Here is a 53,456-nt window from a genome sequence, read left to right on the forward strand (position 1 = left end):
TTTATAATCTACATTCCCTCTTTCCTTCTTTTGTTAAAATTCTAATAAAAACAAAAAACAAAATTTAAGTTAGTAAAGATAAAATGTAGAGTGATTCTAGTTGGACCTCTAAATTTGATATTTGGACCTCCAATTTTTTATTTATTATTAATATACTTTGTCAAGTCATATGAAAAGACAAATAAGAACAAACAGAGAAAACTTAAAAAAAAAATACTTTTCTTAAATTACCTCCCTAAATATAACATTCAATTAAATTGATTTTTTATTTTTTATTTTTCCGGAATTTCCTTATATTGACATATAGTTTTAAAATTTACCTAAAATAATTACATAAAAACAATAATTTCTATACATGGCCCATCATTTAATACAAAAATAAATTCAAAACAATCTGATTTAGTATTTCCTTAAACTAAATTCATTGAGTATTATGATATAGTTATTACTCAATCTTCCAACCCAAAACCTTTGAAATTCCTTCTTTTAGCAAATTCAAAAGGATTCCAACAACATATTAAGATCGAGAACCTCTGATTAATTTTGGTGGAGGAGAGACATACTCATAAGAAAGCAATATCATGTGATTTTGATTCATTCTTCTTCTCATGTTGGAGATAGAGATAAAAGTAGAGTAAAATATTATTGTATCTTATGTTCAAGGATGTTTTGGTAAAAATAAGGAGGTCTGCTTAACCTTTTAAGTATTCTAAAAAGTAAATTAAATGTATACTAAGTATGGGAGGTCTAAATAGCAAATTTAGAGGTCTAACTAGAACCACCCTAAAATTTAAGTTACCAAAAAAGAAAATATGAAGTGTGGATTGTAAAATGGGAAGTGTGGATTTCATTCCCTAAAAGAAAAATGTATAGTCATTAAAGATTGAAATTACCTAATAAGTGCTGGGTTACTTACATCATCGGTGCATAAAAAAAATTCAATCTATCAAATCCTAAACCTGATTTATTTCTTGTAACGTGGTCCAGTACCATGTGTTTGTGTTTCTTCTTTTTCTGATGAGTAGTACCATGTGTTTTGACTTCATCACAATTATGACATAATTATTGGATTTTTAGAAAAGAGTTGAGGTCCGGACCCGTGACACCCAAACATAGGCCCGCCCCTAAACCAAGTAGTCACATTCATTGATGAAGAAGTTAATGACATAAACGAGTACTAATAAGGTTTATGGAGCCATGGAGGTTTTTATCATCCTCACTATTCGGTGTGCAAAGAGAATGATTGTATTTCATAGATCGAGTGGAGTGAGTGTTCTCCCTCCAAGTTGAGAGGTTAGCAAAAGAAAGTGTTTCTTTCAAGTTTTGGGTACGTACATACTTCATTTCCCCAACACATTTTCCATCTCCATCGATCTCCAGCCAGTCAGCCACACACACACACACACACACACACACACACACACACATATATATATATTCACACAATCAAATGGAGAGAAGTACTTGGTTCTTCCTGGTGGTATACTACTACTGTTGTATGGCTAGCTTAACCACGGCAGCACAAACCAAAATCAGCACAGACCAGTATGCTCTTCTTGCTTTCAAATCCCGTATCACCGATGACCCTCAAAACAAGATCTTGTCCAACTGGTCAACCACCACTCAAATCTGCAACTGGGCTGGTGTCACTTGTGGTGCAGGCCATTATCGAGTCACAAACTTGAATATCTCTTACCTTGGTCTTACAGGCACCATTGCTCCCGAACTAGGCAACCTATCATTTCTTGTTGATCTGGACTTCACAAATAACAGCTTCCACGGTTCCTTGCCCCAGGAATTGGCTAGTTTGCAGCGATTGAAGTTCATTAGTTTCAGATTCAACAATTTTATGGGTATCATCCCATCATGGCTTGGGTCTTTATCCAAACTTCAAACAATTGATTTGTACAGTAATAAATTTTCAGGTTCCTTACCCGCTGCCATGTTCAACTTATCTGCACTCCAAATAATTGATCTAAGATACAACTACCTATCAGGTACGTTATGGACATGACAATTACCTTCCAGTGTTGAAATAATTGATATGCTAATATCTTATTAGCAGGTAGCATACCAAGAGAAATTAAAAACTCAACTATGTTGAAGGAGATATACCTTGATTATAACAAGTTCAAAGGTATGATGTACTTCGTATTAGTAAAAATAATACGTACTAGCTAGCTAGGGAGTATCTTTCGACTTCTAGATGTGTTTATATATGTTGCATTTTCAGAACTTCCAAACGAAATTGGCAGTTTGGATAAGCTGGAGAAGTTGTGGGTGCAATTCAACTCTCTTCAAGGGCATGTTCCTGTCGCTTTCTTCAACATGTCTTATTTGACTACTTTGACTCTAGATGGCAACAACTTGAGTGGTAGTCTTATTGACAATATACATCTTCCGAGCATTGAAGTGTTGTCGTTGTCGGGCAACAATTTTGACAGCCTAATTCCATCCACATCATGGGAGTGCAAACAGCTTCTCTATTTATCATTGAAGAGCAACCATTTCAGTGGAAGCATATCCAAGAATATCGGCAACTTAACCAATATAAAGATTATTTTGCTCGGCTACAACAATCTGACAGGTACCTGTATCTTCAATAATCATCTTTTATATATAGAGACACACACACACAGCCCTTCGGATATCTTTTTTTTGGCAATTTTAATATATAGATCGCTTATTAGATAAACTTTTCAATCATATATTAGCATCTCGACCATTCAGTTTTTAGGTCTACATGAATAGATGACTTCTGCAAATTTTCAGCTAAATTGATGATCATTAAGGTATCGAACTAAATTAAATTAATAGACAAACTAATCTGTCCAACCTAAACTGTTCATGTTTATAACTGTAAATTACAGTTATGAACACTTTAACGATTATCAATTTGGCTGAAATTTTACATAAGTGATCTACACATTGGGACCTTAAGGCATCCAAAACTGTAATTTACAATTATAAACATGAACGGTTCAAGTTGGACATATTTAGTTCGTCCATTGATTTAAACTATTTCGATACCTTAACGATAATCAATTTGGCTAAAAATTTGCATACTTGATCTATACATTAAGACAAAAAAACTGAGTAGTCGAGATGTGGAAATGTGATCTAAAAGTTGGTCCCACAAGGGATCCCTTAAAATGGCCAAAAAAGGGATCCCTTGGTGGAATATATATTAAGACATCTGCAGGGTAGTAGAAGTGCGGATGTCCATCCTCTCCCCTCAATCAGGAGCCAATGGAGGCACTGCTCTTACTAGATGGAGACCAAGCCTCGATCTTGAGCTTCTTCTTGCCAGTGGGCTACGAGTTTTCAATCGGCCTTGATGGTGCTTGAAGTTTTGGGTGAGCTCGCCCCCAGACCTTCGACCTCGATCACCTTGGCCTTTATCTTCATAGTGACGTCGTTCGGGATGCACATGGTCTCCGTACGGCAAGAGCACCGTCAAGGAGAGAGGATGGACATACGCACTTTTGCTGCACCGCGGACGTCCTCTTCAGATCGGGCCTGTATAAATACACACACACACACACACACACATATGTGTGTGTGTGTGTGTGTGTGTGTGTGTACATATATATGTGTATATGTACATATATATATGTATAGACACAGAGAGAGAGAGAAAGAGAGAGAGAGACAGAGAGAGAGAGAGAGAGAGAGAGAAGCCCATTCTAGAGAGGACATCCTTATTTTAAGAATTTGATGATTTTTGTTATTTTACACAAGTATGTGACCTAATTCAATGATCTCAACCGTTGATCCTTTAGATTTCTATGCAAGAATGATGTATACAAAAAAATAACCAAATCTATAATCATTGGTCATTCAACATTGTGCAAACAAATGTATCCGTTAGATAAAATTAAAACGAACTTTGTACTAATCAAATGGTTAAACATTTTCCGATTTGGCTAATTTTTTGTAGAATTCATGTGTATCGGTAACTAGAGAATGAATGGTTGTGATTATTAAAATACATCATAATAATAAAAACATCCTCATTTTTCCTCTCTTGATCCTCCCTATACATACATATATATATATATATATATATATATATATATATATTCCTTCTCTGCTAAGGAGGTCCTTAAATATTAATATCTAAGGATTTCCTTGATAGACCCATTTTTCTATCGCATATCCACATCTCAACCATTCAGTTTTTAGATCCTAATGTATAGATCACTTATGCAAATTTTCAGCTAAATTGATGATCTTAAGGTATCGAACTAGATTAACTCAATGAACAAATCGAATCTGTTCAACCTGAACCGTTCGTGTTTATAATTGTAAATCGCAATTTTGAATGCCTTAACGATCATCAATTTGGCTGAAAATTTGCAGAGATGATCTATTCATATATACCTAAAAACTAAACGGTTGAGATGTGAATATGTGATCAAAATTAAAGTGGGTCTATCAAGGGAATCCTTGGATATTAATATCTAAGGACCTCAATTAGGACACTTCCACTAAGGTATCCCTTTTTTGGTCATTTTAAGAATATATATATATATATTTTATCCAGAGCTGAGATCCGCTTTGAAATTACGGAGTGAATGGGATACCTTAGTGGAAGTGTCCTCTCTCTCTCTCTCTCTCTCTCTATATATATATATATATATATATATGTTTAAGGAAAACCAAAATTGGGAGAGAATTGAGTCGTGCTTTCATTGATAATAGGGGTCTCTTTATATAGAAGATTACAAGACATAGAATCAAGGTTGTACAAGGACAGATAATCGTACAATTAATCGGATATCTTTGAATATCTCTAAGAATATCTCTAATTCTAAACCCTATTACAACTAGGTCAAGTAACCTAGAGTTTGGGTCAGACACATATTCTGGATTTACTTAAACACTCCCCCTTGTGTCGCCCAAACGTGGTGCTCCTCTCGTTGCCTCATTAAAAACCTTGCTGAGTAACAAAAACTCTGTGGGACAAAAATAACCTCGGTCAAAGGGGAAAAAGAGCACATCACACCCTTCACGTTTCGAGACCATACATGTAGACATCTCCCCCTGATGACTACGGTCATGGGAGTTCGGATAACTTCCTCAAACGATGCTACCACCATGTTCCTCGAAAGTGGAATTTAGGCAATGACTTAGTAAGCAAGCCTACCCTACTGTCCTAAGATTGAACCTAGTTCACTTTGATCTTGAGGAGAGTTTGTTATTGCTGATTATCGTTGGTGTTGTCACTTTTGATGTAGCCTTGCTTCATTTGTTCAAAACAAGCAGCATTACCCTAAATTCTCGTAGGCTCATCTGTGGTAGACTTCAAACCACAATTGTTCAAACATGCATACACATTCATGAACCACTTCGTGAAGAACAATAATCTCTGCATTGTTCGAAGATATAGCTACTAGGGAATATTCTGTAGACCTCCAAGATATCACGGTCTTTACCTATGGTGAACACTTAACCAGTTTGGGAATGACCTATGTATGGGTCAGAGAGATACCCAATATCAGCAAAAACTTCCAAAACACACGTCGTTTTGGGATGTGGATAGTGGACACATGCCACTGTTGGCAGCGTTCCTGGTGTGTGATGGGTCCGAATCTATCATCTCTCTGTAGGGATAGAACAATCCCATATCAATCGTACATCTCAAGTACTGAAAGATATCTTTTACACTAATCCAATGGTGTCATGTTAGCGCAGAGCTATACCTTATCTAACAAGTTCACTGCAAATGAGATGTCCAGTATTGTGCATTGAGCTAAGTACAATAATGCGCCTATTGTACTTAAGTAGGGCACTTTTGCCTCTAGCACATCTTTGTCATCATCCTTCGGACTAAGAGGATCCTTTTCAGGATCAAGACTACGGACGATCAAAGGGGTGCTTGAAGGCTTGACCTTCTCAAAATGCCTAACCATCTATCAACATGATGCTCAAGTTCCAAACTGAGACATAATCGTGTTCTCCCAAAATCCTTCATCTCAAAATCGGATTTCAAGTGTTCAGCGATTTCCCTTAACTTTTTAAGGGTTTCCAATGAAGATCATGTCCAACATGAACCGCGATAGGATCCAAAACTTGTTATGGAAACGTACGGGCATATCCCTTCCCAATCTAGTAGTCACTTTAGTGAGTGTTTCAACCTTATTGTAAACGCGCTCTGTGGTATAGTGCCACTTGACTTGGGTAAATGAAGGTTCATGGAGTTCACCATGAACCTTCATGTATATTCCTTATCTAGATCCCCATAGAGATATGTAGTGACTACATTTGTAAGCTGCATGTTTAGTTATTCAGAAACTACCAAACTGACAAGGTAGTGGAGTGCAATGACATCTATTACGAGAGAATATGTCTCATCGTAGTTGATTCCAGGGCATTTTATGAGAAGCCTTGCGCCATAAGGCGAGATTGCCATCTCTTTTTCTCATCACGCTTTCTAACGAAGACCCATTAGTCAATAAGTTTTATGTTAAGAGGTGTTGGCATCACTGGCTCGAAAACCTTCCTCCTTTTAGAGAATCCATCTTAACCTAGATCACATCTTTCCATTTAGGCCAAATTTCTCTACGTTGGCATTCATTCATCAACGGAGCATGGTTCGATATCATCAGACTCAACAAACTCATACGCAAAGAAATGCGCAACTACATCATCAATTATGATGGAGTTTCTATCCCACATCTCATGTATACTAGTGTAATTTTCATAGAGCTCTATATTCTCAGGAATAGGTTCTGACGTTGAGGTATCCCCCAACGATAACCATAATCCAGAAGATTCTCATGAGACGGATTTTGAGTGTTGATGATTAAAGGATTGGAATGTGCTAAAGTATCATCTGAACCCACGCATCCTAGCTGGGGCTATGGCCTATAACATCAGAGTGCACTCTCTTTGGCAATGGTGCCATGCCTACTTCCATGTAGGGTGGCATTACATCCTCTCTTAGAGACATCCATCCTTGCAGGCATATTTGCAGCAGATATGTGTGAACTCGCCACTTTAGCAGGGATCAAGATGAGACATAGTGGGGACAGACCATGACAATTCTTGTCTTCCTGCTAAACATCTGTGTTCTTATCTCCCTCTAACGATGGGAAAACTGTCTCATCAAAGTGACAACCCGGAAATCTAGCGGTAAGGAGATCGCCTAACAAGGGCATTAAGTGGCAGACGATTGTTGGAATCTCAAATCCAACGTAGTTGCCCATTCATCTATAAGGACCCATCATAGAGCGTTGTGGCAGTGCAATTGGCACATAAATGGCACACTCAAATATGCTTAAGTATGATACTTATACCCAATCACTAGCCGTAACGCAGAGGTAGATTGAGTGGCGGTGGGTCGTAGACAAATTAGCATAGCTGCATGCGATATTGCATCACCCCAAGTGGATATAAGGAGATTGGTACGCATTACCAGTGTCCAGACTACCATCGTAGTTGTTTCCGCGAGACCATTTAGGTGTGTACATGGAATTATGATGTCCAACATCAGTCCCATTGCAATAACCATCGAAAGTCTTCGATGTAAACTCTCTAGCATAGTCAAATCCAACTGACTGAATAGGATGATTCTGGGAGTGAGCCCGTTGTCGTATGATATGTGCTAAGAGTGTAATATAAGTAGCATTTATAGGTGGATAATGGCACAACATGTGACCAACGTGTTAACCAATATCATGAGATATTTAAACGTCCGCAAGTTGGTTGAACTAGTCCACAAAATCCCCATTGATTCTATGTAAGAATAGAATGAGTATTTTCATATCATTTGCATAGGACAGTCTCAGTCCTAACTTCCCTAAGGAACAGACTTTGTAAATCGAGCGAGATGCTTTAGAAACAACCACTAAGGATTTTGATTGGGCATGAGTGTCTGAAACACTATTTGAAGCAAAGTGGTGATTTCAGCATCACCTAGGGTGCCATCACCATGATGGACGCCATCCATGGGGTCATGGATAGGGATTGTGCCAGCCCTAGGCTGGTGGTGGACGGTGGTGGTCACACCTAGTCCATGAATCAACTTTTGACTCATGCTTCGTTTCGCTCGAGAGAATTGATGTCCGTGTGAGGTATTTAGTAGACGGACCATCATATCATGATTAGGATGACCTATCCTATCGTAACAAAGCCAATATGTGTCTAAATCCAAGAGATCTTCTCTCATAACTTTATTGGATTTAGTCGCTCGAATAGTGACATAGAGTCCACTAAAGAGACACATAAACTTTTCTAAGATGCGCTTTTGTTCGCAATCATTAGAGGTATTGCAAAAGAACTCATTTCCATTCTCTACATGCAGTTTTGCATGGAATCCGTTGGCTATTCATAGGTGCGATTTGCCCTAGAAGCAGAGGGAGTTTTTGTGACAGTAATCAAGTTGCCATTTGGCAAGGGGAACTTGCGCTATTCCATGTCCTTGAATTAATACAGATGACCCAGCCATTGTAGTCACAAAGTAATATGCTCAGAATCAAAATTTAGTCATAATGAAAAGAACTCGAAATTTTATTCATAAGCCAACGGAGTACATCATTGTCTCTAAACCGTTAGGAGAATCTAATTCAAATGCTAGCTAATGCAAAACAAAGGTAGTCGTTTGACTTCTTTCGGTAACTCCAAAGTAAGTATGACTAGGTGAGTAGAGAGATGTCGGTGGAGCAAAGCTCGCTTAAGTACCACTTATCTCAAAATCTTCCTAGACATCATACTCATTTTGGATGAGCCTATGTGAAGAAAAACTAAACCAATAGCATTTACTACAAAGTATATGGCAATTGCCTATTACATCTTTTAGAAAAATAAAGACTTAAACAGAATTGGCGATCTATTGATCCCAGCCAGATTTGTAGTCTTCAACTCTTCACTCTTGATCATCTTCTTGATATTCTTGCTCCACATAGTGAGCTTCTCATGCTTCACAATATTCTTTGTAGGCGGTGACAATTTCTTCACTATATCTACAAATATGTGCCTAATGACCGGATACTTCACATCGAGAACATACATCTCTTTGCTCAGACTCCATTAATTGAGGCACTTTGAAAGAATCATTTAGATGGCTCTTAGTGTTGGTGGCGCCACCAACATGGCTAGAGGCGTTGCCTCCCTCTCTCTTTCCACGTTGACCTCTTCGGTTCCGTGTTCGCCTATTTAGGCGGTTACCTTCCCAAGTAGAGCGATTATATGGACCAGAATATCTAGAAGTATCCCTAAGATTAGGGTTTCGCTCTTGGCGCCCTTTCTTAGGGGCGCGATTATAATTGGATTCAGGAATATGCTCTGTTTCCACGGATCGCAAATTATAGTTCTTCATAAGGATGTTGTCATGCTTTTCAGCGACATTCATAACTCCTATAAGCTCATGAAACCTTGTGATCCGTTCTGCAGTAACATCGATTCGATAGTTCTTAGCAACCATCAATGCAGAGATGGGGAAGGTAGAGAGAGTCTTCTCAATCAACATCGCATCTGTGATCTCTTTACCACAGAATTCCATTAAGGATTTAATGCGAAGTGCTTCCGAGTTGTAGTCAAGAACTGACTTGAAATCACAGAAGAGGAGGGCTATGCTATCTCACTTCTAAGTCAGGAAGTAGGGAGTCACAGACGTTGCCAAATCTTTATTCGAGTGAGACCCACAGCCTTCCTGGATCTTCTTCATTCATATACTCGTACTGGAGCGAATCATCCATATGACTAGTCATTAGGATGATGGTTTTCGCCTTATTTGCCCCTAAGGCTGCTCTGTTTGCTTCCGAAGCTTGAGCTTGCTCAACAGTTAGCACGTCCTAGCTAGGCTCGAGAATCATATCCAAGATTCCATCGGCCTTGAGATGTTGGCGGACATCACGAACCCATCTATGATATCCAGAGCCAGTTGTTCCCAATGGAGCAAAGTCCAATTTCTTCAAGTTATTCATTTTGAAAGAGAACAAGAAAAATGTTAGTTTACGAGTGTAAAAGGCTACCACGAAAATATATAAAATTTCTGAGCGTAATCGCTTCCAAGAAATTCAATTCCAAGAGGTATTGGATTAGATCGAGATAATGACGTAAGTGGTCGATCATAAATTCTCTACAAACTCTAAGTTTGGAGATCTCAACAAGTTCTAAGCTTGGAGTGAGCACGAACCCCCACAGTTCGACTTAATTAGGTCTCCCCTATGATGAAGAAAGGGGGGGGGGGTAGAAGAAGGGAGTTTGCAAGTCCCCAAGAAAAAGAAGAGAAAATAAATAAAAACTTCAAAAGAAGGGAACTTTTAGTAAAAAATACCTCAAAATAGGTCGCCGGAAAATTTGACAGGAAAAGTCGATGGAAAGTGGCCAGAAAAGTTGCAGGAAAGTTGACTGGAGGTCAATTGGTGCTAACGTGGCACTGGTTCCTCTGCTGACGCTGACGTGACTTGATGACGTGGAGTGCTGGCGTGGCGCCGGAGGTGGGATGACGTCAGTGGTCAGTGGGTCTGGTGCTGCTCCCTTTTTTTTCTTGACACGTGGGCTTCTGGGCTTGTGTTACAACTGGGCTTTCTTCATTTCTTTTTCCCCCTTTTTTTTTTCTCTAGGCTGGGCTGCTCGTTTTCCTCCGGGCTTGTCTATGTCTTGGGCTGACTGGAACAGAGGGAATAGGACAGATCAGTGGAGGTTCAAGGATGCAGTGGTACTGCTAGCCGGTTCGGGATCTTAATGGCCGGTTCCGGGAAATATTTTTCCGGTTCCCCGATTCTGAAAGAGAGTTGCCCACTGTGGAAAAATATTGAGGTAGGATGTGGACTGAAAACTTGCGAATTGGGCAGGGAAACCTTTGCTTCTCCTAAGTGCCGGTTCAATATTTTTCCGGCCTGTTCTGGGGATGGCACCGCAGGTTCTGGATTTCTTGGATTGAGTGCTTCAATATATGCGGCGGTGGTTGCTAGGGATTGAAGGCTTCGAAATTAGGGTTTTAGGGTTAGGGCTTCGTACTGATAACGTGTTTAAGGAAAATTAAAATTGGGAGAGAATTGAGTAGTGCTTTCATTGATAATAGGGGCCTCTTTATATAGAGGATTACAAGACATAGAATCAGAGTTGTACAAGGAAAGATAATAGTACAATTAATCGGATATCTATGAATATCTCCGAGAATATCTCTAATTCTAAACCCTATTACAATTAGGTCAAGTAACCTAGAGTTTGGGCCAGACACATATTCTGGATTTGCTTGAACAATATATATATATATATATATATATATATATTTATATATTTATATATTTATAGAGAGAGAGAGAGAGAGGACCCTTCCACTAAGGTATCCCCTTTTTTTGGTCATTTTAATGGATCCTTTGTGGGACCTAATTTTCTACCACATATCATCATCTTAATCATTTACTTCTTAGGACTCTATCAATAGATCACTTCTATAAATTTTCAGCAAAATTGTTGACCGTTAATAATTTGATACATATTACATCAATGGACGAACTAAATCTATCAAACCTGAACTATTCATGTTTATAATTGTAAATTACAGTTTTGAATATCTTAACAATTATCAATTTGGCTAAAAAGTTGCATAATTGATATACTCATAGATCTAACAACTAAATGGTGGAAGTGTTGATAAGTGACAAAAATGTTGGTCAAATAATCAATCTCTTAAAATAACAAAAAATAAAAAAAATCCCCCATTAAAAGGGAGAAGGGCCCTACACACATCAATTGTTCCTCTATATCTTGAGTTCATAACATATTTCTTAACTCTTAAGTAGTAATTAATATGTGGTAGTATGGCAGGTACTATACCACCAGAGATAAGTCATCTTCCAAATTTAAATGAATTGGGCCTCGGTGTTAATAATCTCAATGGCATCATCCCACTCTCAATCTTCAATATGTCCACATTGAGAATAATGAGGCTTGTCAGTAATCAGCTCTCAGGCAGGCTTCCAACAAACATAGGCCTTGGGCTTCCAAACGTACAAAGTCTCTTTCTAGGAGATAATAAACTGAGTGGAGTGGTCCCCAAATCCATCTCCAATATTTCAGAGATCATAACATTAGACCTGATCGATAACTCCTTTTCTGGCTTTATTCCTAGCCAGCTTTGTGCCTTAACAAAGCTTCAGCTACTTAAATTAGGCTGGAATAATTTGACAATTGATTCTTCTACTCAACAAGATAATCTGCTCTCTTGTTTGGCCAATCTTAGATATTTGACGGAATTAACCTTATCAGACAATCCATTAAATGCCAACCTTCCCATTTCCTTTAGGAATCTGTCTATATCCCTTCAAATTATTAGATTAGGTCAATGCAACATGAGAGGTAACATTCCCAATGATATTGGCAACTTGAGCAGCTTGATCCGCCTAGAATTGGAAAACAATCAATTGAGTGGACCAATTCCAACCTCAGTGGGAGGACTACAGAATCTCCAAGGTATGTACTTGAGTTATAACAAATTCCAAGGACACATCCTGGATGAACTTTGTCAGCTGGAAAACCTAAATGCATTACTTTTGGGTGGTAATCAACTTATTGGTTCCATACCTTCATGCTTGGGCAATTTAACCAAAGCTCTAAGATTTCTATCTCTAAGTTTCAATCTGTTGAATTCCACAATACCATCTACCTTGTGGGCACTCACTGATATCTTGAATTTAAACTTGTCATCCAATTCCCTAACTGGACGTCTCTCAGATCGTATTGATAATTTGAAGGTTGTGGAGGTCATAGACTTATCAAACAACCAATTATCCGATAGTATACCAAGCACCATTGGGGGTCTCCAAGCATTGATGTGGCTCTTCTTGAAAAATAATGGTTTTGAAGGTCCTATTCCTAGTTCATTTGGCGAGTTGCTAAGCCTGGAAATCTGTGATCTATCGAAGAACAATATGTCAGGAATAATTCCAAAGTCTCTTGAAGCCCTCTCATATCTCCGGTATCTAAATCTTTCTTTCAACAGACTCCAAGGGGAAATTCCAACAGGTGGAACTTTCTTGAACCTCTCTGACCAATCATTTTTATCAAATGAAGGACTATGTGGTGCACCACGATTTCATGTTCCATCATGCAAAAGGAAAGGTGAAAGATCTATCCTCCTGGGGTTGAAATATATTATTCCAGGGATCATATCAGCACTACTCCTAGTGTCCCTTGTATTGATTTTGATCTTACGCAGAAAAAGAAAGGCAGAAGTTGCAAGGGAGACTACATTATCACCTCAACTTCAAGAGGATACCTTGTTTCCTCAACTTCAAGAGTCTACCTTGTTACCTCAACGGAAGTGGAGGAGAGTATCATACCAAGAACTTCTAAGTGCGACCAATCGATTCGATGAATGCAACTTACTGGGCACTGGGGCTTTTGGCACGGTGTATAGAGGAACACTTTCAGATGGGATAAATGTTGCCATCAAGGTTTTTAAGCTCGAGTTGGAGAGGGCATTTAGAAGTTTTGAGCTTGAATGTGAAGTCCTAAGCAACATTTGTCACCGAAATCTTATCAAAGTCATCAGTTGCTGCAGTCAAATTGATTTCAAAGCCATTATATTGGATTACATGCCTAATGGGAGCCTTGAGAAGTGGTTGTACTCTCCCAACTTTTCTTTTAACGTCCTGCAGAGGTTGAACATAATGATTGATGTTGCATCGGCATTTCAGTACCTTCATCACGGTTATGATACACCTATTGTCCATTGCGATTTGAAGCCAAGCAACATCCTACTAGATGATGATATGGTTGCATATGTTTCTGATTTTGGCATTGCAAAAGTCCTAGGTGGAGAAGATTCCATGACTCAAACCCTGACCTTAGCCACAGTTGGGTATATAGCGCCAGGTGATGTATTTGTTCTAGTTTATAACTTTATTATTCTTTCAATTTTGTATATGTTGTCCTTATTCAACGAATTTTTTTTTTCTCTTTTCAATTATATGCATGCAGAGTACGGATTGGAAGGAATAGTCACCAGAAGAGGGGATGTGTACAGTTTTGGTATTCTTCTTTTGGAAACATTCACAAAGAGAAAGCCAACAGATGAGATGTTTGATGGGGAGATGAGTCTAAAGCAATGGGTTGAAAATGCACTATTAGCAGATGCAATAGTTGAAGTTGTTGATGTCACTTTACTTGGGATTGAGGAAGATCATGCTTTTGTGAGCAAGAGGGAGTGTATATCAGCCATTATGAGATTAGCTCTTGCTTGTTGTGCAGAATCACCGGAAGAGAGGATAAATATGCAAGAGGCTCTAGCCGCTCTTGACAAAATCAGGAACAAGTTTTTGATGGATGCCGCAGGAGGTGTGGTGAAGAAGCAACATTTTGTTCGGCAGCCTATTGATTGATGTGTTATTGCATGGCCTTTGATTCAGTCTGTAATTGATGCATTTGTATGATTGTGTGACTCTGCTTCTTGAGGTCATTGGTTGGTATTCAACAATAACTCGGGACTTCCATCTAGCTATTTTCATTTTGGAGTTTGTAATTTGCATTTTCTACAATAATAAACATTGGTTTTCTTTCAGACTAGCTGCTTGAAATCAACCAAAAGCTAATTTCTCCTAATTGAACGGGATTGGACAGTTTATCATCCATTATGAGAATTCACTACTACAAAAATTGAATCAGACAACACCTTTCAGACGACGCTATGCAATTATTTGTCGTGTGATTGGATTTTTTTTTTCAGATGTCGTTTTTATAAGAGCCGTCATCTAATAGGGACTTAGGAATTAGTTCAGACGACATTTATGATAAAAACTGTTGTGTGATGCTAAAAAAAATTGAGCTCTAGTTTCCACCATGTTAGTGGCACCAAACCCCATATGAAACCTCAAATTTTCCCCAACATGTATTGATCATATAGCGAGAAAGGGCATGTCCAAATTGATATAGGCAGCTGGGCTTGAAACCCCTACACTTGCACAAAAAAATAACAAAAAACTCAAACCTCCTCACTCTCTCTCTCTCGACAGTGTCTCCCCAAAACCAACACCTACAGCCATCACCGCCTACACTTCAAATCCATCGGATCCAAGACCTCTGTTCTACATCGACACCAAATCCATCAGATCCAAAACCTAGACCTCTTTCCTCTCTCCCTCTTATCTTCCACATCTATACCCCAAATCCATCTCTCCGACAACCAAACCGGTTTCCACATCAACCTAATCTGCGAGGAGCCTCTCCTGCCTCTATGATAACGTCGTCACCGTCCAAACTCTCTTGGCTCAAATCAAGCCTTCTCTTTCCAACACCGTTGGGTATCTAATTTCTCTTCTTTTCGATTTTGACCTAACTTTTTGATTTTCTGCATTTTGATTTCTGATGCAATTGTTTTCTTTGTTGCAATAAGAGGACCAAGAGGGAGGTCATCGAGAAGCAGGTCATCGGGCTCAAATATTGGAGGGTCCGAAGATCAGAATCGGAGCTCTGGTAGACGACGGAGGTGCAACCTGCTGCGTTGGGAGTAGCGGAGGAGCTCCAGTCAGGAAGGACTTGGTGTTCTAGCCTTTATCAATGGACTCCCAGAGGCTCTGGTGCTAGAAGCTACTTGAATTCATTGATTCTCTCAGTACGTAATTGTCGAGATGTTCTTGTTTCAGTTTCATTTAGCTCAAGCTAATCTTGAAGTTAGATTTTTTATTTCTGAATTTTTCTGAATTTTTGTTGTCTTTGAAAATGAACAGGACGGCCAAAGAGGCTGTTTGTTTTTGTGAATTTGTTTGGAGGGAGCAAATCGGCTTCGAAGATTTTTGTTGATGAAGTGAAGCCGCTTTTTGATGATGCTGGTGTTCAGTTTACACTGCAAGGTTTGAAATCTTGTGCATAAGATAGTTATTATATGTTGTTGAGCTTATGATTTTAGGTTGTATTATTATTGAATGATCTGTGGACATATTGAAGAGTCAGTTCAGCTCTTTCTTTCCTAGCTGTCATAGCTGACAAAGCTATGCTATCAAACAATTTCAACTATTACTTTTAAGTTCTTAGATCTGACTTCTTCTTTACAGAGCTGAAAAAATTTGCATAATTTTGTTTGTTTAAACTGTAGAGTAGGTGGCATGGGAATCTTGGCATTTTCCTACAAGGAACAAATTATGACATTTCAGCATTAGAAGCAGTAGTAGTTTTGTCAATTTGACTACACTTATGGTTCTTTACATGTGTAGGCAAGTACAGAAAGAATACCAAAATTGTTGGAGTATGGTTCATGTATGACTCATCTAGCCTTCCTTGGCATTCTTAGGGTAAGATACTTAAATACTGTGATCGGTGTATATATGGTGCATCTTGTTTCAATGCTAATACCATTTGAGTTTTATAGCTATTGGCATCATTCATTTGACAAAAATTGGATCTTCATATACTTGTTGCATTAGTGAAACAATTGGCAATTTCCATAGCTTCATATTCATTCTGATGTACTTGCGAGAACCAACTCTTACCATATATCATGTAGAAAAGAGTGATTATATCATTGTAAATATAAAAGTTTTAGATTTCTGTTTCTCTTGACAAGCCATTGTAAATATACCTTGTTATTTCTTTATTGCTGCCTACTTAATTGGCAAATAGATTATTTGACATCTTATAGTATGCAGGTCTTAACGAGATATCTACTGCAAAAATTGGTTGGCCCTGGAGTTGCTGGTATGACCAGTGACAAACAATGCTTTACGTTGATCTTCCTTCTAATATGGTATCTCAACCCCCCAACCCACACACACAAAGTTACCCAAGCAAATGTAGTAAGCCCCATGGTTTGGTAGTAACTTATTGATAATCATGTTTTCCCATAAGATAGTTTAATTACAAGAATCAGTTTATTGAACATGGCCTAAATTCATACTTCCCTATGATCTTCGTTTCCATAGTCCTTGCTCTTCTTCATAATATCATTTTGACATCATACTTGTTGGGCATTGATGTGGATAATGTTCCAATGCATTTTGTAGGTTGGATCGTTCTTGATGGGGTGGTGCGGTGTTGTTTTCAAACCAGATATCATATAGGTAAGATTTTTTGGCAATTGGATTGACAACAGGTTACCTGGGAAGTGTTACAACTTTTAGTGGTTGGAACCTGAAATGCTTAAGATATAGTGTAGGTAAACCAAAAAAAAAAAATATATATATATATATATATATATATATTCTGCTTTATATATTGGCTGATTCAAGCTTGGTCCTGAAGATGTCATAGAGTTGAGACTTGTGACTTCAAGTTTCGTTCTTTAGATAAAGTGTAGGTAGTTATATACTTTAAAGATCATGATGACTGGAAATTTGAGAGGTCTCAGAATCAGCCGACCATGATCTTCGAATCAAGTGATATGAGAATTCTATGTCAGAATTCTCTCTCTCTCTCTCTCTCTCTATATATATATATATGTATGTATGTATGCATTTGTATCTGTATATGTGAGTTTATGTATCTCAATTTATGCCTCTACATTTGTTATATATAATGCTGTTGAAACACAGTTTTGGGGTTTTTGTTACTAAGCTTATAATCTTTGCAATAGATGTTCACGTGGCTATTTGGGGATTTGTAGTAGCTGTTTTAGCTTATGTTCTTATTTGTCTGATTATTTTTTATGCTCCTAAACTGAGCTTACTGGATGTTGATCACTTATCTAGTACATGCTACTTGGTTATTGTTTTTTAATTTCTCTCGAGTTTTGGTGTATCGCATATGGAGTTATGTTATGACATTGGCATGCCTGATACAGATATATGAATTTATGCATTTGATGGGAATGGTTATGTTCCCAAAAAAATTTTGGTGAAGAAGATTGAGGATGACCAATTCTTGGTGTGTCTAAACTCATCCATGTATTATTTTGAGTGATATGTTCTTTAGTACTATGATGTTATCCGGCACAGGACATGAAAGGACATAGCTCAGGTTCTGTGATGTTTTTAAGATGGTTTCAAGTTCTAATGTTCTAGATGTGCTCAGGTGTATATTTTCCATACATTGTAAATTCAAACGTTATAGCTCATACCTCAGACACACCGACAGACTCATGGTATTCTCTACTTGTGATACAGGTTTACATAATTGGAGGTGATGGAAATCAGAAAGGAGCATCTGTGATATTTGAGGGAGCAGGATAGGATCTTAGTTCAGAGAGCTTGCAATCCTACAGAATTAGTGTTTGGAAGCTTCCAAAAGCTAGACTCCAATGAGGCCATGAGAGCAGCAAAGCTTGCAAAGCTAGATTCTTTTAAGTAAATTTCTGGATGTACTAGGAGAGTACGATTAGACGTACTCCTTTTGTGGATAAAAAATTACCACAGCACAATCCATTTTGGTGCATGTGGATTATAACAATTTCTTCTATATATTGATCAGTAACTCTTAATTTGGTCATTTTTTATTCCAATTCCAGCATATATAATGCATTGAATCATTCTATTAGTACAACAATAACCACACAAAAAACTGTCGTATGTACACAATATTCATAACGACTGCAAAATAAAAAACTTGCGTCTGAATTCAAAACAAATCACAAATGCTATCACAAAGCAGTTGTGTGAATAAAAGTCACACAACGGTTATAGAAAAAAGCGACTTCTTAATCGCAATCATACAACAGATGTTTAAGTTGCCCGTTGTCTGAGTAAAGTTCACACAACAGTTAATGCTGTCGAGAGCCTGCCGACATGTTGAGAGCCTGTCGACATGCTATCGACATGGATGGCGAGTTCGTCAGACAACAGTTCTCTAAATGCACATTCATCAGACGTCACCGAGATAGACGACAGTCAGCCTCCATATCAGATGACAGTTTTTAGCTGTCGTCTGATTCAATTTATGTAGTGGTGATTAGCTTTGACTTGTTGTGCAGAGTCACCGGAATCAAATCAAGATTAAGTTTTTGAAGGACCTTCTAGAAGGACGATGTAGAATGTGTAATATTTGATGGATTGCACATGTCAGTCATGATATTTGATTCATTGATTTCAGTCCATAAGTGATATAACTGTAGAGCATGTATAAAATGCAAATAACTAATTATTAATAAACCAATCGAACCTGATTCCAGTAACCTGAGGCATAAGCATTCTGGGTTTGAGAGACTAAGAGAGGACATTGCTGGGTTTCTTTGTTTTGTTTTAGAATGACAGCATTATTCAGTAAGAACTAAAGGGCCATGAGCAGCAAACAAAATAGTGAATTAGTGATAGAGGCAGCCCAAATAGTCTGGGCCCAGAGTGGAAAGAAGAGAGATGAGAGAGGAGAGATAGTACGGTAAGGAATTATATACTCTAGTGAGACTGTGAGAGTAGTATGGTCTGGAGAGGGGAGGTCTACAGTGGACAAACACACTTAAAATATGACACTTAAGTTTTACTTGTTTTAGGGATACAATATTTAAGAGAGAATTGATGTGTTCTCATTGATAATAGGGGCCTCTTTATATAGAGGATTACAATGCATAGAATCTGAATTGTACAAGGAAATGTAATCATACAATGAATGGATATCTCTAAGATATTCTTCGAGATTCTCTCTAATTAAAACCCAACTATTACTAGGTCAAATAACCTAGAGTTTGGGCCAGACACACAAATATGGATTTACTTGAACACTCCCCCTTGTGTCGCCCAAACGTGGTGCTCCTCTCATTACCTCATTGAAAACCTTGCCGAGTAACAAAAACCCAGTGGGACAAAAATAACCTCGGTCGAAGGGGAAAAAGAGCACGACACACCCTTCAAGTTTCGAGACCATACATGTAGACACCTCCCCCTAATGTCTGCATCTCCCCCTGACGACTACGGTCATTGGAGTTTGGATAACTTCCGCAAACAATGCTACCAACATGTTTCTCGAAAGTGGAATTTAGGCAATGACTTAGTGAGCAATTCTGCCATACTATCCTCAGATCCAACCTAGTTCACTTTGATCTTGAGGAGAGTTTGTTATTGTTGATTATACTTGGTGTTGTCGCTTTTGATGTAGTCTTTCCTTCATTTGTTCAAAGTAAGCAACATTATCCTAAATGCTCGTAGGCTCATATGTGGTAGACTTCAAACCACAATTGTTCGAACATGCGTAATTATGGATCCAATCCATATACATTCACAAACCACTTCGTGCAGAGCAAGAATCTCTGCATTATTCGAAGATATAGCGACTAAGGTCTGTTCTGTAGACCTCCAAGATATTTTCCCATGGTGAACACTTAACCAGTTTGGGAATGACCTTTGTATGGGTCAGAGAGATACCCAACATCAGCAAAACCTTCCAAAACACTTATGTCGTTTTGGGATGGGGATAGTGGATGCAGGCCAGTGTTGGCGGCGTTCCTGGTGTGTGATGGGTCTGAATCCATCATCTTTCTATAGGGATGGAACGAGCCCATATCAATCGTACATCTCAAGTACCGAAAGATATCTTTTACACCAATCAAATGGCGTCGCGTTGGTGCAGAGCTATACCTTAGCTAACAAGTTCACTGCAAATGAGATGTCCGGTCTAATGCATTGAGCTAAGTACAATAATGCGCCTATTGTACTCAAGTAAGGCATTTCTGCCTCTAGCACATCTTCGTCATCATCCTTCAGACGAAGAGGATCCTTTTCAGGATCAAGACTAAGGACGATCATGGGGGTGCTTGAAGTTTTGACCTTGTCAAAATGCCTAACCATCTATCAACACGATGCTCAAGTTCCAAACCGAGCCATAATCATGTTCTCCCAAAATCCTTCATCTCAAACTCGGATTTAAAGTGTTCAGCGGTTTCCCTTAACTCTTTAAGGGCTTCTAATAAAGATCATGTCCAATATGAACCGCGATAGAATCTGAAACTTGTTATGGAAACGCGTGGGCATATCCCTTCCCAATCAAGTAGTCATTTTAGCTAGCATTTCAACCTCTTTGTAAATGCGCTCTCTGGTCTAGAGCCACTTGACTTGGGTAAATAAAGTTCACCATGAACCTTCATGTATATTCCGTATCTAGACCCCTATAGAGATACGTAGTGACCACATTTGTAAGCTGTATGTTCAGTTATTCGGAAACTACCAAACTGACAGGGTAGTGGCCGGAGTACAATGACATCCATTACGAGAGAATATGTCTCATCGTAGTCGATTCCAGGGCGTTTTATGAGAAGCCTTGCGCCATAAGGCGAGATTACCATCTCTTTTTCTCACTATGCTTTCAAACGAAGACCCATTAGTCAACAGGTTTTATGTTAGGAGGTGTTGGCATCATTAGCTCGAAAACCTTCATCTTCGTTAGATAATCCATCTTAACCTGGATCGCATCTTTCCCTTTAGGCCAAATCTCTCTACATTGGCATTCATTCATCAACAAAGCGTGGTTCGATATCATCGGACTCAACAAACTCATGCACAACGAAATGCGCAACTACATCAACAATTATGATGGAGTTTCTATCCCACGTCTCATGTACACTAGTGTAATTTTCATAGAGCTCTATATTCTCAAGAATAGGGTTCTAACGTTGAGGCGTCTCCCAACGATAACCCTAACTCGGAAGATTCTCATGAGACAGATTTTGAGCCTTGATGATCAAAGGATTAGAATGTGCCAAAGTGCCAAAGTGTCCTTCGAACCCACGGGCCTCCTACACATCCTAGCTGGGGCCATGGCCTGTAACGCTAGAGTGCCACTCTCTTTGGCGTTGGCACCTTGCCTATCTCTGTGTAGGGTGGCGCTACGTCCTCTCGTAGGGACGTCCTTCCTTGCAGGCTTGTTTGCAGCATATTTGTGTGATATCGTCACTTTAACAGGGATTGAGATGAGACATAGTGGGGACAGGCCATGTCAATTCCTATAGTTCCTGCTGAACATCCATGTTCTTATCTCCCCCTAACGACGGGAAGACTGTCTCATCAAAGTGACAACCCTCAAATCTAGCGGTAATGAGATTGCCTTGCAAGGGCATTAAGTGGCGGACGATTGTTGAAGTCTTAAATCCAACATAGTTGCCCATTCGTCTGTAAGGACCCATTATAGAGCATTGTGGAAGCGTATTTGGCACATAAAGGCACACTCAAATTTGCGTAAGTACGATACTTGTACCCAGTCACTAGCTGTAACGCAGAGGTACATTGAGTAGTGGTGGGTCGTAGACGAATAAGCATAGCTGCATGCGATATTGCATCACCCTAAGCAGATATAAGGAAATTAGTGCGCATTACTAATGTCAGGACTACCATCGTAGTCGTTTCCGCGAGACCAATTGGATGTGTTCATGGTAATATAATGTCCAACATTATTCTCAATGCAATAACCATAAAAAAATCTTCAATGTAAACTCTCTAGCATTGTTAAGTCCAATTGACGGCATAGGATGATCCGGGGAGTGAGCCCGTTGTCATATGGTATGTACTAGGAGTGTAGCATAAGCAGCATTACAAGTGGACAATGGCACAACACGTGGCCAGCGTGTTTGGGTGTCAACGAACATCATGAGATATTTAAACGTCCGCAAGTTGGTTGAATCAATCCACATAATCCCCACAGATTCTATGTAAGAACAAAATGAGTATTTTCATATCCTTTGCATAGGACGGTCTTAGTCCCAATTTTCCTAAGGAACAGCTTTTGTAAAACGAGCGAGAGGCTTTAGAAGCAACCAATGAGAATTTTGGTTAGGCCTGAGCATCTGAACCGCTGTTTGAAGCAAGTTGGTGATTGCAGCATCACTTGGGGCGCCATCACCATGATGGACGCTATCAATGGTGTCATGGATAGGGACTGGCCCGGAGGCAGTGCCTTAGGCAGCAACGTTGGTCACACTTAGTCCAGAGATCAACTTTTGATTCATGCTTCATTTCGCTCGATAGAAAAGATGTCCATGTGAAGTCTTTAGTAGACGGATCATCATATCATGACCAGGATGACCAATCATGTCGTAACAAAGTCAAAATATGTCTAAATCCAAGAGATCTTCTCTCGTAACTTTATTGGATTTAATAGCTCGAATAGTGACATAAAGTCCACTAGAGAGACACATAAACTTCTCTAAGATGCGCCTTTGTTCGCAATCATTAGAGGTATTGCAATGGAACTCATTTCCATTCTCTACAAGCTTTTTCGCATGGAATCCGTTGGCTATTCATAGGTGCGATTCGTCCTAGAAGCGTAGAGAGTTTCTATGACAGTAATCAAGGTGCCATTTGGCAAGTGGAACTTTGGTTATTCCATGTCCTTGTATTAATACTGATGACCCAACCATCATAGTCACAAAGTAATATGCTCAGAATCAAAATTGAGTCATAATGAAAAGAACTCGAAATTTTATTCATAAGCCAACGGAGTCACATCATTGTCTCTTTGACCAAAGAAAATCTAATCCAAAATGCTAGCTAATGCAAAACAACAGTAGTCGTCTAACTTCTTTTGGCAATTCCAAAATGAATGTGACTAGGTGAGTAAAGAGATGTCGGTGGAGCAAGGCTCGTTTAAGTACCACTAATCTCAGAACCTTCCTAGACATCACACTTACTTTGGGGTGAGCCTATTTTAAAGAAAGACTAAACCATTGGCATCTACTACAAAAATATATGGCAATTGCCTATTACATCTCTTGGAAAATAAAAAGACTTAAATAGAATTGGTGATCTATTAATCCCAGCCAGATTTGTAGTCTTCAACCCTTCACTCTAGATCATTTTCTTGATCTTCTTGTTCCACATAGTGAGCTTCTCTTGCTTCACAATATGTTTTGTTGGCGGTGATAATTTCTTCACGAGCTCGAGAAATGTGTGCCCAATGATCAGACACTCCACATCGAGAACATACATCTCTTTGCTCAAACTCCATTAATTGAGGCGCTTTGAAAGCGTTATTTAGATGGCTCTTAGTGTTGGTGGTGCCACCATCATGGCCAGAGGCGTTACCTCCCTCTCTCTTTCCACGTTGACCTCTTCGGTTCCGTGTTCGCCTATTTTGGTGATTACCTTCCCAAGTAGAGCGATTCTATGGACCAGAACGTCCAAATGTATTCCTAAGATTAGGGTTTCGCTCTTGGCGCCCTCTCTTGGGGCGCGGCTATAATTGGATTCGGGAATATGCTCTGTTCCCACGGATCTCGAATTATAGTTCTTCAGAAGGATGTTGTCATGATTTTCAGTGACATTCATAGGTCTAATGAGCTCATGAAACCTTGTGATTCGTCTTACAGTAACATCGATTCGATAGTTCTTTTAAACCATCACTGCAGAGACGGGGAAGGTAGAGAGAGTCTTCTAAAGCAACATCGCATTTGTGATCTCTTTACCACAGAATTCCATTATGGATTTAATGTGAAGTGCTTCCAAGTTGTAGTCAAGAATTGACTTGAAATCACAGAAGCGGAGGCTATGCCATCTCACTTCTAGGTCAGGAGGCAGGGAGTCACGGACGTTGCCAAATCTTTTATCTAGTGAGACCCACAGCCTTCTGGGATTTTCTTCATTCATACACTCGTACTGGAGCTGATCATCCATATGACTAGTCATTAGGATGATAACTTTCGCCTTATTTGACTCTAAGGCTACTCTATTGGCTTCTAAAGCTTGAGCTTGCTCAATAGTTAGCACGTCCTGGCTATGCTCGAGAATCGTATCTAGAATTCCATCGGCCTTGAGATGCTGGCGGACATCACGAACCCACCTGTGATATCCAGAGCTAGTTGTTCCCAATGGAGCAAAGTCCAATTTGTTCAGGTTACCCATCCTGAAAGAGAACAAGAAATTAGGGTTAGTTTCGGAGCGTAAAAGGCTACCATGAAAACATATAAAATTTCTGAGCGTAGTTGCTCCCAAGAAATTAGGAATTTCTGAGCGTAATTACTTCCAAGAAATTCAATTCCAAGAGGTATTGGATTAGATCGAAACAATGACGTAAGTGGTCGATCATAAATTCTCTACAAACTCTAAGTTTGGAGATCTCAACAAGCTCCAAGCTTGGAGTGAGCACGAACCCCCACAGTTCGGCTTAATTAGGTCTCCCCTATGATGAAGAAAGGGGGGTAGAAGAAAGGATGTTTCAAGTCCCCGAAAAAGAAGAGAAATTGAATTAAAAAAACTCTAAAAAAAGGGAACGTTTAGTAAAAAATACCTCGACGTGGCAGTGCTGATGTGGGCGCGAGTCCTAGGGCTGATGTCAGCGGGCTTCTAGGCTTGGGTCAGTGGGCTTCTGGGCCTGTTCCTTTTTCTTCTAGGCTGGGCCTTCCTTTCTTCTCTCTTTCTTCTTATTTTCTTCTTTTCTTCTTCTTTCTTTTCTGCCGGTTCAAGGTGCAGCTAGAACTTTTGGCTGGTTAGGGGACGAGGTGACCGATTCCGGGAAAATTGTTTCCGGTTCCCGGATGTTGGGATCGAGACGCTAATTCTATAAAAATTGAGTAGCAATTGGAAGTCTAGAAGGTGGTCTACCGGTGAGATATTTGCTGAGGGTGGTTTGGAGATTCCGGTGGCCGGTTCAGTAGGTTTCCGGTCGGTTCTTAAGGTGGTGCCGCCTGTTCTGGATTCCTGGGAAGGAGGGCTTCAAGATGTGTGTCGGGGACCAAAAGGGTTTCAATGTTTTGTATTCGGATTCAAGGTTTTTAGCTTCTTGAATCAGGGTATGGCTATTTGTTTCAGGGTTAGGGCTTTGTGCTGATCACATGTTTTAGGGAAACGATATTTAAGAGAGAATTGATGTGTTCTCGATGATAATAGGGGCCTATTTATATAGAGGATTGCAATGCATAGAATCTGAATTGTACAAGGAAAGGTAATCATACAATGAATGGATATCTCTAAGATATTCTCCGAGATTCTTTCTAATTAAAACCTTATTACCACTAAGTCAAGTAACCTAAAGTTTGGGCCAGACACACAAATAGGGATTTACTTGAACATTACTATTAGTATTATTTATTTTTATTTTTTTCACTGAATTTTATTTTTTGGGACTTTTGGGTTAGCAAGGTTTTTATAAACAAGGTTCAACCGACTTGATTTTTAATGATGTAGACCGACTCGAACCGAAATTTTAATTTTTTGATGAAAACCTGCACCGAATCCAACCATACCGGACTACCGGCCAACTCAGTCTGAATTTTTGGGTTTTAACTTCTTCTTTTTTTTTTTTTGCCCAGCCTCACTTCAGAATACAGCAACCTCTCGAGGCTCCCATTAGTCATAGGGTTGTCAATTCCGACATGACCCGATAACACTACTCGAAACCGTGCAGGTTGAACCCGCACGATTAAAAAGCGGGTCAGCCCGTCATGACCCATTTAATAAATGGGTCGGTCACGGGTCAACCCGCTAACCCGTATAACCCGATTATGTTATACTTCTTGAAATTTTGGACGTTGGGAGTATTTGATCATAGGATTAGACAATTTAAAATATTTTGCTTTATAATTATTGGATTTAATTATTTATGAATATATATATATATAATTATTTATATTCTTCGTCTTGTGGAGTTTTTAGTGAATTTAATCAATTTATGCATTTTTTTAGTTAAATGGGTCGCATTGTTAACCCTTAAATTGGTCATTTTGTCTAACACGACACGATCTATTTGTTAAATGGGTTAAGCGGATTGAAAATGGGTAACCCGTTTAATAAATAGGTTGGGTTTGAGTTTAGATTTTTGACACGATTATTAAATGGGTTGGGTTTGGGTTTGTATCTTGCGACATGACAAATACCTTGGCCAAATACGAACTCAACCCGACACGACCCATTGACAGCCCTAATTAGGCATGTAGTCAAGTACCAAGGCTTTGAAATGACTTTGGTTGCAACTACCGATGATTTTGATAAGATTGCAATGACAAACATTGCTTAGCAGTTCACTTTCAACATCAAATTTTTTGAAAGCCTCTTCGTGCTATAAATTGAACACCTTTATAGCAACCGCTATCCCATTTGATAGTATTCCTTTATACACTGAGCCAAATCCCCCAGAGCCAAGTAAGTTGGTTTCATTGAAGCCATTTATAGCACTTAGAATTTCTTGGTATGTAACTTTCTTCCGAAGAAGTTCAGGTATTAAGGTATGCTCTATTGCAACCTCTGCATCCCTTTTTTTGCGTAGTGTGAACAACCATATGAAGGTCAATACAAGCATTGCTGCCAACATCCCTGGAATAATATATTTCAACATAGATGAACTAGCTGTCCTTGAATATTGTACAGGGGTTCTGCATGGTAGAAAATCAAGCTGGGATGCACCACATAGTCCATCATTTGAGAGAAATGACTGAACAGAGAAGTTTTTGAAAGGTCCACCTGTTGGAATTTCTCCATGGAGTTTGTTAAAAGACAAATTCAGATACCTGAGATGCAAGAGCGCTTCTAAAGACTCTGGAATGATTCCAGATAGATTGTTTCTGGATAGATCTAAGAGCTCCAGGCTTACTAAGTTTCCAAATGAACTGGGAATTGGGCCTTCAAGATTGTTATTTGCCAAGGAGAGATTAACCAAGTTTTCAAGCCACCCAATGTTGCTTGGTATAGTACTTGAAAAGTTGTGGCTTGACAAATCTATATTTGTGACAACTCTTAAATTTCCAACATCTGCTGAGATAGGACCAAGTAGAGAATTGGATGACAAGTTTATGTGTAAGATATATGTAAGTCCCCACACCGTAGATGGTACTGTTGAAGTTAAAGAATTGGACCCTAATGACAAAGTTCTTAGAGCCGTTAGATTACCAAGCAGGAAGGTACAGAACCAGAAAGTTGATTACCACCCAAAACTAAGTCAACTACATTGTTTAGTTGACAAAGTTCATCCGGAATAAATCCTTGCAATTTGTTATCAGTCAAGTACAAACCTTGGAGGTTCTGTAGTCTTCCCATTGTAGTTGGAATTGATCCACTCAGTTGATTGTATCCTAAGTCTAAGACTGTCAAGTTGCTCAAGTTGCCAATACCGTGGGGAATGTTACCCCCTATGTTGCAACTGCTCATATCCAGATATTGAATGGATGTAGAGAAGTTCTTGAGGGAAACAGGAAGCGTGGCATATAATATAATGGATTGCTTGACAAATTTAATATCCATAAATTTTTAAGATTGGCCAAACAAGAGAAAATGTTGGCTTCTGGAGTAGAAGTATCAATGGTTAAGTTATTCTTGCCCAAGTAAAGTGACAGGAGTTCTGGTAAGGCACAGAGTGTGGTAACAATGGACCCAAAAAATGAGTTAGCAAGGAGTTATTTTAGGGAATCAGAAATTGAGAGATAATCGCTGTGTATTCTCATTGATAATATGGGCCTCTTTATATAGAGGATTACAATGCATAGAGTTAGAATCATACAAGGAAAGATAATCTCTAGATTCTTCTAATTGAACCCTATTACCACTAGGTCAAGTAACCTAGAGTTTGGATTAAACACAAATAGAGATATCCTTAAACACTCCCCCTTGTGTTGTCCAAACGCGGTGCTTCTCTCGTTGCCTCGTTAAAAACCTTGCCGAGTAACAAAAACCCAGTGGGACAAAAATAACCTCAGTCGAAGGGGAAAAGGAGCACAACACACCCTTCACGTTTCGAGGTGAACATGTTGACATATCCCCCTGATGTCTGCGTCTCCCCCTGATGACTACGATCATGGGAGTTCAGATAATTTCCGCAAGCCAATTCTTGCCACATGTTTCTCGAACGTGGATCTGGGCAATGACTTAGTAAACAAGTCTGTCTCACTGTTGTTGCTGATTATGCTTGGTGTTATTGCTTTTGATGTAGCCTTGCCTCATTTGTTCAAAACAAGCAGCATTATCCTAAATGCTCGTAGGCTCATCTGTGGTAGACTTCAAACCACAATTGTTCGAACATACGTAATTATGGATCCAATCCATATACATTCACGAACCACTTCGTGAAGAGCAATGATCTCTGCCTTGTTCGAAGATATAGTGACTAGGGTCTATTCTGTAGTCCTCCAAGCTGTCACGGTCTTTTCTCATGGTGAACACATGACCGGATTGGGAATGACATTTGTGTGGGTCAGAGAGATACCCAACATCAGCAAAACCTTCCAAAACACATGTCATTTTGGGATGGGGATGGTGGACGCAGGCTAGTGTTGGCGGCGTACCTGGTGTGTGATGGGTCCGAATCCATCATCTCTTTGTAGGGATAGAACAAGCCCATATCAATCATACATCTCAAATATCGAAAGATATCTTTTACACCAATCCAATGACGTCGCATTGGCGCAGAGCTATATTTAGCTAATAAGTTCACAACATATGAGATGTCCGGTCTTGTGCATTGGGATAAGTACAATAATGCGCCTATTGTACTAAGTAAAGCACTTCTGCCTCTAGCACATCTTTGTCATCATCCTTTCGACGAAGGGGATCCTTTTCAGGATCAAGACTGTGGACGATCATGGGGGTGCTTGAAGGCTTGACCTTGTCAAAATGCCTAAGCATCTATCGACACGATGCTCAAGTTCTAAACCGAGACATAGTCGTGTTCTCCCAAAATCCTTCATCTCAAACTCGGATTTCAAGTGTTCAGCGGTTTCCCTTAACTCTTTAAGGGCTTCTAATGAAGATTATGTCTAACATGAACCGCGATAGAATCCGAAACTTGTTATAGAAATGCGTGGGCATATCCCTTTCCAATCAAGTAGTCACTTTAGTGAGCGTTTCAACCTTATTGTAAACGCGCTCCGTGGTCTAGAACCTCTTGACTTGGGTAAATGAAGTTCACCATGAACCTTCATGTATATTCCATAGCTAGATCCCCATAGAGATACGTAGTGACCACATTTGTAAGCTACATATTCAGTTATTCGGAAACTACCAAACTGACAAGGTAGTGGAGTGCAATGACATCCATTACGAGAGAATATGTCTCATCGTAGTCGATTCCAGGGCGTTTTGTGAGAAGCCTTACGCCATAAGGCGAGATTGCCATCTCTTTTTCTCATCACGCTTTCTAACGAAGACCATTAGTCAATAGGTTTTATGTCAGGAGGTGTTGGCATTATTGGCTCAGAAAACCTTCCTCTTCGTTAGAGAATCCATCTTAACCTGGATCGCATATTTCCATTTAGGCCAAATCTCTCTACGTTGGCATTCATTCATCAACGGAGCGTGGTTCGATGTCATCAGACTCAACAAAATCATGCGCGACAAAATGCACAACTACATCATCAATCATGACGGAGTTTTAATCCAACGTCTCATGTACACTAGTGCAAGTTTCATAGAGGTCTATATTCTCAGGAATAGGTTCTGACGTTAAGGCGTCCCCCAATGATAACCCTAACCCAGAAGATTCTCATGAGATGGATTTTGAGTCTTGATGATCAAAGGATTGGAATGTGCCAAAGTGTCCTTCGAACCTAAGGGCCTCCCACGCATCCTAGCTGGGGCCATGACCTGTAATGCCAGAGTGCCACTCTCTTTGGCGTTGACGCCATGCCTACCTCCTTGTAGGGTGGCGCTACGTCCTCTCGTAGGGATGTTCTTCCTTGCAAGCTTGTTTGCAACATATTTGTGTGATCTCGTCACTTTAATAGGGATCGAGATGAGACATAGTGGGGACAGGCCACGACAATTCCTGTCGTTCCTGCTGAACATCCGTATTCTTATCTCCCCCTAACGATGGGAAGACTGTCTCATCAAAGTGACAACCCGCAAATCTAGCGGTAATGAGATCGCCTGGCAAGGGCATTAAGTGGCGGACGTAGTTGCCCATTCGTCTGTAAGGACCTATCATAGAGCTCTGTAGCGGCGCAATTGGCACATAAATGGCTCAATCAAATATGCGTAAGTACGATACTTGTACCCAGTCACTAGCTATAATGCAGACGTTCATTGAGTGGCAGTGGGTCGTAGACGAATTAGCATATCTGCATGTGATATTGCATCACCCCAAGCGGATAGAAGGCGATTGGTGCGCATTACCAATGTCGATCTGGACTATCATCGTAGTCGTTTCTGCAAGACCATTTGGGTGTACATGGGAATGTGATGTCCAACATCAGTCCCATTGCAATATCCATCGAAAGTCTTTCGATGTAAACTCTCTAGCATAGTCAAATCCAATTGACTGAATAGGATGATCTGGGGAGTAAGCCTATTGTCTTATGATATGTGCTAGGAGTGTAGCATAAGCAGCATTTATAGGTGGACAATGGCACGACACGTGACCAGCGTGTTTGCGTGTCAACCAACATCATGAAATATTTAAGCGTCCGCAAATTGGTTGAATCAATCCACAGAATCCCCATGGATTCTATGGAAGAACATAATGAGTATTGTCATATCCTTTGCATAGGACGGTCTCAGTCCTAATTTTCCTAAGGAACAGGCTTTGTAAAACGAGTGAGAGGCTTTAGAAGCAACCAATGAGAATTTTGGTTGAGCCTGAGCGTCTTAAACGCTATTCGAAGCAAGTTGCTGATTGCAGCATCACCTAGGGCGCCATCACAATGATGGAGGCCATCCATGGCGTCATGGATAGGGACTGCACCAGCCCTAGGCTGGTGGTGGATGGAGGCAGTGCCCTAGGCAGTAGCGTCGGTCACACTTAGTCTAGGAATCAACCTTTGATTCATGCTTCGTTTTGCTCGAGAGAAAGGATGTCCATGTGAAGTCTTTGGTAGACGGATCATCATATCATGACTAGGATGATCTATCATGTCCTGACAAAGCCAATATGTGTCTAAATCCAAGAGATCTTCTCTCATAACTTCTCTAAGATGCGTCTTTGTTCACAATCATTAAAAGTATTGCAAAGAAACTCATTTCCGTTCTCTACATGCATTTTCGCATCGAATTTGTTGGCTATTCATAGGGTACGATTTGCCCTAAGAGCGTAGAGAGTTTATGTGACAGCTGTAGGATGATCTATCATGTCCTGACAAAGCCAATATGTGTCTAAATCCAAGAGATCTTCTCTCATAACTTCTCTAAGATGCGTCTTTGTTCGCAATCATTAAAAGTATTGCAAAGGAACTCATTTCCGTTCTCTACATGCATTTTCGCATCGAATTCGTTGGCTATTCATAGGGTACGATTTGCCCTAAGAGCGTAGAGAGTTTCTGTGACAGCTGTAATCAAGGTGACATTTGGCAAGTGGAACTTGGGCTATTCCATGTCCTTGAATTAATACTGATGGCCCAGCCATCGTAGTCACAAAGTCATATGCTTAGAATCAAAATTGAGTCATAATGAAAAGAAGTCGAAATTTTATTCATAAGCCAACAAAGTACATCATTGTCTCTTAACCATTTGGAGAATCTAATCCAAATGCTAGCTAATGCAAAACAATGGTAGTCGTCTAACTTCTTTCGGTAATTCCAAAATAAATATGACCAGGTGAGTAGAGAGATGTCGGTGGAGCAAGGCTCGCTTAAGTACCACTAATCTCAGAACTTTCCTAGACATCACACTTACTTTGGGTGAGCCTACTTTGAAGAAAGACTAAACCATTGGCATTTACTACAAAGTATATGGCAATTGCCTATTACATCTCTTGGAAAAATAAAGACTTAAACAGAATTGGCGATCTATTGATCCCAGCCAGATTTGTAGTCTTCAACCCTTCACTCTAGATCATCTTCTTGATCTTCTTGTTCCACATAGTGAGCTTCTCTTGCTTCACAATATGCTTTGTAGGCGGTGACAAGTTCTTCACGAGCTCTACAAATGTGTGCCCAATGATCAGACACTCCACATCGAGAACATACATCACTTTGCTCGAACTCCATTGATTGAGGCACTTTGAAAGCGTCATTTAGATGGCTCTTAGTGTTGGTGGCACCACCAACATGGCCAGAGGCGTTGCTTCCCTCTCTCTTTCCACGTTTACCTCTTCGGTTCTGTGTTCGCCTATTTTGGCAGTTACCTTCCCAAGTAGAGCGATTATATGGACCAGAATGTCCAGAAGTATCCCTAAGATTAGGGTTTCGCACTTGGCGCCCTCTCTTAGAGGTGCGACTATAATTGGATTCCGGAATATGCTTTGTTTCCACGGATCTCGAATTATAGTTCTTCACAAGGATATTTTCATGCTTTTCAGCGACATTCATAGCTCTAATGAGCTCATGAAACCTTGTGAATCTTCTTGCATTAACATCGATTCGATAGTTCTTAGCAACCATCAATGCAGAGACGGGGAAGGTAGAGAGAGTCTTCTCAATCAACATCGCATCTGTGATCTCTTTACCACAGAATTCCCTTAAGGATTTAATGCGAAGTGCTTCCGAGTTTAGTCAAGAACTGACTTGAAATCACAGAAGCGGAGGCTATACCATCTCACTTCTAGGTCAGGAAGCAAGGAGTCACGGACGTTGCCAAATCTTTCTTCGAGTGAGACCCACAGCCTTCTGGGGTCTTCTTCATTCATACACTCGTACTGGAGCGAATCATCCATATGACGAGTCATTAGGATGATGGTTTTCGCCTTATTTGCCTCTAAGGCTGCTCTATTTGCTTCCAAAGCTTGAGCTTGCTCAATAGTTATCACGTCCTGGCTAGGCTCGAGAATCATATCCAGGATTCCATCAGCCTTGAGATACTGGCGGATATCATGAACCCACTTGTGTTATCCAGAGCCAGTTGTTCCCAATGGAGCGAAGTCCAATTTGTTCAGGTTACTCATCCTAAAAGAGAACAAGAAATTAGGGTTAGTTTCGGAGCGAAATAGGCTACCACGAAAACATATGAAATTTCTGAGCGTAATCGGTTCCAAGAAATTAGGAATTTCCGAGCGTAGTCGCTTCCAAGAAATTCGATTCCAAGAGATATTGGATTAGATCGAAACAATGATGTAAGTGGTCGATCATAAATTCTCTACAAACTCTAAGTTTGGAGATCTCAACAAGCTCTAAGCTTGGAGTGGGCACGAACCCCCACAGTTCGGCTTAATTTGGTCTCCCCTATAATGAAGAAAGGGGGGGTAGAAGAAGGGAGGTTGCAAGTCCCCAAAAAAGAAGAGAAATTGAATTTAAAAAATACCTCGAAATAGGTCGTCGGAAAATTTGACCGGAAAAATTGGTCAGAAAATGTCGCCCGAAAAATTGCCCTAAAAGTGGCCGGAAAAGTGGCCGGAAGTAGTCGGGAAGTGGCCTGAAAAGTCACCGGCGGCAGCCGAAATAGTGGCAGGAAAGTTGACCGGAAACGGTCAACCGGTGTTGACCTGAGTTGACCGGTGCTGACGTGGCTGCTGACTGTGCTGCTGACGTGGCTTGCGTCAGTGGGCTGCGGCTTGGGCTGCCTCTTCCCCCTTTTTTTTTTCCTTTTTTTTCTTCTGCCGGTTTTTCTGCTTGACATTCAGTCGGCCGGTTCAGCAAGTTTTCCGTCGGTTTTCAGAGAATTTCTTCTGATTCTGGATTTCTGGGTTTGATATGCTACTGCTGGAAAAATTTGGTAGCAATTGGAAGTCCAGAAGGTGGTGAACCGGTGAAATATTTACTACGAGTTGTATGAAGCTTCCGGTGGCCGGTTCGGTGGGTTCGCGGCCGGTTCTTGGGGTGGGGTCGCCGGTTCTGGACTCCTGAGATCGAGTTCTTCAAGGTGTGAGGTGGAGGCAGAAAAGGCTTCAAGGTTTTGTATTCGGATTCAAGGTTTTTAGCTTCTTGAATCAGAGTTTGGCTATTTGTTTCAGGGTTAGGGTTTCGTGTTGATAACGTGTTTTAGGGAATCAGAAATTGAGAGATAATCGCTGTGTATTCTCATTGATAATAGGGGCCTCTTTATATAGAGGATTACAATGCATAGAGTTAGAATCATACAAGGAAAGATAATCTCTAGATTCTTCTAATTGAACCCTATTACCACTAGGTCAAGTAACCTAGCGTTTGGATTAAACACAAATAGAGATATCCTTAAACAGGAGTGACAATATCTCTAAATTTTGAAGATAGCCAATCTCATGTGGAATAGTACCTGCCAAATATCAGTACCCTAAGCTTAGTTCAGATCACCAAATAGATGGCCATAATCTAATCACATGCCTTCAAGAGTATTAGTTGAAAATCTAAAACTGAAAGAAAGAAAGAAAAGAAAAAAAACATTGAAGAATTTCAATCATGAAAAAGAGAATATAACAACATGCACCTAAGATCAGAATATTTTTCTCTAACTTAGTTTCACATTAAACTTTGATCGAACATGTTGGCTTGGACAATGTCCACTGAGACTAGCAAGTACTTTGAACCATTCAAGATCAAAAGTCCCTATGTTCTATTTAAAATCTAAGAAGTTGATCATGGTATGAACAATTGAATAAAGTATTAACTTGAGTAAGTACATGTCAAATTGTTGAAGCCTAGATAAATCTTCTGTAACTGGGTCAAGTTGCCAATATTTCTGGGTATACTTCCACTGAAATTGTTAACAGATAGTGACAATACAAGAAGCTGTTTGCACTGCCATAATTGGGATGGAAGTGGACCATTAAACTGGTTGATAGAAAAGTACAACCCTTGAATACTAGGAAGATTCTGACATATATTGTCAGGAAGACGACCTTTGAAACTGTTTCCTGAAAGGCCCAAAATAGTCAAAGAAGACATGTTGAAGAAAACCAAAGGAACACGCCCTTTTAGGCCATTGTATTGCATAGACAGCAAATCCAGCTGATGTAAACTGCCGATCTCATCCAGAATTTCTGTAAATCAACACATGCGTATTAAACTAATATATTTCAATTTGCACCATGGTTAATCCACTGCAACAAAGCCTACTCATACCTTGGAAATTGTTATTGTCAAGGTATAAATGCTTCAGCATTGTTAAGTTCCCGATTTCTCTGGTATGCTACCTGTTAAATGTGTGTACCGCAGACAAGGATAAAGAGGATCAAGAAAATTGTAACAGAAGTTAAACTTTTTTTTTTCTTCTCTTTCAACAAGAGTAACACTATTAGTTACTGTGAGGACCCACCCCGGAATTACCCTCCTAACTCCAAGATGGACCTACGGGGCCCACTTTTCAGGAAAATTCGACAGAACTTCCCCTAAAAGTGGACAACCCTAAACCTGCTGAAAACACTTCTAAGTAATAATAAATTTCTATGCTTGAAGCCACCCTGCTTCCTAGCAACAATCCGCAAATTCCAAGTATAAACATCGTACTACACAAACATAACCACTTATATAATTTACAACCCAGCAAATCAAATCTTTCAACTTCCTCCAATATTATACAACTCCCATACACTCATAATTATACAAATGTATAAATCCAACCTTTTAAGGTAATCAGAGCAATCTATATAACACACTCGAAATATGATACATAAAGTAGGTTAATAAATAACCTACTGAGGATAGATGGCAAAGGTGGTGCTATCCTCCACTCCTAAGCCGGTCAGCAACGCTGCGATCTGGGCAATTGAAACCAAAGGGCCCAGGGGAAAGTACATAAAAACGTTAGCGTGAGTGGACAAAATAAATAAGCATAACGGAAGAACAGTTTATACTTTCCCACAGATTTAAATTTATAAAATCTCGATGCATGCAACGTTTATAAAACGTATTTCTTTAAACTCAAAAACTCGTGAAAAACATACCAGCCCCGCTGGTTAAAAGAAATCGGACTAGCCCCGCTAGTCAAGTAACGATAAAATATGGGGAAGAAATTTCACCATACGAAAGAAGGCAGCCTCCCAGGCTCGGGTCGGAGTGTCCCACACTCTAGAGCATCCCATGCTCTGCTCTTACCCACCCACAAACACATAGTAAGCAGGGAGGAGTACTAATAGGCTAGCTAGCAATAAAATATAGCGACCCAGGTATGGTGGGTAAAAACCATTCAAATCCAATAAATCTATAAGGCTTCCCCATGTCCCACGAATAAAGAAAACACGGGTACGATTCCCAACCGTACCCGAAAATTCTCGTAAAAAGTCGTATAAATCAACAGCGTGTCCCACGTGCTAAAAGAATAATGAGATTATCAATAAGGCATTCCCAATGCCAAAATCGAAAGTCGATAAATATATATGAATATTTACTCCATCGAAAACTCATTTTGAAAATAAGGTCTCAAATCGACGAATATAAATATAATATAAATAGTATAAATCCGGAAATTACATCGGAAATAATAACTCGTCGAATAGGATTATAAATCATAACCAACTTCGGAAACAAATCACTATTGAAAACAAATATGTGGGATAAAGCGAAATCAATCTCCAAAAATAAATCATATATTCGAAGTGTACTATGACAATTTAATAGAACATACTTTAATGAGTAAATGCATGCATCATTTATTTGAAAACAAAAGTCCACTCACAGTGTACGGCTAAGCCTGCCGTCGATCCGAACCCTCCTCGAGGGAATCCTCCTCACGTCCTGTACAATATAACGTTCGTAAACCCTTAATTACTGGATGAAAAACTAAATTACGATAAGCAAAACCAACCCAAACATTGTCTTTATATGCCCAAAACATCCCAATCTTCTTCACTAATGTCAATCCCTTAATATATGGGCTTTAGGGCCGAATCAAGGAAATCCGATGGATGGATTCCTCGTAATTCAATTAACATTCCACCTTTGAACAACATCAAAATCCATACTCACTCCATCTCCAATTCTATCCCAAAGCTGCAATTATGAAACTAAATGTATAATTGACTAATTATCTCAACAACAGAAGTCAAAGTCCGGCCAAATACTGTCTCACGCGCCACCAAGGTGCCACGCGCCGGTACCAACCTCCACCACCGGCTACCAAATTCCATATATAGCAACAACTCAACCCACTGATTAATTTTCTCAACTACAACACATCCAAATTTTACCTGGAAATGGTCGAATCCGGCCGGCGAAGATAACCTAGAAATTCAAGAACCCTAGGTTGTCGATTCGGCCTCTACACAGCAAATCTTGACTCGAGGCTAGGGGCGAAATGATCTCCGTCAAAAATCGAGCCTTCGACGCTGGTTTAGTGACCGGATATGGCCGGAATCGCCGGAAATCGGCAAAAATCGCGAACTGCTACAGTTAGCTTCCCAACACAAAATCGAGCTCCTCCGGCCAAATCTCCACAAAATACCACCACAGATGCGTCAAGGGGGAGGAGACGAGGTTGGGGATAGCCGGATTTCATCGTGGGTCGGCCGGAGGGGGAAGAAATCGAAGGGAGAAAAATCGGGCCGAAAGGGAGGAAGGGTCGGGGGAAGGAGAGAGAGTTACCGGGTAGAATTTCCGAAAATGGAAATCTACCAACAGCAACTTCCATATATAAATATAAATTACCATGAACAGTAACTTCTACATTTTTGGCCCTAACTCTCACATACTAAGTCCAATTTTTTACGCACCACATATGCACGCGCTCAGTTTAAAGTCCTCTACAACTTTCATGAAGAACATTTCCTCAAATTTTGATCCGAACAAAAAGTCAACTTTTAGGGCCACTAAAATATCAATAAAAGTAAAAATTGAAAGTAATCGACACTTACCGTCTAAATAGTGAGTAAATCGTTAATTCTAGGTTCGGGACGTAATAGTTACATTTTCAAAGCTATAGATGATCACAGCCTTAAAAAAGTAAAAACTATAAACATAATCAAACAAGCCCTATAAATGATCACCAGGACTACTTGTAGATAGCTAGCTGCTTGTTGGTGCATACCTGATAGCTAGTTATTTCTCAGATCAAATACTTGTAGAGCAGATAAGTTGAAGATAGCAGCAGGTATGGATCCTGTGAACCGATTCCCATACAAATTCAAGGCTTTAAGACTGGATAAGGACCCAAACCATGATGGAATCTCCCCCATAAAGTTATTGTATTTGAAGCTAACCAACTTCAATCGGCGCAAACCAGCTAATTCCACAGGCAAAGTGCCATTAAAACTGTTGTTTCTCAAGCGTAGCACAACAAGAAATGAAAGGTTTCCTAGCTCCGGAGGAATTCTACCTGTGAGGCCAAAATAAGAGAGATTCAAGGCAGCGACTCTAAGGTGGACATGACCACAAGTAACCCCAACTCAGTTGCAAACGGAGGTATTGGTAGGCCAGTTGGACAACAAGTCTTGAGGGTCACTAGTGATATTAGCTTTGAGAGCAAGAAGAGCAGACTGGTCTGTCGTCAAATTGGTTTGTGCTCTGGCCATGCAAAGCAACAATGTTATGCACAAGAGGAAGAACTGAGCTCTCTCCATTGTTGAGAACGAAACCAAGATGAGAAATGTATTGATTCCCCTCAATGACAATGTGAATCACAATCACAAGTTTCCAACAGACTGTTTTGTATCTTTTCATAAAGCAGTCTCAACCACACTTCACAAGACCAATAAACTCTAGTCTCCGGATGTTGGTGTCGAGAAATTCCGTTGAGGAGTTTGACTCACCAATTAATGCGGACTGGAGCGGGAGCTGACCGGGAACAAGAAGCTTCCTTCGAGCGTTGACCTGGAGTTTGACCGTCGGTTCGAGGTGGGGAGGGGGGGGGGGTTACCTGCAGAAAACCCTCTGATGCCAAAATCAGTACGTTTCTCAGTAGAGGAGTAGAGAGAGTCGGAATCAGATATCTTACCCGGTCAGTATGCCCCCTATTTATAGGTGAGGGAGAGTTTGCACCATAAGTGGCGTTTAATATCGTTTTGATAACTGTGCTGATTATCGCCATAATTTCTCGTTATTTAATAACGCCATCACTCTGCGTTATTCAATAACGCCATCACTCCGCGTTCTTCAATAACGCCATAACACCACCCGCGTTATTTAATAACGCCATCACTCCTCGTTATTTAATAACACCATCATGCCACATTATTATGACCGCCTTTAATAGCCTTCTTCATTGTGGTATTAACAACGGTAGTTAACGCCACATTTACGATCGTCATTACCCGCGTACTTATGGCGAAGGTGAACTGTCACAATGGTAGGCCAAAATCGTTGACTACTCCCACAATGTCCCCAAATTTTCTCTTTTGACACTCGTCCTAAGAGCAAATTTTTAAAATCTGGCCCTGACCCTGACCCGAGCCTAACTCTAAGGTTCCCTCTTTCAAATCCGTATGATCTCCTACTCTTCCTAGCCTTGATGCAGCTATCACCATCACCTTGAACCTCGACAAGATTTGACACTTCGACAAGGTGACGCTTAATGCTTTTCGAATTTACGTATCCTTTAGTGTTCGCCTCCTCAGCGATAGCTTTTTCCCTCATCGAGAGCCTTTTTCCTTGCAAAGAGATTTTTTTTCTCATCGAGAGCATTGTTCTTCGTTAAGAGCTTTCCTTTTCGTCGTTGAGAGCTTTTTCGTTGACGGTGTTTTTTCTTTTATTGCGAGATTTCCTCATCAAGAGATCTTCCTCATTTATGGTGTTTTTCCTTCGATGAAGGCCCTCCTCATCAAAGACATCTTTTCTTCACTAAAGGCTTATCGAGGGCTTGCTTTTCCTTCATCGATAGTCCTTGTACTCCTCATATTGCCCCCATATTTTTCTTTGCTGCGTTCTCAAAAACATAGGAAGAGTAACAGTCTGTCGCCTATATATCAATGTCGTTCTTACCAAGAATCGGCTCTGAAGAAAAGTTCAATAATAATGAAAAAACACAAATTTACTAAGAGCAACAAGAGTTCGAAATCAAACCATATATGATGAATTCATGGATTGCCCTCAAGGTGAAGAATTAGTTTTTGTATGGGACACAGAGTTGCCCCCATTTTTTCTTCAAGTCTAATAAACAATATATTATTTATTTTGGCCACCAGCCTCATACATTCCTTTTGACCACCGGCCTCACACATACATTTTGGCCACCGGCCTCATACATTCCTTTTGGCCACCGGCCTTACACATACACTTTGGCCACCGGCCTCATGCATTATTTCGGCCACCGGCCTCATGTATTTATTATGAAATGAGATTCGGTTATAGCTATCCCCGTTGGTTCGGCGGGCAAGGTTTACCATTAAATCACACAAGTTAAGAAAATAATATTTTATTTATTCTGGCTACTGGCCACAAATACATTTCAAATACTAAAGGAAGTGAAAATCAAACAAATGATTATTAAAAGGAAGAACATCAGTCTATGTTACCTGGTTTTTGCCCCCTCGACTCGGATTTCACCCTCGACCCTTATAATAATATCATCCATGTCTCTTGGCGGGTTGCGTAATAGATTTTCATATAAGGGTGTACCTGGGAAGAGTCTTCACGGAAGGCGATTGCCGCGCATTGAGGGTCACAATTGATGTGCATCATCTCTGCCTTGAATCTCTTGAAGAAACAATCGATATTCTCTCCTACTTTTTGCTTGGTGTTGAATAAGGTCGCCATGTCCTTTTTTTGCTTGTGACTGCAGAAATATTGAGAGATGAAGGTTTGGCTCAACGTTTCGAAATCTAGGATTGATTGGGGCTTGAGGTCTTGGAACCATGTCGACGCAGTCAGTGTGAGGCTTAAAGGGAAAAGTTTGCACATCAGTTTCTCGTAGGTTGTCTCGATGGACATCTGCTACTTGTACCCCTTAATGTGGTCTACTAGGTCAGTAGTCCCATCATACTTTTGGAAAACAGGGGTGGTGAATCTACGAGGTTTCGCCGCATTGAGGACGTCATTGGTGAATGGAGACGCACCGACGTCTCTTGAGATTTCGGCCGCGAGTTCTCGAGGGCTTGCACGCTTGCATGCAGCAATCATTTTTTCCATCTTTTCGCGCCACAATTTGTTACGTGTTCTCTTGGATTGGCCTAGTCTGGCTCCGCCATTCCCCCCCCTCCCCCCCATTCCATGCGTCTCTCATCCCCTCGACGAGGGGCACTTCAGAGACTCCCCCGGTGACGTTGACTCCACTGACACCCGCATTTGCTATTACGTTGTTGGTTTGGGGATGGTCACTGCTAGTGTCGTCATCTGACGAGTCGCCGTCAAGTTGTAGAATTTTTTTTATTTTTTGCCTTCAGCGGGCCTTGCGGTCCTGCTTTTCCTTCCGGAGTTGCTTGAGCTCTTTTCTTAGCCTTTGCGCCTCGTCAACAGGAGGCAAGTTCAGAACACCAATTGGGTCTGGGATGGACCCATTTGAGGGCTGGTAGGGCAAAATTTTGTCACTTCCAGTCCTTAGTGACAAAAATGGGATCCCGTCAGGGGCAGCTCCCGCCATCACTTTTTAGGGAAAAGTGGTTCCCACAGATGGCGCCACTTGTCGGTGTCGAAAAATTTTGTTGAGGAGTTTGACTCACCGATTAATGCGGACTGGAGCGGGAGCTGACCAAGAACAATTGAGAAGCTTCCTTCGAGCGTTGACCTGGAGTTTGACCGTCGGCTCGAGGAAAAGGGGGGGTACCTACAGAAAACCCCGATGCCAAAGTCAGTACGTTTCTCAGCAGAGGAGTAGAGAGAGTCGGAATCAGATATCTTACCCGGTTAGTATGCCCCCTATTTATAGGTGAGAGAGAGCTTGCACCATAAGTAGCGTTTAATATCGTTTTGATAACTATGCTTATTATCGCCAAAATTTCACATTATTTAATAACACCATCACTCTGCGTTATTCAATAACGCCATCACTCCGCGTTATTCAATAACGCCATAACACTACCCGCGTTATTTAATAATGCCATTACTCCTAGTTATTTAAAAATGGCATCATGCCACGTTATTATGACCGCCTTTAATAGCCTTCTTCATTGTGGTATTAATAATGGTAGTTAACGCTGCATTTACGATCGTCATTACCCGCGTACTTATGGTGAAGGTGAACCGTCACAATGGTAGTCCAAAATCGTTGACTACTCCCACACTGGATCACTAGTCACAATTAATAAGTCTTTGTTAACTAAAAAATGGTAAGTTGTTAAACAATTTCCCAATATAATTCTGACTGATAATGACCAAGGTATTAAAAAGCGCGCCCGAAGGCTCATAAAGCGTGAGGCGCACAAGAGAAAGCCTCTGTTTTGCAGCTGAGGCGTAGAGGCGTTGAAGGCGCTGCTGAAGGCGCGAAATTAAGGCGTCCAAAGCTCGCCTTAAAGCGTCTTGCGCCCCCGCCTGGGTATTTTTATTTTTATTTTTTTACACCAAAATGACGTCGTTTTGGTGTATTGGAGACAAATTCATTTAGGTTGAGTTCTGAAGTCGAGCCAAGCCCCAAATCAGTCCAAGCTGCCTCCTCCCCTACATATACACTCTCCAAGCAGCCAATCCCGACTTCCTTACCTTGCATGTCATTATCGGCGACCGGAGTCGCCGGAAAACACAAAAAAACCTTCGGAACCAAATAAACTTCTCGGCTTCGAATTGACTTCGTCGGAGCCCGTAGATGGAAATCCAGGCCACAGGTTTGGTCGCGACATCGAGGTGGTCCTAATGTAGGTGGTGCGCCACCGAGAAGTGGCCGGACGGAGGAGATACCATCCGGTCTCCTTGGTGGGTTGCTGGTCTGAGAAACGGATCGCCAACACTGATATTTCTGGAGTGAATGAGTGATCTAGACCATTGGCTTTAATCTCAGCATTCTTATAGGCTCAGTGGACGGTCATGATGAAGCAGTGGTAGAGATCAACGCTCCATATTTAACCACTTGAATTTCCTTTAATTAAAATACATTTCCTTAATTTCCAAACTTCCAAAATTGAAAATAAATAGTTCCGATGTCCAAAAAATTCTACAAAAATTACCTTTAACTCTTCGCGACACAAAGTTTACATTGAGTCAATAAATTGAAGATTCACTTCCATAAAGTTTTTCGGAAAATTTCCCAAGTGTCATTATCACTTATCGAGGAAAATAAAATTAATCTCGTCTTAATTCCTTAAAAGCAAAGGTTGTCAATTTCTAGGTATGGATTGGTTGCCAAGACCATTTGCTATTTTCTGTATTGTTAATGGCTCCCAAAAACCAATGTTTCCTCAACATTCCTGGTTTGATTTTCATGATTCTTTCTGGCTTTTTCATCACAGAGTATAAGGGAGAATATCACAAATAATCACTGAACTTTAACCTATTCGACATTTTGGTCACCGACTTTTCAAATACATCACTTTAGTCACTCAAGTTTAATATTGTCATTCATTTTAATACAAAAGCTTATTTTACAGTCAAAATCAGGTAAATAACACATCATTTGAGGGCATTTTCGTCAAATCGACAATGCTCAAGACTCTCTCTTCTTCCTGCATTTCTGCTCAACCCTTCAGGTCTTCATCTTGAGATAGACGTAATTTTTTTGTTCTCCTTGATCACGTGATGTAATCATCTTCTCTTTGGGTTTCCATCAATGGAGGTTTCTCAGTTAAAAATATGTCTGATTCATGATTCTAAACTCCCAAAATCTATCAGCAAACATACTCAAACCCATCCCAAAATCTTACTGCAATTCGAGAGCTCGGCAACGTTGAATCTGAAGCTCAGAATAGCCAAAGACCATAATCTGCATATTGAATTGCTAACCACACTTCACTACCCGATCACAAAACTGAATCCGCGATCTGATAATCTTTTGGGTCTCTCTCAAATTTAACTTTGGCTTCTGGGTTTTTTTTTTGGGAGTGGGGGGTGGGGTTGGATTCGTTTTCATTGATTCCAGTCCTCATCTCTTTGGTTCTAAATTTGGGTGTAATTATGAATTCATCTTTAAAATATTCTATTGGATTAGATTTGTCAAAAGGGAAATCTTCAAAGTAAAGCATTCTTCATGTATCGTGAAGAAACTTGAACATCTGAAATTGGGATGAAATCTGAACATCTGTTCATTAAAAAAAAAAAAAATGTAGAAGTAATTGAATAGATTTCATTTTTTGGGTGACTTGACTAAAATACCCTCGATATTAACAATGTAACAAAAGATTTAACAGTAATGACTTAAGTGAATGACGGAGTTAAACTTGAGTGACTATATTTGAAAAGTCAGTGACCAAAGTGTCGAACATGTTAAAGTTCAGTGACCATTTGTGATATTCTCCCCAAAATATAAATATTTTGTGTCTTTTGCTTCTCAGTTACATTTTTTTTTTCAAGAAAATTCTGTGGGTAATAGGAGGGAAACATTGTAATGATTATGTGCTCTTTGAATGAATCTTCAAGTTCTCCTAAGTTGTTCATCTAAAAAAAAAAATGAATTAGATCATGTCCTATCTTTGAGATCTTATCAAAGTTTCCAACATCAATAGCAGCCGCCAACAAATAGGCTATCTTAGTTTATATTCTCTGTCCTTCTAAGATTAGTTCTATACTAACATTTAAAGGGGATCAACAAGAGGGACCAGGAAAAGGCACTATGTAGTAGAGGGAACCCTTCAATTCAGAGACGTTTAGACAGGTCTTTTAAGTACGTTTCGTGGTTGTAATTCACATCCCGCAGCAAAGTGCGGGCACCGCTGCTAGTATCATATAAAAACCGGAAACCCTCCCTCACTCTGCCGAAATTGCAAGCCTAAACCCTAAATGCTTGTAGAGCGACGGAGCCAGTTTTCAAATGGCGGATTACATACCCGAACATCTGATGGTTCAAATCCTGCAGAGGTTGCCGGTCAAATCCCTAATCCGCTTCACCTCCGTTTCGAAACGCTGGCGTCTCATCATATTGTCGGACCCAAATTTCGCCAAATCCCAATTCCAGCAATCCCGGAGTCGCAGAGTCCTCTGCCTCGACCGCAAAGAATCTGAGTTCGATTCCCGGGACATGGAGATGCCGTGGTCCACTGGAGAAAGCTCTACTGACAGAAAGCTCAGCTGCCCATTCAAGCAGCCGGGCTATAATCTCAACGCACTCTTCTCCTGCAATGGTTTAGTATGTGCAGCTCTTTCTGATCGAAACTGGACCGATTTGGACATCTATCTCTGGAACCCATCAACTCAGTTCTTCAAAAAACTACCCGGTGCTCCCTTACGATTTCCATTTACACGCTGTTATGGTTTTGGCTACTTGTCAGCCACTGGCGACTACAGAGTTCTCATAGGCAACTTCTGCACATTGAACAATAACCACCACATCTTCTCATCGAACACTAACAGTTGGAAAAGTATCCAATCCCCTTTACCTGTCCAAAGAGACGATCAGTGGATTCTTTCAAATGAGGCACTTCATTCGGTTGAGAAGGAGATACTTGCTTTCGATTTAAACCATGATAAGTTTCAAACAATGCCGCTGCCTGACCCGGAACCGGGTCAGTATATCAGAGAGCTAGGGGACTTTAGAGGCTGCCTGTGTGCATTTGATTATAAGAATCAATGTATTGGCTTTATTGATTTGTGGGTCATGAAAGAATATAACGTGGGTGAGTCCTGGACTAAGTTCTTTACCTTAAAGATTTTTGATCTGCAGCCTATGGTTGTACTTTATTTAAGGCCGATCATGGTTATGGAAACTAGTACAATTCTGGAGATAGAGCTTTCTAATGATCGTAGGCTTATTGATACTGAGTTCAAGTTGATAAAGAGTTGTCATAAGGAAGAGAAGTTTGAAACACATGAGATTAGCAGGAAGATGTATGCCAAAATGATTGGATATGAAGAGAGTCTACTTTGGCTTGGTTAGTCATTCTCATTTTCAACTCCTATTTTCTTCTTTCATTCAAATTGTTTCAGTTCACATGAGTAACTAATCTGAGTCACTCTCATGATAATATCATATATGTTCACCGTATCATTTGCTTTTTCTAGGTTTAGTTTGAGACTTAAGCAACTGTAAAGGCATCTCTAAACTTTGATATATATCTTCATGCATAAATCTGTGTTTGTGTTTGCTATAAACAGCCTAGACAGAGCAAAGGCTATTGCGTTATTTAAAACAGAGAAAGGACACACCATAATGACTTGCTTATAGTTTGTGATAGTGGGTTTCCCTACCAGGCTGCCACATTTGGTTCCCGTGATGCAATATAATGGAGACTGCACACCGTGTTTCATCATTTTTTTGTTTTATAGTCCAGGTTTTGCATAACCAGTCAATATGTAATACATGCAAAAAGATGGCATTTGGTTATAGATTTCCTTCCATATCTTTCTTATTATGTATTTGCGAATTGGATATGTAATACATGAAAAAGGTGTCACGAAGTTATTCTGTGACTGTAAATTGCTCTGTTTGCGGTTCAGGAGTCCATAACAACAGGAACTGGCCTATGGAACTAGCCAAGAAGGCTATGAATGCTTCAGAAGCTGAGGTGAGCTTCAATTACATCTTGATGACTTCTGATAATCTATTAGTGTGATGTATCGATGTTAAAAATGGTTACTTATGTGTGTTTGTTTGTTCGACTTGGGGCAGAAAAATGGTGAACAAGGCGGAATGAAGGACAATGTGGATAACCAAGGGTCAAATCCTGTCAACGTGTGTGTTCAAAACCATGGCAGCAGCTCTGTTCATGTTCAACAGCAAACAAAACAAATGATTGCAAAGGAGCAGGTCAGTCCACTTGAATTAATGTAATTGTAAATGAATGGTTTACTCTGTAGTTTTTGGTTCATATTGGTATTTCTATAGGCTATGATGGTTGTATGGTTATGATTTCCTCCTTGTTTGATTTGCCTTATTATTTATTTATTTATTTTTGAATTAAGTAATTGTGTATGTGCTAAGCAGTTTTGGACATGATTTTCTGCCTATGTCTCTCATTTTTGTTTTTGATTTAGGTTTCTCATTCATGTAAATGACATATATTTTCCAAGCAGTCATATGCTCTTGTTTAATGAAGACTGGTAAGTGTTGTCTAATGAAGACTGGTAAGTATGTGTAGTTGCTTTCTGGTATGTCTGTGAAATTTTCTCGGCAGATTTGGTGTATTTGAAATTATTATTGAGCAGCTCTTTAATTTTTCATTTGTGTGATGGTGTTGTAATGGAATGTTGCAATAATTGTTGTTTTTCAGGTCAGCAGAGCACCAAAGTGATCAAGAAAGATTTGAGATTCATCTGCTGCAGCTCAAACATCAGACACTGCTCAAGCAACTCCCAAACAGCACCTGCATCTGGCGCACAGCCAACTTAATCATCACAGAATAGTGTCTCCCAACTCCTGATTTGTCCCAGTCCCTGGTTGGTCAAGGCGGTCCAAAATTGGCAAGAAAGTGTAACATCAATTCTTGATTTTCTAATTTCTGACAGCAGCCTAAAAGAGACTTCAGAAAGCCATCACGGAAATTGTGATTTGAATACCAAATAGGAAATTTACCTGAAGTTTTGTAATGGTCAATATGATGTTTTTTGTTTTGCGCATCTTAGTAATCTACATTTTATATTTGAATTTGTTGTGTTTGAATGCCAAATGGGAACAGACCTGGATAGTTGGATCAGACTTCATATGGATGCACTATGCCAAAAATGTCTTCAGACGACAGACATCAGACAACAGAAAGTTGATTTTCTGTTGTCTGAGTTTTTCAGACGACAGATAAATTAAATGTGTTGTCTGAATACATTGAAAAACAATACTTGTTTCATTTTCAATATATGATCAGATTCAGACAACATATATATGTTGTTGTAAAAGATTGAGATTTTTCATATCAAACCCAAAGTAATTCCCTCCAAGAAATTGAAGTACTTTCCCTCCCAAAGTCTCAAAACCTAGGCTGACTAGTCGATGGGGGTGATATTCTGAGTAAGTTGTGTTTGACTTCTTTTTTTAAAACTCTTTTTTGGCACACAAAACCCTCAACAATACCCACTCGCTCTCAATCTCAGGCAATGTTCTAAAAAATGGCCTAGGCGACCGCCTAGGCGCTAGGCGGCAAGGAACCGCTCCGATTTTGGCCTAGGCGTTTCCCTTAGGCGCTGGGCTACTAGGCGGCCGCCTAGGCGGGGACTAGGCGGGCTAGGCGGTTCTAGGCGGTCATAAACCCTAATTTATTCTATATTTTGACTATTTTTATATTTATAATTAATTTTTAGACTTTAAATATTGTCATTTATATTATTATATGTCATTAAATTAATTTAAAAATTAAAAAAAAAAAAAACCGCCTAGTCCCCGCCTAGGCCCCTAGGCGCTAGTCCCTGGGTCACCGCCCGACTAGCGCCTAGCGTTTTTTAGAACCTTGGTCTCAGGCTCTCAGCAACCATTAGCCCTGTCTAAGTTTCTATCCCCTCTTTCACCAGCAACCAAAAACCCTGTCTAAGTTTCTATCCCCTCTTTCACCAGCAACCAAAAACTTGGAAGCTCACGTACATCCAACCTGTCGAGGAAGGAAAGCGTAGCAATAATACCTAAATCTTGGACTTCTTTCAGATATGAGAATCCATACCCAAACCTAAGCCACCGTTCGTAGTCTCTCGTTCAACCGCAGTCCTTGTTCATCTTTTATGCTCCTCGATTTTCCGATCAAATTTGATAACGCTTTTAATGGAGCAGACGCCATCCTCTTCCTTCCTCGCCATCTTTGAGAAGAAGACCACCCAAATCGATCTCTACCACCCATTCCACAACTACATCACTTTCAATTGCTCTAAGCGCAGGGCCCAGAACTTTGAAGACAACCTCCAAATCCTCAACGTCTAATTTAGAGCTCTAACCCGAGCCATGTAGGTTAGATTTGCACTGTAATTTCTCATCCTTCTTCTTCAATTCAACAATAAATACTTTGAATTAGTAAATTTTAGTTTGTTTATGTTTCTAGGGTTTCAGTCCCACATTTCAATTGAGTGAATCGATCTATTTATGTTTCAAGTCGTTCAGCTCCAGTGCTCGAAAGGGCTTCTCTCCCGTCGCTCTAACCTCTGCCTCCTTCAACCAATTTTGTCAAAGGCTTGGACAACTTGAGCTGCGTTGGTGTTTGCCTTTCTTTCTATTTTTGCTTAGGATAGTGAGTGACTTCTATATTTGAAATTGTGTTTTTTCTTGATGCTATGCTTTTATTGATTTTATATTGCTTTCATTATGTTCTCTCTGATTGTGAGGTTTTCTATCAATGCTTTATGAGATTTGGATTTGGATGGTTTTATGATGATCATTCTTTTCCTGATAATCTGATATGTATTGTATCGATTTCCCTTTTCTTCTCACCTAATTTTCTCCCATTCTAAAACCAGAAATTCATAGACCAAAAAAAGAAACAGAACAAGTGTACGTGTAAATACCGTCTCTGCTCCAAAAGACCTCAATAACGACAATCATGGCAAGAGGAGTCCATTCTCTTTATGAGTATTTTAGTTCTTCCACTATTGCAACTCAGGGCTCATGCCACTAGTAAGTTATAACTATTTAAAGTGATAAATTATAGCTATTTAAAGTGATTGCTTTCTTTTTATTATTGTTTAAGTTTATGAATAAACTGCTTGGATAGGTGAATCAAAGAATGGATCATTTGATGCCTGGAAAGATGAAAACAGCTTGAGGTCATAAAGGCTTGTATGCTGGTCACTTTTCTTGGAAAGCTCACAGAGGTCGTAAAGGCTTGTATGCTGTAACAACAAGGTAATGCAGCTCTACACGTGTCTTGTGAATATTGCTTTAAGAGATTATCCACTGAATCATGTTAGTTCTATCTGAGTATGAACAAAGTAGGCTCTGAGTTGTTTGAGCCACCCTCTTGATCTGCTAAGATTAGGATTCCATTTGTGCATTCGGGGATTTCGGGGCAATTTGATTTGGGGGTTTCTCGGCTACTCGAATTGGTGGGTTAAATCTTGTTTAGCATGTCTCGATTTGGTTTGATGATTATTCATTGGCTTTGGTTTGGTGATTGTTCATTGTCTTACATGTCTCGATTTCTCCTACAAATTGGAAGAAGTTAGAGTGCTGCTATTGTGGGTATATTGATCTCTGATTCCAAGCTCTTTGGTTTAAGGCGTTCTTCTTCAGCAACCCATTCAGGACATTGTTGCTATCATTTTGTTCATGGTACGAATGTTACTTCGGCTCTATTTTCCTTTTCTGTAAAGACAGATTCTGGTTGATTTTGATTTTGCATAAGAATGGAATCAGATTAGAAAATTTTAGTATATATGATCAATGGTTACTGATCATTAGTATTGTGTATTCAGATTGTGTATATATGATGAATGATTGATCATGACAGGACCCGTCCCGGATTTCACCTGAAATCCGGAGTGGCCCTGCAGGGCCCACTTTAGAAGAAACTCTACCAAAAATTTGGCAGAACTTCCCCTCAAAGTAGGCTACCCAAAACCTGTAGGAAAACATATACACTTCTAAATCATCCATCCTTATTCTCCTGGAGCCACCCTACTCCCCAAATTACACCATTCCCCAATTCACAAAAACACAAAACGCAATTTGAATAACATTAATCCCACAGATAATCAGAGCAATTCTAATAAAAATGGTAAATAAGGAAAACCTAATTCAAAGGAAAACACGGAAGCCATGCTGTTGACTATGCCTCAACTCCATGTACGCCTGACCTCAATTAATTTTGCCTGCAAACTGGGCATTTGAAACCGAAGGGCCCAGGGAAAAGTAATTGAAAAACACGTTAGCGTGAGTGGACAAAATATACAATTAAATAAATAATTCAAAAGAAAAGAAGTTGTATTACTCTCCCACGGATATAAATTCATAAAACTTCGATGCATGCAACGTTTATAAAAAGTATATCGTTAAAACTTAGAGTCTCGTGAAAACATACCAGTCCCCGCTGGTTAAGAGAAAATAGGACTAGCCCCGCTAGTCAAAAATAATATAAAAGTAGGGGAAGAAGATAGCCATACGAATGAGCCTCCCAGGCTCGGGTGATAGCCTCCCAGGCTAAAGTACTCCCGTTATATACCCACACGCCACTAAGTGTAGCGATTAGGGTACTGGGCTTCAGCATTACTGTCACAAAGATAGTAACCAGCGCCACAAAGGCGGACGAGCTTCGGTGATCCCATCACCTTACCACAAAGGCGGACATATCAATGCTAGCATGATAAATAATCACCCAAAGTATGGCAAAAAGAAAATCCGAAAACCACATAAATCCATAAAGCTTCCCCCAAATTCTCACAGTAAGCCGAAAATATCATCGACGTGTCCCACACGCCAAAAGTATCTCAAATCAATAGCAGGAAGGCGAGATCAAATTATAAATCGCAATTCAGAAACAAAACCGAAACAAGAATCATCAATAAGGCATTCCCAATGCCGAAACCGAAAGTCGATATATAAATAAGAAAATGACAATAAATCAACGGCGTGTCCCACATGCAAAAATATTCTCAGGTCAATGATGAATAAGCAAGGAAGTTTAATAATGAACTAATATTCCATGGAAAATACTTTGTTCAAAAACAACATAAATCAAAGTTTCGAATCCGAGCATAACAAAATTAATATCCGAAATTCACAACCGGAATAAATCGTAATCACTTCATGAAAATCATTATTGAAAGCAAATCCGCGAGATAAACCAAAATCAAATTCCGAAATCAGTTCATATGCTCGAAAAGTAATATGTTAATTAAATAAAGCATTAATTCAAGAAAATAAACGCATGCATCATTATTTAAAACAAAAGTCCACTCACAGTACTATTCCGACGATCATGTATACGAGTTCCTTCATCGAGCAAGAGTTCGGTATGTCGCCCTGTATACAACTATATTCCATGAATAACTATTCAACAATTTAATACGATTCCTAAAATCAAATCCTCATAATCACATCTCCACTTCTTCTCGGATTCAACCCAAATTATACCACTAATACCAATTCAATAATTTAAAGGTTCCGAGGCAGAACCAAGAGATATCCGACGGTCGGATTCTCGTAAATCGATAATGGAATTCTAAATTCCGGAAATTTCATAATCAACACAACTTTTCTTCAATTCTAACCAAATTCACATTTATGAGTTCTATATCAAATATAGGATTTAATAGGCTAAAAATCAAAGCCAGAAAACTGCCCTACACGCCGCCACCGCCACCATCTCCAATGGCCACCAAATTTTGGCAGCAACACCTACTCAACAAACCCAAAAACTTACTCAACTGTGTCAAAGTCAGAAAATGAGTAGAAGTACCTCAACAATTAACGAGAAGTTTGAACCCGATTTGTGAATAGTGACCCAGAATTTCAAACCTTCGATCCTTCCTTCTCGCTTCAAATCGCTGTAAAAGGTTCATGGAGCATCATCTACATCTCAAGACGCTTCCAATGGACTAAGGTTTACCACCGTAGGTGGCCGAAATCGGGAGATTTCCAGGAAAACTCCAACTGCTACAGTAACGGTGATTGCAGGAATTCGTGGTTTTCCGGTGAAATCGCAGAGACCCACGAGTACCAACGTGTAGAGGAGGGGGAGGCGATCCTAGTCCAACTGGAATCACGTCGATTGGACGCCGGACGTGGGAGATATCCGCCGGTGAAGGGAGGCGATTTCCAGCTCGAGCTGTGCGGCTTCTCGGCCTTGCAGCGCCCTCCACAGTTCGTTTTTCACCCTGATGTCTTCTGGGAAGTTATAGATGACGTCAAGGTAAGAAAAATTTCTTTTGGAATCATGTCGATTGGAGGCCTGTGGAGGAAGACATGGCCGGACAAAGAAGACCCCAGAAAACGCGACGGGGAGTGGAGAGGAGAAAGAGGGAGAGCTCGGTAAGTTTCTGGAAA

The 53,456-nt window shown here is 40.0% G+C and overlaps 2 protein-coding genes and 1 long non-coding RNA gene across 10 annotated transcripts; all 3 read left to right on the top strand.

The window, feature by feature from the left end:
- The first annotated feature begins 1,225 nt into the window (after positions 1 to 1,225).
- Positions 1,226 to 14,515, top strand: LOC112167548 (probable LRR receptor-like serine/threonine-protein kinase At3g47570). Of its 4 annotated transcripts, none has more exons than XM_040505639.1 (6): positions 1,226 to 1,293; positions 1,926 to 1,997; positions 2,066 to 2,137; positions 2,234 to 2,587; positions 11,782 to 13,830; positions 13,936 to 14,515. In XM_040505639.1, the coding sequence occupies exons 2-6, from the start codon at positions 1,943 to 1,945 to the stop codon at positions 14,334 to 14,336; spliced, it is 2,931 nt and encodes a 976-aa protein (XP_040361573.1). In that variant the 5' UTR covers positions 1,226 to 1,293; positions 1,926 to 1,942; the 3' UTR covers positions 14,337 to 14,515. The 4 variants fall into 4 exon arrangements, with proteins under 4 accessions (XP_040361573.1, XP_040361572.1, XP_024160343.2 ...); XM_040505638.1 differs by having other exon boundaries at positions 1,230 to 1,853; XM_024304575.2 differs by having other exon boundaries at positions 1,230 to 1,997.
- Positions 14,516 to 14,859: 344 nt separating this feature from the next.
- On the top strand, positions 14,860 to 18,369 carry LOC112166386. 3 transcript variants are annotated; one of them, XR_002923224.2, is made up of 7 exons: positions 14,860 to 15,254; positions 15,347 to 15,565; positions 15,681 to 15,803; positions 16,164 to 16,241; positions 16,596 to 16,742; positions 16,950 to 17,006; positions 18,048 to 18,369. It is a non-coding gene; the product is annotated as an uncharacterized LOC112166386 (long non-coding RNA). The 3 variants fall into 3 exon arrangements; XR_002923223.2 differs by having other exon boundaries at positions 14,863 to 15,254; positions 16,596 to 16,693; XR_002923225.2 differs by having other exon boundaries at positions 14,864 to 15,254; positions 16,596 to 16,644.
- Positions 18,370 to 45,051: 26,682 nt separating this feature from the next.
- Positions 45,052 to 48,212, top strand: LOC112168099 (F-box protein CPR1). Of its 3 annotated transcripts, none has more exons than XR_005800364.1 (5): positions 45,052 to 46,437; positions 47,003 to 47,070; positions 47,175 to 47,312; positions 47,540 to 47,629; positions 47,776 to 48,212. XR_005800364.1 is itself a non-coding variant. In XM_040506964.1 (5 exons), the coding sequence occupies exons 1-4, from the start codon at positions 45,381 to 45,383 to the stop codon at positions 47,558 to 47,560; spliced, it is 1,284 nt and encodes a 427-aa protein (XP_040362898.1). In that variant the 5' UTR covers positions 45,052 to 45,380; the 3' UTR covers positions 47,561 to 47,605; positions 47,776 to 48,212. The 3 variants fall into 3 exon arrangements, 2 of the variants coding, with proteins under 2 accessions (XP_040362898.1, XP_024160989.1); XM_040506964.1 differs by having other exon boundaries at positions 47,540 to 47,605; XM_024305221.2 differs by lacking the exon at positions 47,540 to 47,629 and having other exon boundaries at positions 47,776 to 48,210.
- Positions 48,213 to 53,456: the final 5,244 nt, after the last annotated feature.

This window comes from Rosa chinensis, chromosome 5 (assembly GCF_002994745.2).
Source record: "Rosa chinensis cultivar Old Blush chromosome 5, RchiOBHm-V2, whole genome shotgun sequence".
Taxonomy (NCBI): Eukaryota; Viridiplantae; Streptophyta; class Magnoliopsida; order Rosales; family Rosaceae; genus Rosa; species Rosa chinensis.

Coding starts and splice junctions, on each gene's coding strand:
- LOC112167548 (XM_024304575.2), top strand. CDS start 1,451: ATGGAGAGAAGTACTTGGTTCTTCCTGGTGGTATACTACTACTGTTGT. Junction 2,588..11,781: donor CGGCTACAACAATCTGACAG/GTACCTGTATCT, acceptor GTAGTATGGCAG/GTACTATACCACCAGAGATA. Junction 13,831..13,935: donor AGTTGGGTATATAGCGCCAG/GTGATGTATTTG, acceptor ATATGCATGCAG/AGTACGGATTGGAAGGAATA.
- LOC112168099 (XM_040506964.1), top strand. CDS start 45,381: ATGGCGGATTACATACCCGAACATCTGATGGTTCAAATCCTGCAGAGG. Junction 46,438..47,002: donor AGAGAGTCTACTTTGGCTTG/GTTAGTCATTCT, acceptor TTTGCGGTTCAG/GAGTCCATAACAACAGGAAC. Junction 47,071..47,174: donor TGAATGCTTCAGAAGCTGAG/GTGAGCTTCAAT, acceptor GACTTGGGGCAG/AAAAATGGTGAACAAGGCGG.